Raw genomic sequence first — 58,935 nt, forward strand, 5'->3', positions numbered from 1 at the left:
AAAATTTCATGCCATTTTTACATGCCTCAAAAAACTCTATTTTATTTTGCCCACATATGAACAATTGAATTCCTGAAAATTAGTGGTGTGCTTAAAATCGCTGACATTTTGGAATACCCATTTCTGAATACCTAGATGGAAGGAATCTCTAGAAAACATGGAAACTCAGAGGCGATAATGTATAGAGGCAAGAGGACTCAATCTTGCTGATAACAGAGTTGGGAAAATGGGTACATGGGTAATTCATGGACGAGAGGCTAGGTTCTTGGGCTTAAACTGCTCACAGCTGCCAGTAACATGAGATTTGGCCAATGTAAGCTCATTAATTCTTAATGAAATATATATCACTTGAACATTTGAATTTTTCATGAGCTCATGCATGAGAAAAGAGTCAAAAATAAAGGGGTGAAAGGACACGTTTCCCAACAGGAGTCCAATATGGACGTAGGAATGGAAGACAGGGAGCAGACTTGGGATACCAGAAATGATGGAGGAGAGGGCTCAACTAACGAACATTTAATCACCTCTATCCATGATGACTGACTTTTCTGAAAACTAGGCTCTTAGTCTAGTTCAGATACATTTGTATCTGAAAAGATCATTGCTTTTAAAAAATCACATATCTTAAGTTAGAAAGCCTCAAGCTACATTAGAAAGTTTCTATTTGGTGAAAACAGGATTCAGTTGTTTCATTCTTTCCTAGTTGGTCCAACACTGTTGCTTTCTGTCAGCAAGCCCATGATCATTTAATCATATATTTATTGTCACTAAAAATGCCAGTAATGCAGGAAGGGCTGTGGTTTATGTGGCTAAACCTCAAGTGAAGGAACCCACTCAACAGGTCCATTCTAGAAGCAAGTCTGTATCAGCTGATGCATATTTAGAATAGACCAGTTAGTTAGTCAACTAAAACATGATTTCCAAAGCTTTGCTCCCCAATGCTTAATCCTAGAGATTCCTCGATCATGGATTCGTTTATTCACTTCTTCTTTCTAGAGTTAATCGGAATTAGAAGAGAAATCCTTCAGTACCATTTACATTGTCTGGCATAGTTAACAGTAAGGAGCTGATGTGGCAGCATTACCTGACAGGGACAGGTGGTGGGAAGGCAGGTGGGAGAGGACCTAAGTGAGTACAGGGCAGGGGGGATGGAGTGGTTATCACTGGAAAAGCTGGTAGTGAAACATTATTGGGTGAACATGAGGAAGGAGACTTCATGCTTTGTTATTGGGGGCCAGTTGTGTTTTTACAAGACAACTGAAAACCATGGTCCGTCTTCGTAACCCTATCACTCATCACTCATCACTCACCTGTCATTCACTCTTTTTCCCCCTGATACTCTCATCTCATTCACTTGTGCTTATGCTGGCAGCGTCTCTTTCTTCTCTCTGCACCCTCTAGAACAGCCCGCTGTAAATATAATGAACTCTTATCCATTTGCTGCTCGGCCATCTGCGAAACTGTGCACATCTCTGGAATAGACTTTCCTCTCTTCTTCTGTCCCTGCAAAACAGACTTGCACCCTCTTTTGTGAATGTCTCTGAACTCCTGTTGGTGGAATCACACTCCAACAAAACTCACAGGAAGGTCTATAATTTGCTAGACACAGCGTAACTTTATTAAGCTTGAATTGGCAAGTATAACGTTCCCCAGTGTACATGGAGAGGGAGGAGGTCTGAATATGAGATTTCCTAGCCACTAACCCAAGCCCCCAGGGACCCAACAGCTCATAATGAAGCCCTCTTTTGTCCATCCACATCTAATGTCTCTGAAGCCATTTCTGCAACTTGCAGAATCCCCTTGGTCTCTTCATTTCCTTTTCTCCACCGGGGAGATGTAGAGAAATTAATATATACAATCTGCATTTTTTGACATTCCTTAAAAAATAAAAAGATTTCTGTAAAAATTAAGTAATTATATTTACTTTTGTCAGTTTCTTTCTGCTGTCCTCATTTGGAAAAAGATCAAAAGGACACTTAAACTTAAATGTATGTTCCTGTGCCAATGAGTTACATATAAATAAGTATTCTGTGACCTTATTTCACTGAGACACTTCTGGAGACAAAATCTGTATCCACAATGGCTCTCTATCACACATTTAACACTCATTCTCTTGTAGTATCATTTTTTAGATGTTTATTTTATTGAAGCTTTGTAAATTGGGTAGTATTCTCACAATGACCAGTTATGATGGACATTTCCACATTCCGCTGATTAGTAGACTTTCATTACAGAAAACTACACATCTGATTGTCATTATTATTATTATCAATTGTAAATGATACATAATTATATATAATTATATCAAATTTTTTTTGGAATTATGCTTGTCACTTTTTATGTAAATACTTACAAAATGGTCTTTGTTTCCTTGCCCCCCGATAACCCAAACTATTTATTTGCATAAATGTTTGCTGAACTCTGACTAGAACATTAAAATTGCCTCCGATGTTTTTTTACTTTTATTTCAAAGAAATTGTTATTAAAGCACCACAACCCCTATTGGTAATCCAAGCAAATCCTATCTGGTAAATACTGACATTTATTTTTTTTCATATGAAATTTATTGTCAAATTGGTTTCCATACAACACCCAGTGCTCATCCCAACAGGTGCCCTCCTCAATGCCCATCACCCACCCTTCCCTCCTCCCCCCCATCAACCCTCAGTTTATTCTCAGTTTTTAAGAGTCTCTTATGGTTTGCCTCCCTCCCTCTCTAACTTTTTTTTTCCTTCCCCTCCCCCATGGCCTTCTGTTAACTTTCTCAGGATCCACATAAGACTGAAAACATATGGTATCTCTCTTTCTCTCTATGACTTATTTCGCTTAGCATAACACTCTCCAGTTCCATCCACGTTGCTACAAAAGGCCATATTTCATTCTTTCTCATTGCCAAGTGGTATTCCATTGTGTACATAAACCACAATTTCTTTATCCATTCATCAGTTGATGGACATTTAGGTTCTTTCCATAATAAACACTGACATTTAAAACAGCCTCCAAAGATGCCTCAGGATAGCCTCTGGATTTACAAAGTGATCAAATTCAGTATTCATTGATAAGGCCCAGTCCATAAAACAAGCCAGAGTATCTACATCCATGTGACGTGCAGTCTAATATTGCTTATGTATATAGTATTTTAAGTGTCCTAAATCAAAGTATGGACATCTGCACACATGTGAATATTTTCCATGCTCTTTTTAAAGTGATCCATGAGCTCAGGTTTTCAGGAACAGCCCACAAGCCTTAAGTTCTCAAGTCATTAATTTGGACAGAACCCTTCATGTGTTCATTAGTACAATAACCTTGAGTGATTTAAAAGCATGATGTTTTAAGCCCACTGAGAAGATACGCTGCCATGTGTCAAATAGATACACACATTCACACACATGCGCATTTTTGGAGTGAAAACTGGCCAGTGACATATGATAGCTTTCAGAATAAATTTCAAAAATTTTGCATAGTGTCCATAACCATTCTTGATATTTGTAGTTTTCTTGTCTCTACAAGTTGTGCATTACATTGAGAAAAACTGTGCCATTTCTTGATTCTCTATTTAAGCTCCACGACCATCTACCTGGCATGGTATGTCCTTACGTACCAGCCATTCATCTGTCATTCCTTAAGACTCCCTACAGGGAAAAACTAATACCACATGATTTCAAGCATATGTAGAATTTAAGAAACAAAACAAACAAGCAAAGGGAAATAAATAAGAGACAGAGAAAGAAAGGACTCTTAACTGTAGAGAACACATTGATGGTTACCAGCAGGGAGGTGTGTGGAGGGATGGGTTATATTGGTGATGGGGATTAAGAAGTCCACTTGTCATGATGAACACAAGGTGTTGTATGGAAGTGTGGAATCACTATATGGCACATCTGAAACTAATATAACACTGTGTGTTAACTAACTGGAATTAACAAAAAACTTAAAAGAGGAATCAGACTTTGTAATTAAAAACCAAAGAAAATAATAATAATTCTACAGATGCTGCTTTCCTTTGGATTTCAATGCTTCACTCTCGTGGCTAACCCCACATTCCAGAGGTACCTCTATTACTTCTTTCATTTTCGTTCCCTGGTCTCTCTCTTTCTCCCAGTAATATTAAGCTATAATGGCTATAAACCCAAAACACATAAACACTGTCAATTTGTCATTATGCTTCTATTCTTGAGTATAGCATTTATAATATTGTAGGGTTTTGATAACACTTGAGGAATTAATAAAGGCATAATTGGTGAGTGTGCATAAAAAGTCCTGAATTGTAAAATAGAATGCTGGATTGTTCATAATGTTTAAACCTTAATGCCCTGAATGACACCGGAAATGTTGAACTTTGAGGAATATGTGTCTTTAGATTGCATACAGTTTTTTGTTTCTTTGGGTTTTTTGTTTGAATAAGAACAAAATGCTTCCTCTCATTTATTTTATTTCTTAAGTTTATTTATTTATTTTAATAAATGGAAAGAAAGTGCACAAGTGAGGAGGGGCAGAGAGAGAGAAGGTGAGAGAGAATCTCAAGCTGGCTTTGTGCTCTCAGCAAAGAACCCAGTGCAGGGCTTGAACTCATGAACCAGGAGATCATGACCTGAGCCAAAGTTGGACACTTAATCAACTGAGCCATCCAGGAACCCCTCCTCTCATTTACTTTAAAGATGATGAGGATGATCCAGAAACAAATAGAATCAACAATGTGATTTCATCAAGTACCTGGACAATCCAAGACAATGATTCTTGGGTGTTTGGAAATTCACTGAGAAATAGATATTTATGGATCATTGTGGAGAAGAATACTTAAGGAGAAAATTCAATCAGGAACTGAAAAATAAGAAAAAAAACTGGAAATGATACATATTCACTATTGCTGTTTCTACCATTCCCAACTCATTACCTACTAGGATTTAAATGGCACTGACTGATAGGTGTCATGGGCTGTGATCTGAAAACTGCCTAAAATGCAGGCAACTTTCACAAAACAATTAAGGAGACAAGTCAAACATCATGAATAATATGCATATTTCTGTTTTATTCTGTTTTGAGAGATTGTTATTTTGCAGAAAGGAGAAGGTTGAAGGTGTTAATCACAGTGCATTTTATGAATACAACATCTTTACCAGGTGAATCCGGATCTGCTTGGTCTTGGCACCATAGACAAGTGGATTGAGAAACGGGGGGACCAGCAAGTAGAGGCTAGAAAAGAGGATGTGTATATAAGGGGGAACATGAGCACCAAACCTATGTGTGAAGAAGGAGAAAAAGGCAAGGATGTAGAGCTGGAGAAAGACACAGATGTGAGCAATGCATGTATTGAATGCTTTCAACCGAGCCTCCTTCTGGGGCAGACGAAAAACGGTGATAAATATCTGTATGTAGGACAAAGTGATGAATATGAGGTCAAACCCTGCAACGGTGAATGCCACAAACAAGCCATAGATTTTGTTGACTCGTACATTTTCTGCAGCTAGTTTCACAATGGCCATATGCTCACAGTAGCAGTGGGAGATGATGGTTGTATGGTAAAACTGAAACCGGAACTTTATCAGTATTAGGCACAGGGCTATTAGGAAAGCGGCCCTGAGTGTTACCACTGCCCCTATCTGGGTGATTAGGCGGTGCGTGACGATGGCAGCATGTCTTAGTGGATAACAGATGGCCACATAACGGTCCAGAGCCATGGCCAGGAGGATGCCTGACTCTATGCACTGAAATGTGTGGATGAGCCCCATTTGAAGCAAGCAAGAATCAAAATAAATCTCTGGCACATGAAACCAGAAGATTCCAAGCATCTTGGGCACAATGCTCGTGCCAAGTACAATATCTGTGACTCCCAGCATGCCTACGAAAATGTACATGGGCTCATGGAGGCTGCGCTCTGACTTGATGATGATCAGAAGCAAGGAGTTTCCAATCATAGCAATGAGATACATGACACAGAATGGAATCCCAATCCAGCACTGCACAGTCTCTAGGCCTGGGATCCCTATCAGCGTCAACACAGAAGGCCTGAAGACGGTGATGTTGGAAATGGACATAATGTCCTCTGGCCTCCAGATGAAAATGAAAGAAGGTTCTCAGTCAGGGGCACTCTTCTCTTCTACTCTTGTTTTAATTCAAAGTCATCATAGTGAGTCTCTGTGATTTTGGCAGAACACTAAGATCATCTCATTCATCTCATTTATATTATCAAAGGAAAAAGATCCATAGATACACATCACTGTTTTCAAGAAGGACATCCATAAGTAATGTACCACAATTAGAAGTTATGTACAAGGCAGGCCAACTGCATTAGAACCACCCAGATGACGTGGATAAAGGAATAAATTGCTGATCTTTCTGTTATGTTCTTCTGGACCTGCACATAAAATAATTATACTTGTTTATTTGCTTGGATATTGCACTTTAATCAGATTTTAATAAATCTCTCCCTTTCCCACATTTCAGCTGACCTTAGTGTTCTATTTTTTCCCCCAGACTCTCGGAGTCAGAAACTGTCAGTTTGGACAATCACATAATCAGACTCTAACCAGTATTTTGGTTTAAAAGGCTTCCTATGAAAGAGAAGTGAGATAGACATAGCTTCACCCAGGAACATAATATATTGAGATAACTGCATCTGTGTATTATGTATTTATGTAGGACTGGCTGTCCTTTTAAAAAAATGTGAAATAGAGCTTGAGAAAAGATGATCAAATCCGTGTAATTTTAATCTAAATCAAAGTTCCATGTTGATTTTTACATTATAAGTGAAACTTTATTTTATTTTCCAGTATAAGTAATAGCAGAATTCTTTGACATGAGTTGTACACATAAAATAATGCAAATTCTGAAATAAACACTACAGAATGAATAGAAGGGAGGAATCTCTAGAAGGCAAAGAAATCTAGAGAAACAAGGCATACACAAGAGGACTCATTCTTGCTGACTATGGGATATAGGTGAATGGGTAACTTAGCCAGAATAAAGGTTAGTTTCTGGGGTTGAAAGTGCTCAGGGTTACCATCACCAAAAGATCAGCAAGTTTAGGCTCATTGATTCTTAATAATATGCAGACCATTTGATTGCTTCACTCATATTGTGAGCTCAAGCCTAAAGAATGAATAAAAATAAAGAGGTGAAAAGACTGTCTCCTTAAGAGGAGTCCAAGATAGAAGTAGAAATGGAAGACAGAAGTCAGACCTTGGGGTTCCAGAAATGGTTCAGGAGAGAGGGCTGTAGAGCAACTAAGGAAACTTTAGTTGCTTCAATTCCCTGATGACTGAATTTCCTCAAAACTTGGGTTCTTAGTCCCTATATGAACGTTCTTTCCAGATAAAGATAATTGCTTTTAAGAATTACATATGTAAAATCATGAAATTCTCAAGTTATACAATAGAAAAATATCTGCTGGGTGCAAGGGTGGCTCAGTCAGTTAAGTATCCCATTCTGTGTTGTTGTTGTTATTGTTTTTAATGTTTATGTATTTGGAGAGAGAGAATGCAAGCAGGGGAGCGGGGATTGGGGGGTGGGTGCAGAAGATCCACTCACAGCAGAGAGCTCCATGCAGGGCTCCAGCTCCTGAGCTGTGAGGTCATGACCTTAGCTGAGGTCTGAGGCTTAAGGGACTGCAACTGCGCCACTCAGGTGCCCCACACTTCCAACTTTTCATCTTGGCTCAGGTCATGATCTCATGGTTAAGAGATTGAGCTCCATGTCAGGCTCTGCATTCTCTCTCCTCTCTCTGCTCCTTATCATGCTCCTCTGTAAACGAACAAACAACCATTTAAGAAAAAAAAATAGTTGCTATCCTGTATAAAACAACGTTTAGTTATTTCATTCATTCCTACTGTCTCCAACACTGTTGCATTATGTCATCAAGCTCATGACCATCTAAACATATACTGAATGTTAGGGCCACTGGGGTGGCTCAGCAGGTAAAGCAACTGACTTTGGGTTCAGGTCATGATCTTGTGGTTCATGAGTTCAAGCCCTGTGTCCGGCTCTGTTCTGACACCTTGGAGCTGGAGCCTGTTTCAGATTCTCTCTCTCTCTCTCACCCCCCACTGCTCATACGTGCTCTCTCTTTCTCTCTCTCTCTCTCTCTCTCTCTCTCTCTCTCTCTCTCTCACACACACACACACACACACATAAAGTAAACATTAAAAAAAATTTAGGGGTGCCTGGCTGGCTTAGTCGGTTGAGCATTCGACTTCAGCTCTGGTCATGATCTCACAGCTCGTGAGTTCAAACCCCGTTTTGGGCTCTGTGCTGACAGCTTGGAGCCTGGAGCCTGCTTCCGATTCTGTCTCCCCCTCTCTCTGCCCCCAACCCACTCGAATTCTGTCTCTGTGTCTCTCAAAACTAAATATTAAAAAAAATTATTTTTAAAAATTTAAACATATGCCATATGCCAAGAGCCACCAAATATACCAGTAATTCAGCAACAGCTGTGGTTTAAGCTGCCAAAACTCTAGTGAAGAATCATAGACAGAGGGACCATTTATGAAGACAGGCTGTATCACCTGACATGTATTTAGGATAGACTAGTCAGTCAGGTAAGTTCTTGATTTCCAAATCATAGAAATCCTTCAGAAATGATCACCTTGTCTGACTTATTCAAGAATTAGGAGCTGACATAGGAGCATTACCTGACAGGTGCAGATGGTGGGAAGGCAGGTGGGAGAGGATCTGCATGAGTACAGAGCAGGGGTGGGGTGGGGGTGGAGTGGTTATCCTTGGAAAGGCTGGAAATGAAACATTATGGGGTGAAATTGGGCGAGAGTGAGACTTCCTTGCCCTTTCTTGTTGGGAGCCAGTTCTGCTCTTACCAGACTCTTGAAGACCAAGGTCAGTCTTCATAATACTATCACTCAGCACTCACTTGTCATCCACTCTTTCTCCTCCTGAGATTCCCATCTCATTCACTTGCATCTCGTGCTGGCCATGCCTCTTCTTTCTATCTGCACCCTCTATAACAGCCGTCTTCAATGTCATGAACTCTGATCCATTTGCTGCTGGGCTATCTGCCAATACACCGGAAGTATCTCTGGGAGAGCCTTTCTTGCTTTTCTTCTGTTGCTGCAGGACATGCTCCCTGTTCTGTCAGTTTATCTGAGATCATGTTGGTGGGTTCATCTCCACCAAAACTCCCAGCAAGGTTTGTATCATGCTGAGGCAGCAGCATAAATTTATTGAACTCAAACTGTAGAGAACTCAAACAGTGAATGTGAGAAGGACCCGGTCTGAACACGGACTGAGAGACTTCCTAGCCAGTAGCCCAAGCCACAGGAGGCCCAGCAGCTCATAATTAAGCCCCCTTGGGTCCAATCACGTCTCATGTCTCTGAAATCATTTCTAACACTTGCAGAATCTCCTTGCTCTCCTCTTTTCGCTTTCCCACGGGGTAAATGCAGAGAAATTAAAGTACCCATGTTGTATTTTTTAAGAGTTCAGTTCCTTTCCTGCTGTCCTCCTTTGGAAAAAGATCTAAAGAACATTTAAATGTAGGCATGTTTCTATGCCATGAATTCTATAAGTATCCTTTTGACCCATGTTTCACTTAGGCACTTCTGGAAAGAAAAGTCTGTATCCACCAGGGCTTTCTATCACATATTTCACTCCAATTCTCTTGCAGTCTCCTTCCTCAGATTTTTATTTTATTGAAGCTATTTTTGTAATTCAGTGATTTTCTCAAATGACCAGTTATGATGGACATTTCTAAATCCTTCCATACTGAGCCGTGAATCAGTTGTTGCACATTGGACTGAACTTTTCTCCATCCCTCCTTTTCATACATTTCTTCCACTTTTCTTGCACTCTTCCTTCAGATTGCAGGTGTTTTATGCCTCATAGATGTGAGGGAATCATGCCATTCTGAACTTGATGCAAATAAAAAGAAGATATGATATATCTTTCAAATTTTTAGAAATGTGTGGAGAAGAATTAGCATATCTTTAATCATGAGAACAAATGATGACTTCTAAAAAAACCAAACAAACTTATATACATTGTACCTTTCTTCTTGATATGATTTACCTGGTTTCCATACCTTTCTTGTATGTTGCTCACCTTAAGAGGTACTTAAAGTAATGTTGAGATGCTGGCAAATTTAGGAAGAATACCTTCAGTATGATGGAGGAAGACATTCATAATGGATTGCAGGGAGAATAAGAGGTGGAGGTCAAAGGGCAAGGGGGCCTTGCATGCTCTTTCCACAATTCCCTCTGTAAAGGAGACTGATACCATGGTATTGAGTCATGTTGACTGCAATTGATTCAGAGGTCAAACTGTCACATGTTGCCTAACAATAGCTCATTGTTAAGTCATCAAGAAAATTAGACTATTATACTTTTGTTTCCTTTTTCTTCCTCTCTTCTACTGACTTTACTTCAATAGATATACTTTCCTTTTTACTACAGTTGTAAGGGTTGTGGGGGCTAGGCTAATGAATCATCTTTAAAGGATCATCATTTGAAAATGTTCTGGTTGGGGGTGCCTGGTTGGCTCAGTCTGTTAAGTGTCCGTCTTCAGTTCAGGTCATGATCCAGTTCCTGGGTTCGAGCCCGGAGTCAGGCTCTGTCTTGACAGCTCAGAGCCTGGAGCCTGCTTTAGAGTCTGTGTCTCCCTCTCCCTGCCCCTCCCCCACTCTTTCTCTCCCTCTAGCTCTTGCTCTCTTGCTCTCACTCTCACTGTCAAAAATAAATAAACATTAAATTTTTTTAAAAAGTTCCTGTTTCTTCTAGCAATTTTATCATTTTCGATATTTCATTAAATTTATAAACCATTTCAAGTTAACTGTTGTATAGTAAAAAGGTTGATTTTGTCTGGATATAGATATCAGCATTATTTGCAGAGAAGACTTCTTTCTCTGTTGAACAGCCATGATATTATTTATGATTTCAATTGACCCCATATGAAGACCTTAATTTCTTAGCTCTGTATTCCACATGATTTAGCAGTGATTTTGGCAATATGAGTCTCTTAATTACTGTAGCTTTCTTAAAGGATGGACAGGAAATTGATTTAATTGATTTTACTCTGCTAAAAACCTGGATTGCAAGATTGATGTATTATTCTTCATCATGAATACGAATCAGTATTTTGGGGAAAAACTTGAGTGATGTTTTTGAACTTAAAATCCGTATACAGAGCTACTAGCAGGCAGCATGAAATTAGTGGGGTGATTTCACACATTTCTATCAGATTTCATGGGAAAGGAATGATTAATAAAATCTAAGTAGTTATTGAGGAAATTCTACCAGGAACAGTGCAATTGCTTTATTTAGATCATTGCCTTTAATCTTCAAAGCATCAAAACTAAACTGTATTTTATCCCCCATTTATAAATGAGTAAATTGAATTCAAACAGGTCAGAACACAAACAATGTCCCATTTATATTAAGAGCAAAATAGCTAGAATATGGATATAAGTATACCTATTTAAAATTTTTTCAATGTTTATTTTTGAGAGAGAGACACAGACAGACAGACAAAGCATGAGCAGGGGAGAGGCAGAGAGAGGGAGAGACACAGAACTCAAAGAAGGCTCCAGGCTCCATGCTGTCAGCATAAAGGCCAGCAAAGGGTTAAACTCAGAGTGGGAGATCAGGACCTGAGCTGAAGTCAGAGGCTTAATGAAATGAGCCACCCAGGTGCCCTGGGGGACTTAAGTATATTTAATTCAATCATCCAACATCACATTGCAGACTTCCTTCTTGCAAGTACCACCTTTTCACTGTGTGACTTTAATAAATTTGCATAAATTCTTTGAGTTTCTTCAATTATGTAATGAGAATCATAATACTAACTAGTTAACAGGATTGTCATGGAGATTGCCACTAATTATTGCTGTGGGATGGCTTCTGAAACTATCTGGAAAAATTAAGAACTGGGTCCAAAAAATATCCTTGTCCATTTGGGTGATTGCTGTGCATTGAGCACTTTCAAAGACAGATATATACAAAATGGAAGAAAACTCAATAAATTGAATGAATTATATAAAAGCAGAAAAAATTATATACATAATGCCACCCATCAACTTATATACTTATCACTTGTTCTAAGACAAAGACCTTGATACTCAGTAATTCTTCAAGGCTCTAGTTTATAAGAATATTCATTCTAGTTTGTGGAAAGTCACAACCATGTAGGAAAAAAGGTGAGTCTGCAGACCTGTCTAGGAAGTTTATCTCAAATAGTTCCTTCCCTCCCTCCCTTCCTGTTGATCAAAAGCAGGTCTCCTAATGTCTACTACTGGAAGACTGGTGTCTACCAGAGCTATGAAAAAAGTAGAGGCTTACATATTTTAGTCATTTCCTGCTGAAACCACTGTTTTCAGGTCACTGTTTTTTCTACCCATTAGCTAATTAAAAACAAAATGGTTTCTTAAAGTCAAATAGTTTTGACTGCAAATATTTGTTCTGTGTATTAAATAATTTTCATCTCTGTAAATCATTTCATAAGGTACCAGTTGAAAGGTATCACTGCTTCAGGGCACACACTCAGTGAATATTTAGTATCAGCACAATTAGTGTGTTTTCAAGTTGTTTACTTACAAAAACTTTAAACAGGCACAAAACAAGCATTATAATGAGATTCCATCTACCCGTCACCAGGTTCAATAATTATCAACATTATACCATTCTTTTATCTTCCCTACTCGCACCATATCTATCCCAATAATTATTGTTAGTAATATTGTCGTCATCATTATTATTATTTAGAGAGTTAGAAGTAAAATTGACATTCATGGAAGTGTGCAAATCTTAGCTGTACCAATTTGACAAATGAATACAACCATGTAGCTTACAATCCTAACATACGTATGGCATTTCCATCTTCTGGCAAATGTTCTCATGTGGTTCCCCAGTCATTCGGTCACCTCTACATCCATCAGAAGTAATCACTGTCGCAATACACCCATTATAATAATAACACACACTCTTTTTTGTCCTGATTCTTTTCCACTCACAAATATGTATCCCTAAGTTGCATGTACTTGGAAACAAAAACATCCCCAGGACCCAATCTGCCTATCCCTCGGGGAATAAAAACAAAGGAATCAAGTATTTAATAGCAAACAAAGGAATCAAGTATTTAATAGTTAATATTCCTTAACAAAGGAATCAAGTATTTAATTAAGATTGAATAGTGAAATGATGTCCTCACCAGGAAAAATCTCATGGCCCATGCCTCCTTCTAAAAGCTTACATCAAAGTAATGACATTCTCTATTTTCAGGGAGAAAGGTGAGGCTACTTTACTTTCTCCATCTACTAAACCTTGTAGCTTATTCATAAGCAATAATAAACTATGGAATTTTTCCAATTGCAGAGCTCATATCCAGCCAATAAGACCTGATGTAAGTTCCTATGTTCTTAGCGTATTATCTGTCTTGATTAGACCTCATCCCAGTTTCTAGTCAGTGTACGGACAATGCTATTGCAAATTTCCTGAGTATAATACTATGGACGATCCGACTGACCACAGGTGGGAAGAACATGTAGGCATTGGCCATGACAGATTGGAGGAGTGGAGCTAATCGCCACCCAAAAGGATGCAGCAAGGAGAAGCTGATCATGGGCACATAGTACACAAGAACAGCACAGACGTGTGACACACGTGTTGAGTGCCCTCCACTTCCCAGCGCCAGAAGCTACTCCCAGTACCCTATGAAGAATCAACACCTAAGGAACAAGGAACAAGGAGTCCAGCCCAAATGTGGAGGTAATGACAAACAGACCCAGGACGCTATTGGGGCGGATGTCTCCTCAGGGCAATTTGATTAGATCTGAATGGAGACAGTAAGAGTGTGTGAGGGTGTTGTAGCCCCAGAAAAGCAGACCTTTCATGGGGAAGAGCAGTGGGAACATGAGTACCACACTTCATAGAGACACCAAGTTCAACAACGGCCAGCATGGCCAGAAAGAGGTACATGGGTTGGTGCAAAGCAGGGTCAATCCGGATGAAGGAAAGAATGATGCCATTTCCTAGGACAACGATGATGTACACCAGGCAGAAAGGGATAGATATCCAAACGTGTTCTGCCTCTTCCCTGGAGTGCCAACAAGGCTGAAGGTTGCAGGTGTGCACTCAGTGGAACCATCGAAATGTCATGGTGAGACTTCATTTGAAGATACAGGGAAACACGTGGGGACTGGAGAATATCAATCTCTGGTCAGTTATTGTATGTCAAATGTCAAGCTCTTGATATCATATATAAGATATTTCCTTACAAAAGAGATGGAAAACGTATTTCTGAAACAAGGACACATGTAAAGCACACTGTGTGGGAGAGAAATGTGTTTAGATGCTGGGCAGAGTGTTTCTACATGGGCCACATGCCAAAAAAAAAGGCATTGAGAGAAATCTCCACAGGGTCATTTATGGCAGTGAAGGTGGTGATAATAAGCATAGAAATGACAGCTTCCTGTGGAAATGGAAGACGGAAGGATCTGGTAACTTTCTGCAGTTTGTGCAAGAGTGATGGAAGTAGCAAAAGTAATGTAGCACAGTGATAAAGAGAGTTCATGGTTCTAACACTTAATGACTTGTGACCTTGGGAGAACCACTTAAGTTATCTGAGATCCAAGTATTTGACATAAACAAATAATACTTATATAAGATAATGTATGTAAATTGTTTACCATTATATTTGGAACAGTAAATACTCAACACAGGAAATAAAAGAAACAATTAAGTCTCTTAGAAAAGGAGGGTAGTTTCTCCCAGTTTTTAGAATTTTCTAATGCCCTTATTTAACTTACCAGTTCACTCTTTCTCCCCCTACTCTCCATGGATGATGGCCTTCTCTATATTTTGTAGGAGGGTAAGTGTCTCCTGCTGGAACCCGGGGCCAAAGCTGAGAGCAACACCAAAGCCATTAGGGTCTCACAGGCTGAATATGATGGCGAGGATGGAGTTTAAGGCGAGGGTTCTTTATCTGGGAACAAGTTCATGAACACTAAAATTCTACTCATCAGTAGCAGAGCCTTGGGTGTTAAGGTTAGGAGCCAGAGGTGGAATTCAAGATCAGGCTTGAGATAGAGTTGATGAGTGAAAATGGGACAGAGATTTTAATAGAGTTGACAGAAAGAACAAGGAGAAAGGAGAGAAGTTTAACTCCATCTGGAATTTGTTTTGGGGACTTGGGTGACTAAGGATTTCATTTAGTTATTCACAAATGTAGAAACCACGTTTAACACATGTGTTAATGGATAGCCTGGTGTTTCCTCAACTATTTTGAGCAACTATAGGTCTCATTTTAAATCTTTATGTAAATGTAGATCTATATCTTGATTCTGTATCCTGCTTTTGGATCCAATGCCTATTTTGTCAGAGTCACAGTGCTGCAAGTATCTGATTTTATAATACATAAGTTCGTATCTAATTGGTCAAGTAATTTTTTGTATTTTTCTGTCTAATTTTTATGTTTCTTCTTTTACATAAACACTACAACTCAGAATGCATAAAAATAGAGCAATGACACAAATATAAAAGTTACAATCATAAAATTCTTGGGAAAAAACATAGAGGTACATTTTCATGACCTTGGATTGAACAATAGATTCTCAAATGCCACACCCAAGCCTGAGGATAAAAATAAAAAACATAGATAAATGGACTTCATCAAAATTAAAATTTCAACATTATCAAATGACATTAACAAAAAGTGAAATGATAAGCTACAAAACGGGATTTGCAAATTATATATCTAATAAGGGATTAATACCCAGAATATACAGAGAACTCAAACAACTCAAAACCAAAAAGATAAACAACCGAATTTAAAAATAGGCAAAGGAATTAAATAATTAATCCTCTAAAGAAAATATGCAAATGCCAATAGCACATGAAATAAAAATCAAAACCACAATAAGACACCACTTCACATCTACTAAAATGTGTATAATTTTTTTAAAAATTTAAAAACTAGGGGTGCCTGGGTGGCTCGGTGGGTGGCTCGGTCGGTTGAGTGTCCGATTTCGGCTCAGATTATGATCTTGCGGTTTGTGAGTTCCAGCCCCAGGTCAGGCTCTGTGCTGTTGGCTTGGAGCCTGGAGCCTGCTTTGGATTCTGTGTCTCCTTCTCTCTCTGCCCATCCCCCGCTTGTGCTCTGTCTCTGTCTATCTCTCAAAAATAAATAAGGAAATGTAAAACACAGTTAAAAAATTAAAACACTAACAAGTTTTGACAAAATAGGGAACATTGGAACCATCATACATTGTGGAGGAAATGAAAAATGGTGCACATTCTGTGGAAAACAGTTTGCAGTTTCTTAAAAACTCAGGCAGAATTACATGTAATGCAGTAATTCCACTCCTGAGTATGTACCACCAAATTAAAAACAGGTATTCAAAGACATACTTGTACATGGATGTTCATTACAGCATTATTTACAGTAGGCAAATGGTGGAAGCAACCAAACTGCACATCCATAGATGAATGTACAAAACGATGTATACACACACACACACAAACACACACACAGATGTGTGTGTTTGTGTGTGTGTGTGTGTGTATATTTATATGTATATATATATATATATATATATATATATATATATATATATATATCGGGAACATTATGCATCAGTATAAAGGACCCAAGGATAAAAACATGCTACAAAATGCATGACCTTTGAAAAACTTACATTCAGCGAAATAAGCCAGACAAAAAACATAAATATTATATGATTCCACCTCTACAAGTAAACAAATTCATAGAAATATAAAGTAGGTTAGAGGTTAGCAAGGGAGTGGGGAATTATTACTCAGAGGCATAGGGTTTCTGTTTTGGGTGATGAAAGATTTTGCTGCTGGTGGCAATAGGAACACAACATTGCAAATATGATTAATTGCTCTGAATCGTACACTTAAAAATCATTATTATCACAAACTTTATGGTACAGATATTTTGCCATAATAAAAATTTGAAAAAAATATCAGCATGGAAATGATAAAATATATTAGCATTTATTGGGATTATGGGGAATTTGTAGATCATTGTGGATGCCATATTATCATTACAATGAATAATATGCAATAATTATTTCCTACATGTATTTCAGACACATGTACAGTTTTGTTTACCATTTTAAATGATGTCATTTTCCACTTCATTTTTCTAATCATTCTAGTCACAATAAGACACTAATGTCTTCTCCCCCACCCCTGCCCCAGGTTTACTGAAGTATAATTGACAATCAGAAATTGCTTATAACGGATGTGTGTAACTGATGACCCAATATATGTATACATTATGAAAAACTCACTAAAACGAAGCCAATCAACATATCCATCACTTCACACCTGTACCATTTTCCTATGTTTTTTCTCTTTTGTGATGAGACTACCCAAGGTCTACCCCTCAACACATTTCAAGCACACAATCCAGGATAAGTAAATATGGATTAGTATGCCATTCTTGTGGAACTCTGTTGGCTTTACAAAGACTAGGAAAATAATTAAATACAGAAATAAGGAAAAATAAATTAAGACACAAAACCTAGGATTTGTCTTCTTCTTTCCCCACTTCTAATTCTTCCTTAACTTATATTAGCTAAAACCCCAATTATAACACGATATTCTGCAACAGTTTTGACATGGCCAACTAGTGTCTTTAGCCTCTTCCCACTTTTGGATACATTTTCCTAATACCCTATGCTTCATGTCACAGCGTTTCACCATGTCTGAGACCACTTAGGGCAGAGCAGAAACCATCAGAGGAAGATTTGTTCTGAGTCCATAGTATCTCTATATCTGCTACTGCTCAGCTACCCAGGTAATGTATTCTTTGAATCTCTGGGTCTCAGAGTCTGATATTAAATGACCTGGTGTCTTCCTCTCATGAAACACTGTACTCACTTTAACAATCTCTCAGTGCTTTTTTTCTTCCACTTCTTCTTTTTCTTTTTTAATTGTACCTGGAAGAGTAGGTCAGTTTTCTCTAAGCCCCTCCAGGGCTCTCCGTTTCTATCGTGCATGGTATACCGTTTTTCTTACTCACTGTGACCCAGCGGGGGACTCTGTGGTCAAGAAGATGGTAGAATGGTAGGATACGGAGCATCCCCTTCAAAATTTCCAGGGCAACGACTCAGTGATTGTGCTTCTAGCAGCTCAGCACACACAGTGATATCCTGACTCCATCAGCATCTACCAATCCCTGAGCCCTCACCCTGAAAGCTTCTCTACAATTAAGGCTGACGACTCAATCATTGTTTATCCCTGTCATATTTCATACATTCTGGGTGGGAAATTGGTATTTTCTTAGTTCCTCACTGCCAAAACTCAAGCTTAAAAATCTCTTCTTGTTTTTATTATTTTTTAATGTTTATCTATTTTTGAGAGAGAGAGACAGAGAAAGAGAGAGAGAGAGAGAGAGAGAGAGAGCGCCTGAGTGGGGGAGGAGCAGTGAGAGAGGGAGACACAATCTGAAGCAGGCTCCAGCCTCCTAGCTGTCAGCACAGAGCCCGACACAGGGCTCAAACCTCAAACCATGAGATCATGACCTGAGCCGAAGTCAGATGCTTCACCACCTGAGCCACCCAGGCACCCCCTTAAAAAGTTTTCTCCTTGAAGGCTCACTTACACCACTCATTAAATATATTTTGTTATCATTCTGTACTCTATTTCCTCTCTGACTCCCCTTAAATCCTTGGAGAATTTACTTCTGAACCAGAATCCTATTTGCTACAACTTTTAGCAACATTTTATGTGACTTCCATATCTATGATGATGACCCATTCCAACCATTTTTCTATGAATTATTGTTAGCAGGGCTATGTTGAGTTTGGTGAGATCAGTTCTTTGATGTTTCTGTTCATAAAAGTTACCAACACCATCAAAATAAAATTTGCTTTTATTAAATTACAAATACATCATATGACATATTTCATTTAATTGTCAAGCCAATAAGGAAGGTACTAAAATAATTCCATTTTATTTGTCAAAAACCAATAGTTACATAACAGGACAATTTTATACAGTTAGTGTGGGACTGGGAAACCAGGATTTCTCATATCAAAGGGGTTTTTTTAACTCTTAAAATAGATTTCCTTGCTCAAATTCAAGTGAATATAACATATATTTCAAACCAAAGTAGTTGTCCAGGATTCCAAGGGTCAAGGCAACACACGTTCATTTCCCACATTAATTGTTTTATATATATATCTGATATTATATATATATATATGTATATATATATACATATATATAGATGTGTATATATATATATCATTTATATATCATGAACATGCATGTGTATATATGTGTGTTTTTATAATGTGTATACAACATTGTACATATATTAATGTGTGTAGTGTATACAAACACACATCATATATACATAATAGAAAAACAAAGAAAAGAGGCTAACACGGAAAAGGTTGGACGTGTTCAAGGTAATGCTTGAAAGTTCACTGTTTGTCTGTCTTCAAGGGTATATAAGGTCAGATTGCACATTCTCAGAGCATGTGCTAAGGCCTGCTGAAGGAGAGGTTGTAAAAATACTATCTTGAATGCGGAAATTACGGTACAATCTGGAGACAAGCTTCTATAAAATAATATTTGGTGTGAATAGAACCTTTTTAAATACAAATATGTGCAAACATTGTATTTAGTCTTCCACTGCCTTTTAATTTTGGACCTGGGTATGGTATTTTTCATCTGTTAGTCCCTCCCTTGGTGAAGTCTGTTGACACCAGGATGCTTCATTAATGATTTGGCCCCAAGGTCATCACTATGTAGGGAACAAAGTGTGGTCTGAGGTGGGTTGATTTCACTTATTACTTGTTTTCATTCAGTATTATCTGTTCATTCAATAAACCTATACGATGTGCCTTTTCTATACATAGACTTTGTATCAGAGATTCAGAAAATATCCCTTTAGAACTCACATTTTAATTGCCGTGAAAGGTACAGATAGAAATAATTACATAATTATCTTATGTATGCTTAAGAATAAGTTAAATTGCAAGATAATAGGATATCTAGGAGAATTGAGAATATCATTCATTTATTTTTCTCAAAAATTTTATGTGCTTTAGGAAAATACATTGGAAACTTTGGCATTTATTATCCTTCTGGTTTATTGAGAGTTACTTATGGATTCTCTTTATTCCCATTGCTCATTCAGTGTGTGTGTATGTGTGTGTGTGTGTGTGTGTGAGTGAGAGAGAAAGAGAGAGAAGAAAGAGAGAGAAGCGGGGCGGGGGGGGTTATTCAGAAATAGCCAGCATTACGCATTATTCTCCATTTTAACAATGCGTGCTGATGGGGGAGAAAAGCAAAATTACTCGGTCTTGAATCTGTTTGGTCTTCACCCCGTAAATGATGGGGTTTAGCATAGGGGGCACTACCACATAGAGGTTGGCTACCAGGATGTGGATGTGCTGAGGGACGGTTTTATCCCCAAAACGATGGGCAAAAAAGGAAAAGAATGCTGGGGCATAGAACATAAGTATGACACAGATGTGGGAACCACATGTGTTGAGGGCCTTGAATCTAGCAGACCAGGAAGGTATCTGAAACACTGTGCAAAGGATCATCGCATAGGACATAATGATGAACACAATGTCTAGTCCTGTAGACAGTAGGGCCACAGTCAGGCCATAAATGATGTTGACACTGATATTGTCACATGCCAATGTGGCAATGCCCATGTGCTCACAGTAGGAATGGGGAATGATGTTTCTCCCACAATACGTAAGTCGGTGTACCAGGAAGATGAATGGAAAGCAGATGATAAAGCTCCTGACAACAGCTGCGATGCCAATTTTCCCAGTGGCTGAGGAGGTTAAGATTGTGGTATATCTCAGTGGGTGACAGATGGCCACATAGCGGTCAAATGCCATGGCCAGGAGAATAGCAGATTCTACCGCAAAGAGGAAATGGATGAAGAACATCTGAGATACACAACTCCCAAAGGATATATCCGTGGAATGGAACCAGAAGATGGCCAGCATCTTGGGGGCTGTGGCTGTGGAGAGCAGGACATCTGATAAGGCCAGCATGGAAAGGAAGACATACATAGGCTCATGGAGACGGCGCTCACTTACAATCAGGAAGATCAAGAAGATGTTGCCTATGATAGCCAAAATGTGCATAGAACAGATAGGGATGGAGATCCAGGTATGAGAATCTTCCAGTCCTGGGATTCCAGTCAGGACATACCACATGTCCTGGGGATGGGTGTGATTGTAAGAGAAAGGGGCCATCTGGGGCAGTATATTCCAGATTTAGTATCTGGATTAAAGACCACAGGGCTGACTGAGGATTGAGAGGCAGCACCACTTTAGGTGAATGATGTCTCATTAGATTGTTTCGCAATATTTTCTTCTCTGTGAAAAGATAGTGAGATGTATTAATGCACCTAATATTGCACTCTGACTCCTTCCACGGAAGAATTAAGTCGTAACTTGGGAAAAAAAATGCTTCACATTAATAAGTGCTTAATATGTGCCATAGCACTTTATAAATATCATCTTATTAAATCTTCACAGTAGCCTGTTGAAAAGACCTTTACAATGATCCTCAACATGGATACTGTTGTTATTCCAACAGATGCAAAAATATCCTACAGACTTTCAGCTTCTGTGAGTGAAGTGCAGTTATGGGGAGGGGATGTTTAGTGAGTGGGGCTTCATTAGGATATCCGAGATGGGGGAGTAGAGAGTCTAAATGATGGAGGAAACAGAAACAGAGGTAGAAGGGACATAAGACAAATTTTACAGATTTTCTTCTAACTTTCCCAGTGATCTTTTGGGACACCAGTGAGTGATCTATTTTATTGTGTTCCTTTTTGTTGTGATATAGCATTATCACTGCAGCTCCCCAACTTATAACTCTGGACCTCCGGGAAGCATTTTTTATAATATTACTTATGGCAGATTCTGACTGAATCGTGAATATATGCATAGAGGCAGTGTGGTTAATAGGGATTGTGTACGTCTGGGGCACATAGAATTATATTTAAGTGATGCCAACATCCTATTCTGACTGTATTACCACTAAAAACTACTTCATGGGAAGCTTGGTTTCCAGTTGTAAAACACCTAAAAGTAAACATCAATTACAAATGTGGGTCAGTATGTTAGGGTGGTTGCCACATAAGTCAGATACATTTTTAGCTCAGCAACAGATGAGATTAGGGAATTTACAAAATTACCATCATTAAGATTAAAATAATTATTACACTGAACAAGTTCAAATTTTTGGACTTTAAGCTTCGGATCCGCTAGACAGAGATTGAGCTAATTTAGAGTATCCATAAAGGCCAAGACTTACTTTCGTATGCTAGACACAAATGTGAATTGGTAATTTTCACCCCCAATCTATCATTTCTGTCTTACAAGGTGCAGACAGTTCAGCATGGTGAACTTGGCTTAGAAATGGAGTTTTAGGAGCACTTGAGTGGCTCAGTTGGTTAAGCGTCCGACCTCAGCTCAAGTCATGATCTCATGGTCTGTAACTTGGAGCCCTTGGAACCCTGGGTCAGACTGTGTGCTGACAGCTCAGGCTCAGAGCCTGGAGCCTACTTTGGATTCTGTATCTCCCTCTCTCTCTGCCCCTCCCCTGCTTTCACTCTGTCTGTCTCTCAAATACAAACAAACATTAACAAAAAGAAATGGGGTTCTATTCTAGCCTCATGTTCAGTGTAACGTCTTTGTTATATAGGGAAGGGAGTTGAAATCTCTGAGGTTCAGTTTTTTAATCTGTGTTTAGCCCAGCACCTGATGTATAATGAATAGTCAGCAAATTTTAGGGAGAAATGCGTGCAGGTATTTACATACATACACATATATATGCATTGTCTTTAACTACTAGACTTGTTTAGTTACGAAGCCTTGCTTTTACTACTGGAACTTGACTCCAAATTCATTGCATCTATGCACAGCATTCAGGGCCACATTTCAAAGAAAAAGAACCATTGCGTAACATATTCTAAAAGGAAAAACGCCCATTTGTGCCCGTTGCAGATGGCCCATTTAGGAAAAGAGCACAAAGAGATACTACAATTGTCCAAGAGTCCCATTACAACCATATCCAATGCCTCATAGGGCAAGGCTGAGAGAAATACAAGATGATCAGGTGCTAGGAAGACGGAGCTGCCTCTGGAGTTCCCTAAGATTTCTTTCTTTCTTTCTTTTTCCTGTGTTTCCAGGTGCCTTTTTCTACATGTCTTTGCTGAGCAAAACTCAGCTTACTTACCTATACTTTCTTGGATCCTGAAGGTATTTAACTGGTTGAGAGGGAAAAATAAAAGCAAGATGATGTTCAGAAGACAAACAGCAAATGTGGAGCTATTTATCCTCCTCTAGGCATCTCTCAGGCCCTAGACCTTCAGTCCCCAGAGGACTGAACTTTACACACTGGGGGAAGGAGATGGCCCAGAGTTGGCTCCTGGGAGAAACACGCCCACTGTCTCTCCCTCTACAGCATGTGCAGGGTTTCCTTGGTCCAGCTCTCTGGGACATCCAAGTTAGCACACACTTGCATTGAGTACCCAGATCTCCTTTGCGTGGCAGAGATTCCTGCTAGTGCAATACTGTCTTGTTCCCATGGAGGCATCTGCAAATGTAGACTGTGAATGCCACATGTGGAAGGATTGTACGCTTTTTCAGGGCACCTAAGACTAGATTCTGTCACCTTACTTACCTTGAATTTTAAGGCTCTTTGGCTTTCTCTCTTTTCCATTGGTCACATGGTAGAATTGGTATCAGAAGGGTCCAGAAATGCCATTAGCTACCATAGAGAGTTTTATTTGGATTTTTATGTGGATTTTTATTTTCTCAGCCTGAGCTGCTCTTCTTCTTTTCTTTCTCCCTTTCCTCCTCCTCCTCCTCCTCCTCCGCCTCCTCCTCCTCCTCCCCTTCTTCCTCCTCTTCCTCCTCCTCCTTCTTCTTTCAGAGACAAAGAGAGTGGACGAGGGACATAGGAAGAGGGAAAGAATCCCTCTTCAGTGCTCAGTGCTCAGCGTGGAGCCTGACATGAGTCTTGGTCTTACAACCTGGGATCATGACCTAATCACGAGTCGAACGCTTAACTGACTGAACCACCCAGATGCCTCTCTTTTCCTTTTCCTCTTTCTTTTTAAACTTTCTCTATCCTGGTAACTTTTCTCTAAATGCATTGGGATTGTTGGGGGGTTGGGCTAAGGTTCTAATTATAATCATAATCTTAATTTCACATTTCTTTTATTGTTTGATTTTGCTTTTAAAAAAAATTTGGAGAATCCTTTCATATATGTAGTAAACCTTTTTTGTCTTTTCTGTATCTATCATGGACCCTCACATGAATTTTGTCTCTCTTGGTTATTATTCTTTCTCCATTCCTATTACAATAGGTTCGCTTTTCCCTTCTGCACACTGTGGAAGGTAATCTGAGAAGCTGACTACAATCATGCCCTTCTCTATCTCTCTGTGTGTGCTGCTGCTATCTTCTGTGGTGGAGCCCAATCCTCCTCCCCTTGAACCTGGGATGACAGTTCTTGTGACCACATAATGTAGCAGGAATGATGGTGATGTTCTTGGGTGACTGAGCCAATGTAATACGAAGTCTGGCAACTTCTACCTTGTTTTTTTATTCAAAGCCAGGCACCCATATTGGGAATAGAACTCCGCTGAAATCATACCAATAGTATGAAGAAGCTATCCCCATGGAGAGAGGGTGACTATGGAGATGAGCCCAAAAGCACCAGGCATGGGACTGAAGTCCGTGGACTTTTCAACTCAGCTGAAGCTGAATTCTTAGTTGAATGCTGCCTATTGAGGTACCACAGCCCACTCCTTATGGAAACAGAACCATACGGTCAAGCCTTACGTGGATTGTTGACCCACAGAATTGTGAGAAACAATAAGTCATTGTTGTTTGGAGACACTAAGTTTGGGGATGGTTTGTCACAGAAGAGATAACAATTATAACATAGCAAACATTTTGAAATGATTTCATAATTTTCTTTTGGTCCTGACTGCAAACAATTTGTTAAATTTAATTTTTTTTAAGTTTATTTATTTTTGAGAGAGAGCAAGCATGAACGGGGGAGGGCCAGAGAAAGAGGGAGAGAGGGAGAGAATCCTAAGCAGACTCTGTGCTATCAGCATGGAACCTGATGTGGGGCTTGAACCCACGAATCGCAAGATCGTGACCTGAGATGAAATCAAGAGTCGGCAGCTTAACCAACTGAGCCACCCAGGCACCCCAACTTTAAACGATTCTTATATCATATGATCTATTTCTTGTCTATTTCTCTACTGTCTTTATTTTCTTATTTTATTCCCATATCTACCAATTATTCATAGAATGACTTCAGATCGAAGCAATATAATGTAGTTTCTCTAGGACACACCGGTGTGAGTGTGTCTGTGTGTGTTGTGTGGGTGTTCATGCAGGCGAGACAGAGCATTTATCACCAGAAACATTTTTATTTTTATTTTTGTTTTCTATTTTCGACAGAAGCTCTTCACTGGAAATGCTTCCTGTTTTCCAGGAATATTGATAACAGTTGTATACAGGAGAGTGAGGGGGTTCTTTCAGAGTAAGGTGGTTACTAGTTTTTTGTCAGTTTTAACTGACAACCATTTCTGTCATGGTTTTTCCTCCCACAAAATCAACAAGCCTATTTCCGTGCACTTTCAACTACTCCTATTAATTCCCCATTTGAGGAATGTCTGACTCAAAAGGCCTCACCCTGTTCTCACTACTTTCCATGACAGGGTGGACTCTCTTTTTTGATATTTGTGTCGGGGTTTGTGGTATTTTCAGTGTTTTCGCTAACAGTAGGCTACTGTCCCCCAGAAAGTGGGGGATACCTGTACATCATGTCATATACCCTCCATCACAGTATCATACAGATCACTTTCACTACTCTACAATTCCCTGTGCTCCACCCATTCAACTCTCCCTCTCTCTTCCTACACTCCTGGCTACACTAATCTTTATGCTATTTCTAATTTGTATAGTTTTGCCTTTTCCAGAAAGTCATATAGTTGGAATCATATACAGATGTAACCTTCTCTGGATGGCTTCTATCACTCAAAACTGTGCATTAAAGGCTCTTCCATGTCTTTTCATAGCTTGATAGCTCTTTTCTTTTTAAATTTTTTTAAATGTTTAATTGCTTTAGAGACAGAGAGAGACAGATGTGAGCAGGGGCGGGGCAGAGAGAGGGAGACATGGAATTCGAAGCAGGCTCCAGGCTCCAAGCTGTAGCGCTGAGCCCGGCGTGGGGCTCGAACCCACAAATGGCAAGATCATGACCTAGGCCGAAGTCAGATGCTCAGCCCACTGAGCCTCTCAGGCACCCCTAGCTCTCTCTCTTTTTTAATCAAATACTCACATTACATTTTAAAGAGGTGCCACAGTCTGTTTTTCCCTTCATCTTAGTTGCCTCCAATTTTTGGCAATTAAAAAGAAACCTGCTCTAAACATTTATGTGCGTGTCTCTGTGTAGACATAAGTTTTTAACCCATTTGGTACCATATCTAGGAGTGCAAGGCCAACCACATGGTAAGACTATGTTTTGTTCGGTGAGAAATGCAAAATTCTCTTCCAAAGTGGCTGTACTATTTTGTATTTTCACCAGCAATGAACGAGAGTCCCTATTATTCTATATCCTCACCAGCATTTGGTTTTGTCAGTATTTCAGGTTTTACCCATTCTAATAGGTGTGTATGGTATCCCATTGTTTTACTTTGCAATTCCTTAATGACAAATGATATTGAGCATCTTAAAACATGCTTAATGCTATTTGTTATGTCTTTTTGGGGTGAAATATGTTTTCAGATTTTTGCCTACTTTTTAAGCGACTTGTTTATTTCCTTATTGTTGAGATTTAAAAGTTCTTTGTATATTTTGGATATATGTCCTTTGTTAAACATGTATTTTGCAAATACTTTCTGCCAGTCTGTAGCCATAGGCTTTTCATTTTCTTAACTTACTATGAAATTGTATTCTTTTTTCCCAGGGTACACGGGGGATATTCCCAATTTGGATTTGTGTCCTTTGGTTTTTGGAATAGTTTTGTATAATTTTCTAATATGTTCCTGGTCTACTACAGTCCACCTATAGTTTTATCTTCCTTGACTTTCTAGAACTCCTGTTTAGTGATATGTTGGTGTTCTTGGATTGACCCTGTATAGTTTTTAATCACAGCCCCCAGAGTTAACATGTGTCCTTTTGTTCTGGTTTCTTATATCTATCTTCTGGGAGTTTCATTGTTTTTTTTCTTTTATTTCTCATATTGTTGTTTAATTTACAAATTACCTTTTTGTAAACATGTTTGTTTTTTGTTTGTTTTAGTACAATATGCTTAAAATACACCTCCTCAAAAAAAAACCTTTTGGTGACTAAAAAGCCACATGAACACCTTGTTTTCTTTGAGTACCTGCACATTCTAAAACAAAGAGTTTGGCTGCATTTAATTTCAGTGATAGATGCATATTTATGAATTCTTCTGGAGAAAAATCCATAGAGAAGAAATTCAACCAGGAAATAAAAAATAAAAGAGGAAAGGTAACAATATATTTTCACTATTTTGATCTTTATGTTTATTCCTCTTATTAGGCGGTAGCATCCCAAAACCGACCGAATAATAGTTGTCATGGGGTATAATGATATGAAAACCATAAAATGCAGACAAATTAAACAAAACAAATATACAAAACTGAAGAATTGCAGACAGTGTGGATTTTTAAATGTTATATTTAATTTTGAGAGATTGCTACTAAGGCAGAAGGTTGAAGGAGTTAGAGTGAATTTTATGAAGAGAACAACTTTGCCACATGAATGCGGATCTGCTTGGTCTTGGCACCGTAGACAAGTGGATTGAAAAATGGGGGGACAAGCAAGTAGAGGCTAGAAAAGAGGATGTGGATATAAGGGGGAACATGAGCACCAAACCTATGTGTGAAGAAGGAGAAGAAGGCAAGGAGGTAAAACTGGAGGAAGACACAGATGTGAGCGATGCACGTATTGAATGCTTTCAACCGAGCCTCCTTCTGGGGCAAACGAAAAACGGTGATAAAGATCTGTGCATAAGACAAAGTGATGAATGTGAGGTCGAACCCTGCAACTGTAAATGCCACAAACAAGCCATAGATTTTGTTGACCCGTATATTTTCTGCAGCCATTTTCACAATGGCCATATGCTCACAGTAGCAGTGGGAGATGATGGTTGTATGGTAAAACTGAAACCGGAACTTTATCAGTATTAGGCACGGGGCTACTAGGAAAGCGGCCCTGAGTGTTATCACTGCCCCTATCTGGGTGACTAGGCGGTGCGTGACAATGGCAGCATGTCTTAGTGGATAACAGATGGCCACATAACGGTCCAGAGCCATGGCCAGGAGGATGCCTGACTCTATGCCCTGAAATGTGTGGATGAGCCACATTTGAAGCAAACAGGAATCAAAATAAATGTCTGGCACACGAAACCAGAAAATTCCGAGCATCTTGGGCATAATGGTGGTAGCAAGCGCAATATCTGTGACTCCCAGCATGCCTACGAAAATGTACATGGGCTCATGGAGGCTGCACTCTGACCTGATGATGATCAGAAGCAAGGAATTTCCAATCATAGCAATGAGATACATGACACAGAATGGAATCCCAATCCAGCACTGCACAGTCTCTAGGCCTGGGATCCCTATCAGCGTCAACACAGAAGGCCTGAAGACGGTGATGTTGGAAATTGACATAATGTCTTTGGGCTTCCAGAAGCAAATGAAAGAAGCTTCTCAGTCAGTGGCACTCTTCTCTTCTACTCCTGTTTGTATAAAGTCATCATAGTGGGTCTCTGATTTTGTCAGAACTCTAAGATCATATCATCCTTCTTATTTATATTATGGAAGGAAAAACATCCGCAGATACACATTATTCTTTTCAGAAAGACATCCACTAGTAGTGTAGCACAATAAGAAGTTATGTAGAAGGCAAGTTAATTGCATTACAACCAGCCAGATCACGTGGGTAACAGAGTAACTGCTGATCTCTCTGTTATGTCCCTCTGTACCTGGGGTTACAATAATTATACCTGTTAAACTTGCTTGGAAATGTCATTTCAAGCAGAGTTTGATGAATGTCCGTACTCCACATTCTAACAACCTGATAATATTCTGTTATTCCCATTGTGTCTAGGTCTGGAACTGACACTTTGGATCAACAAATCTGACTCTGACCAGTACATTAGTAGATAAATCTCCATAAGTTTTATATTTAAGGTGTTTTTTTTAATAGAGAGAGACAGAGATCACAGGAGGGGCAAAGAGAAGGGAAAGAGTGAGTAACCCAAACAGACTCCATACCATCAGCACACAGCCTGACATGAGGTTTGAGCTCACCAACCCCAAGATCTTGACCTGACCTGAAATCAAGAATGGCATGCTCAACTGAGACACCCAGGAGCCTCTTTTTCTGTTTACTTCTTGATGTTTTTTAAGTGAAAAAACTCCCTATGAAAGAGAACACAGAAACTGGTGACACCCATGAGCACAATATATTCATCTATCTATATCATTGTATCTACGTAAGACTGGATGTCTCTCTTTTCTTTGTTTTTTTTCTTTTCCAATAACAATTTCACTTTTTAAATTTAAATCCACATTAGTTAACATATAGTGTAGGAAGGGTTTCTGGCGTAGAATTTAGTGATTCGTCGCTTAAATATAATACCCAGAACTCATCCCAACAAGGGGACTCCTTAATGTCCATCACCCATCTAAACCATCCCCCCCCCCACCCTTCCAGTAACCCTCAGAGTGTTCTTTATTCCCAGGAATCTCTCATGATTTGTCCCCCTCTGTTTTTATCTTATATTTCCCTCCCTTCCCCAGAAGTCCGTTCAAAAGAAAGTAAAGGAACCACTTTGAAAAGATCATCTAACCCCATGCACTTTTGGTGAGTGTGGGTGAAAATTTCATGCCATTTTTACATGTAGTTAAACTCTATTTTATTTTGCCCACATACTAACAATTGAATTCCTGAAAATTAGTGGTGTGCTTAAAATCGCTGACATTTTGGAATACCCATTTCTGAATACCTAGATGGGAGGAATCTCTAGAAAACATGGAAACTCAGAGGCGACAATGTATAGAGGCAAGGGGACTCAATCTTCCTGACAACAGCACGTGGGAAAATGGGTACATGGGTAATTCATGGACTAGAGACTAGGTTCTTGGGCTTAAACTACTCACAAATACCAGTAACGTGAGATTTGGCCAATGTAAGCTCATTAATTCTTAGTGAAATATATATCACTTGAACATTTGAATTTCATGAGCACAGGCATGAGAAATGAGTCGAAAATAAAGGGGTGAAGGACATGTTTCCCAACAAGAGTCTAATATGGAAGTAGGAATGGAAGATAGGGAGCAGACTTGGGATATCAGAAATGATGGAGGAGATGGCTCAACTAACGAACATTTAATCACCTCAATTCATGATGACTGACTTTTCTGAAAACTAGGCTCTTAGTCTATTTCGGATACATTTGTATCTGAAAAGATCATTGCTTTTTAAAAATCACATATCTTAAATTAGAAAGGCTCAAGCTACATTAGAAAGTTTCTATTTGGTGAAAACAGGATTCAGTTGTTTCATTCTTTCCTAGTTGGTCCAACACTGTTGCTCTCTGTCAGCAAGCCCATTATCATTTAATCATATATTTATCGTCACTAAAAATGCCAGTAATGCAGGAAGAGCTGTGGTTTATGTGGCTAAACCTCAAGTGAAGGAACCCACTCAACAGGTCCATTCTAGAAGCAAGTCTGTATCAGCTGATGCATATTTAGAATAGACCAGTTAGTTAGTCAACTAAAACATGATTTCCAAAGCTTTGCTCCCCAATGCTTAATCCTAGAGATTCCTCGATCATGGATTCTTTCATTCACTTCTTCTTTCTAGAGTTAATCAGAATTAGAAGAGAAATCCTTTAGTAGAATTCACATTGTCTGGCATATTTAAGAGAAAGAAGCTGATGTAGGAGCATTTCCTGACAGGTACAGGTGGTGGGAAGGCAGGTGGGAGAGGACCTAAGTGAGTACAGAGCAGGGGGGATGGAGTGGTTATCACTGGAAAAGCTGGTAGTGAAACATTATTGGGTGAAATTGAGGAAAGGGACTTCATGCTTTGTTGTTGGGGGCCAGTTGTGTTTTTACAAGACAACTGAAAACCATGGTCTGTCCTCGTAACACCATCACTCATCACTCATCACTCACCTGTCATTCACTCTTTTTCCTCCTGAGACTCTCATCTCATTCACTTGTGCTTATGCTGGCAGCATCTCTTTCTTCTCTCTGCACCCTCTAGAACAGCCTGCTGTAAATATCATGAACTCTTATCCATTTGCTGCTCAGCCATCTGACAAACCGTGGACATCTCTGGAATAGACTTTCCTCTCTTCTTCTGTCCCTGAAAAACAGACTTGCACCCTCTTTTGTAAATTGTGTCTGAGCTCCTGTTGGTGGGATCACACTCCAACAAAACTCACAGGAAGGTCTATATTTGCTAGACACAGCATCACTTTATTAAGCTTGAATTGGCAAGTATAACGTTCCCCAGTGTACATGGAGAGGGAGGAGGTCTGAATATGAGATTTCCTAGCCACTAACCCAAGCCTCCAGGGACCCAGCAGCTCATAATGAAGCCCTCTTTTGTCCATCCACATCTAATGTCCCTGAAGCCATTTCTGCAACTTGCAAAATCCCCTTGGTCTCTTCATTTCTTTTTCCCCACAGTGGAGATGTAGAGAAATTAATATATGCAATCTTTTTTTTTTTTTGACATTCCTTACAAAATAAAAAGATTTTTGTAAAAATTAAGTAATTACATTTACTTTTGTCAGTTTCTTTCTGCTGTCCTCATTTGGAAAAAGATCGAAAGGACACTTAAATGTACTTAAATGTATGTTCCTGTGCCAATGAGTTACATATAAATAAGTATTCTGTGACCCTTCTTTCACTGAGACACTTCTGGAGACAAAATCTGTATCCACAATGGATCTCTCTCACACATTTGACACTCATTCTCTAGTAGTATCATTCTTTGGATCTTTATTTATTGAAGCTTTGTAAATTCAGTAGTATTCTCACAATGACCACTTATGACAGACATTTCCACCTTCCCCTGATTAGTAGACTTTCTTTACAGAAAACTACACACCTAATTGTTATTAGTGTCAATTATAAATGATTCATAATTATATATAATTTCATCGAAATCTTTGTGGAAATATGCTTTGTCGTTTTTTATATAAATACTTACAAAATAGTCTTTAAATGTTTCTTTGCCCACGATAACCCAAACTTTATTTGCATAAATGTTTGCCGAACTCTGATTAGAATATTAAAATCACTTCCGATGTTTTTTTTTACTTTTATTTCAAAGAAATTGTTATTAAAGAACCACAACGCCTATTGGTTATCCAAGCAAATCCTATCTGATAAATACTGACATTTCTTTCTTTTTTCATATGAAATTTATTGTCAAATTGGTTTCCATGCAACACCCAATTCATCCCAACAGGTGCCCTCCTCAATGCCCATCACCCACCCTCCCCTCCCTCCTACCTCCCATCACCCTCAGTTTATTCTCAGTTTTTAAGAGTCTCTTATGGTTTGTCTCCCTCCCTCTCTAACTTGTTTTTTTCCTTCCCTGCCCCCGTGGTCTTCTGTTAAGTTTCTCAGGATCCACATAAGAGTGAATACATATGGTATCTGTCTTTCTCTGTATGACTTTTTTCACTTAGCATAACACTCTCCAGTTCTATCCACGTTGCTACAAAAGGCCACATTCCATTCTTTCTCATTGCCAAGTAGTATTCCATTGTGTATATAAACCACAATTTCTTTATCCATTCATCAGTTGATGGATATTTAGGCTCAATCCATAATACATACTGACATTTAAAACAGCCTCCAAAGATGCTTCAAGGTAGCCTCTAGATTTACAAAGTGATCAAATTCAGTATTCATTGATAAGGCCCAGTCCATAAAACAAGCCAGAGTATCTACATCCATGTGACGTGCAGTCTAATAAATTCTTATGTACACATTGATTTAAGTGTCATAAATAAAAGTATGGACACCTGCACACATGGGAATATTTTCCATGCTCTTTTTAAAAATGATCCATGAGATCAGGTTTTTGGAACAGCCCACAAGCCTTAAGTTCTCAAGTCATTAATTTGGACAGAACACTTTATGTGTTCATTAACGCAATAACCTTGAGTGATTTAAAAGCATAATGTTTTAAGTCCACTGAGAACATACGCTGCTGTATGTCAAATAGATACACACATTCACACACTTGTGCATTTGGAGTGAAAACTGGCCAGTGACAATATGATAGCTTTCAGAATAAAGTTCACCCATTTTGCATAGTATCCATAGCCATTCTTGACATTTGTAGTTTTCTTGTCTCTACAAGATGTGCATTACATTGAGAAAAACTGTGCCAATTCTTGATTCTCTTTTTAAGCTCCAAGATCATCTACCTGGCAAGGTATGTCCTTACCTACCAGCAATTCATCTGTCATTCCTTAAGAATCAGCCCCCCTATAGGGGAAAACAAATACCACATGATTGCAAGCATATGTGTAATTTAAGAAACAAAACAAACAAGCAAAGGGAAAAAAAAATAAGAGACAGATAGAAATCAAGAAAGGACTCTTAACTGTAGAGAACACATTGAAGGTTACCAGCATGAAGGTGGGTGGAGGGATGGGTTATATTGGTGGCAGGGATTAAGAAGTCCACTTGTCATGATGAGCACAGGTGTTGTATGGAAGTGTGGAATCACTATATTGCACATCTGAAACTAATATAACACAATATAATATGCTTCTATTCTTGAGTATACATTTATAATGTTGTAGGGTTTTGATAACACTTTAGGAATTAATAAAGACATGAATGGTGACTGGGCATAAAAAGTACTGAATTGTGAATTAGAATACTGCATTGGTCATACCGTTTAAACCTTAATGCCCTGAATGACACCAGAAATGTTGAAATTTGATGACTATGTGTCATTAGATTGCATACAGTTTTTTGTTTCTTTAGGTTTTTTGTTTGAATAAGAACAAAATGCTTCCTCTCATTAATTGTACGTTTTAAGTTTATTTATTTATTTTAAAAGAGGGAAAGGAAGTGAACAAGTGGGGAGGGGCAGAGAGAGAGAAGGTGAGAGAGAATCTCAAGCTGGCTTCGTGCTCTCAGCAAAGAACCCAGTGCAGGGCTTGAACTCATGAACCAGGAGATCATGACCTGAGCCAAAGTTGGACACTTAATCAACTGAGCCATCCAGGAACCCCTCCTCACATTTACTTTAAAGATGATGAAGATGATCCAGAAACGAATAGAATCAATAACGTGATTTCATAAAGTATCTGGACAATCCAAGACAATGAGTCTTGGGTGCTTGGAAATTCACTGAGAAATAGATATTGTGGTACCTTGTGGAGAAGAATATTTAAATGAGAGAATTCAATCAGGAATTGCAAAATAAGAAAAAAAAGGGAAATGATACATATTCACTATTGCTGTTTCTACCACTCCCATTCTCATTACCTAGTAGGATCTAAATTGCACTGACTGATAGGTGTCATGGGCTGTGATGTGAAAACTGCCTAAAATGCAGGCAACTTTCACAAAACAATTAAGGAGACAAGTCAAGCATCATGAATAATATGCATTTTTCTGTTTTATTCTGTTTTGAGAGATTCTTATTTTGCATAAAGGAGAAGGTTGAAGATGTTAATCACAGTGCATTTTATGAATACAACATCTTTATCAGGTGAATCCGGATCTGCTTGGTCTTGGCACCGTAGACAAGTGGATTGAGAAATGGGGGGACAAGCAAGTAGAGGCTAGAAAAGAGGATGTGGATATAAGGGGGAACATGAGCACCAAACCTATGTGTGAAGAAGGAGAAGAAGGCAAGGAGGTAGAACTGCAGAAAGACACAGATGTGAGCGATGCACGTATTGAATGCTTTCAATCGAGCCTCCTTCTGGGGCAGACGAAAAACGGTGATAAATATCTGTACGTAGGACAAAGTGATGAATGTGAGGTCAAACCCTGCAACAGTGAATGCCACAAACAAACCATAGATTTTGTTGACCCGTACATTTTCTGCAGCCATTTTCACAATGGCCATATGCTCACAGTAGCAGTGGGAGATGATGGTTGTATGGTAAAAATGAAACCGGAACTTTATCAGTATCAGGCACGGGGCTCCTAGGACAGCGGCCCTGAGTGTTACCACAGCTGCTATTTGGGAGACTAGGTGGTGGGTGAAGATGGCAGCATGTCTTAGTGGATAACAGATGGCCACATAACGGTCCAGAGCCATGGCCAACAGGATGCCTGACTCTATGCACTGAAATATGTGGATGAGCCCCATTTGAAGCAAGCAAGAATCAAAATAAATCTCTGCAACATGAAACCAGAAGATTCCAAGCATCTTGGGCACAATGCTCGTGCCAAGTACAATATCTGTGACTCCCAGCATACCTACGAAAATATACATGGGCTCATGGAGGCTGTGCTCTGACCTGATGATGATCAGAAGCAAGGAGTTTCCAATCATAGCAATGAGATACATGACACAGAATGGAATCCCAATCCAGCACTGCACAGTCTCTAGGCCTGGGATCCCTATCAGCGTCAACACAGAAGGCCTGAAGACGGTGATGTTGGAAACGGACATAATGTCCTCCGGCCTCCAGATGAAAATGAAAGAAGGTTCTCAGTCAGTGGCACTCTTCTCTTCTACTCCTGTTTTAATTCAAAGTCATCATAGTGAGTCTCTGTGATTTTGTCAGAATTCAAAGACCATCTCATCCATCTCGTTTATATTATCAAAGGAAAAAAATCCATACTTACACATCACTGTTTTCAAGAAGGACATCCATAAGTAGTGTACCACAATTAGAAGTTATGTACAAGGCAGGCCAACTGCATTAGAACCACCCAGATGACGTAGATAAAGGAGTAAATTGCTGATCTTTCGGTTATGTCCTTCTGGACCTGCGGATAAAATAATTATACTTGCTATTAATTTAAATTTATATAAATTTATAAATGTTATAAATTTAAATTAAAATTAATTTGCTTGGATACTGCACTTTAATTAGATTTTAATAAATCTCTCCCTATCCCACATTTCAGCTGACCTTAGTGTTCTATTTTTCCCCCCAAACTCTCGGACTCAGAAACCATCAGTTTGGACAATCACATAATCAGACTCTAACCAGTATTTTGGTTTAAAAGGCTTCCTATGAAAGAGAAGTGAGACAGACATAGCTTCACCCAGGAACATAATATATGGAGATAGCTGTATCTGTGTATTATGTATTTATGTAGGACTGGCTGTCCTTTTAAAAAAATGTGAAATAGAGCTTGAGAAAAGATGATCAAATCCATGTAACCTTAATCTAAATCAAAGTTCCATGTTGATTTTTACATTATAAGTAATATTTTATTTTATTTTGCCTATGTAAGTAATGGCAGAATTCTTTGACATGAATTGTACACTTCAAATAATGGAAATTCTGAAATACATGCTTCAGAATGACTAGAAGGGAGGAATCTCTAGAAGGCAAAAAAATCTAGAGAAACAGTGCATAGGCAAGAGGACTCATTCTTGCTGACTAGGGGATATAGGTGAACAGGTAACTTAGCAAGAATAAAGGTTAGTTTCTGGGGTTGAAAGTGCTCAGGGTTACTATCACCAAAAGATTTGCAAGTTTAGGCTCATTGATTCTTAATAATATGCAGACCATTTGATTGCTTCACTCATATTGTGAGCTCAAGCCTAAAGAATGAATAAAAATAAAGGGGTGAAAAGACAGTCTCCTTAAGAGGAGTCCAAGATAGAAGTAGAAATGGAAGACAGAAGGCAGACCTTGGGGTTCCAGAAATGATGCAGGAGAGAGGGCTGTAGAGCAACTAAGGAAACTTTAGTTGCTTCAATTCCCTGATGACTGAATTTCCTCAAAACTTGGGTTCTTAGTGCCTGTATGAAAGTTCTTTTCTGATAAAGATCATTGCTTCTAAGAATTGCATATCTAAAATCATGAAATTCTCAAGTTGTACAATAGAAAAATATCTGCTGGGTGCAAGGGTGGCTCAGTCAGTTAAGTATCCCATTCTGTGTTGTAGTTGTTATTGTTTTTAATGTTTATTTATTTGGAGAGAGAGAATGCAAGTAGGGGAGCAGGGATGGGGGGTGGGGAAGATCCACTCACAGCAGAGAGCTCCATGCAGGGCTCCAATTCATGAGCTGTGAGGTCATGACCTTGGCCACGGTCTGAGGCTTAAGGGACTGCAACTGCGCCACTCAGGTGCCCCACACTTCCAACTTTTCATCTTGGCTCAGGTCATGATCTCATGGTTAATGAGATTGAGCTCCATGTCAGGCTCTGCATTCTCTCTCCTTCTCTCTCTGCTCCTTCCCATGCTCTTCTCTAAACAAACAAACAACCATTTATGAAAAAAAAATAGTTGCTATCCTGTATAAAACAGCTTTTAGTTATTTCATTCATTCCTAGTCTCTCCAACAGTGTTACATTATGTCAGCAAGCTCATGATCATCTAAACATATACTGAATGTTAGCGCCCCTGGGAGGCTCAGTAGGTAAAGCAACTGACTTTGGCTCAGGTCATGATTTTGTGGTTCATGAGTTCAAGCCCTGTGTTGGGATCTGTGCTGACACCAGGGAACCTGGAGCCTGTTTCGAACTCTCTCTTTGTTTCTCTCTCACTCTCTCTCTCTCTCTCTCTCTCTCTCTGCCCCTCATCTGCTCATTATATATATATATATATATCTCATACATAAAATGAACATTAAAAAAATTTAGGGGTGCCTGGGTGGCTCAGTCAGTTGAGCGTCTGACTTCAGCTCAGTTCATGATCTCACAGCTCATGATTTCAAACCCGTGTCGGGCTCTGGGCTGACAGCTTGGAGCCTGGAGCCTGCTTCCGATTCTGTCTCCATCTCTCTCTGCCCCTAACCCACTCGCATTCTACCTCTGTCTCTCTCAAAACTAAACATTAAAAACATTATTTTTAAAAATTTAAACATACACTGAAAGTCACCAAATATACCAGTACTTCAGCAATAGCTGTGGTTTATGCTGCTAAAACTCTAGTGAGGAATCATAGTCAGAAGGACCATTTATGAAGACAAGCTGTATCACCTGACATGTATTTAGGATAGACTAGTCAGTCAGCAAAGTCCTTGACTTCCAAAGCATAGAAATCCTTTAGAAATGATCACCTTGTCTGACCTATTCAAGAGTTAGGAGCTGACATAGGAGCATTACCTGACAGGTGCAGACGGTGGGAAGGCAGGTGGGAGAGGATCTGCATGATTACAGAGACGGGGGGGGGGGGGTTGGAGTGGTTATCATTGGAAAAGCTGGAAATGAAACATTATGGGGTGAATTTGGCCAGAGTGAGACTTCCTTGCCCTTTCCTGTTGGGAGCCAGTTCTGCTCTTACCAGACACTTGAAGACCAAGGTCAGTCTTCATAATACAATCACTCAGCACTCACTTGTCATCCACTCTTTGTCCTCCTGAGATTCCCATCTCATTCACTTGCATCTCGTGCTGGCCATGCCTCTTCTTTCTATCTGCACCCTCTATAACAGCCCTCTTCAATGTCATGAACTCTGAGCCATTTGCTGCTGGGCTATCTGCCAATGTGCGGGAGGTATCTCTGGGAGAGTCTTTCTTGCTTTTCTTCTGTTGCTGCAGAACAGACATGCTCCCTGTTCTGTCAATTTATCTGAGATCATGTTGGTGGGTTCATCTCCATGAAAACTCCCAGCAAGGTTTGTATCATGCTGAGGCAGCAGCATAAATTTATTGAACTCAAACTGTAGAGGAAAGCCCCTGACCACCACTTGTAATGTTCCCCAGTGAATGTGAGAAGGACCCGGTCTGAACACGGACTGAGAGACTTCCTAGCCAGTCGCCCAAGCCACAGGAGGCCCAGTAGCTCATAATTAAGCCCCCTTGGGTCCAATCACGTCTCATGTCTCTGAAATCATTTCTAACACTTGCAGAATCTCCTTGCTCTCCTCTTTTCGCTTTCCCACGGGGTAAATGCAGAGAAATTAAAGTACCCATGTTGTATTTTTTAAGAGTTCAGTTCCTTTCCTGCTGTCCTCCTTTGGAAAAAGATCTAAAGAACCTTTAAATGTAGGCATGTTTCTATGCCATGAATTCTATAAGTATCCTTTTGACCCATCTTTCACTTAGGCACTCCTGGAAAGAAAAATCTGTATCCACCAGGGCTTTCTATCACATATTTCACTCTAATTCTCTTGCAGTCTCCTTCCTCAGATTTTTATTTTATTGAAGCTATTTTTGTAAATTCAGTGATTTTCTCAGAATGACCAGTTATGATGGACATTTCTAAATCCTTCCATACTGAGCCTTGAATCAGTTGTAGCACATTGGACTGAAGTTTTCTCCATCCCTCCTTTTCATAGATTTATCCCGCTTTTCTTGTACTCTTCCTTCGGATTGCAGGTGTTTTATGCCTCATAGATGTGAGGGAATCATGCTATTCTCAACTTGATGCAAATAGAAGATATGATATATGCTTTCAAATTTTTAGAAATGTGGGGAGAAGAATTAGCATATCTTTAATCATGAGAACAAATGATGAGTTCTAAAAAAAAACAAACTTATATACATTGTACCTTTCTCCTTGACATGATTAACCTGATTTCCAGACCTTTCTTGTATGTTGCTAAAGAGGTACTTGAATTAATGTTGAGATGCTGGCAAATTTAGGAAAAATGCCTTCAGTATGATGTAGGAAGGCATTCATAATTGATTGCAGGGAGAATAAGAGGTAGAGGTCAAAGGGCAAGGGGGCCTTGCATGCTCTTTCCACAATTCCATCTGTAAAGGAGACTGATACCATGGCATTGAGTCATGTTGAATGCAATTGATTCAGAGGTCAGACTGTCACATGTTGCCTAACAATAGCTCATTGTTAAGTCACCAAAAAACTTAGACTATTTTATACTTTTGTTTCCTTTTTCTTCCTCTCTTCTACTGACTTTACTTCGATAGATTTACTTTCCTTTTTCCTAAAATTGTGAGGGTTGTGGGTGGTAGGCTAATGGATCATTTTAAAGGTTCATCATTTGCAAACGGAATTTGCAAATTATATATCTAATATGGGATTAATGCCCAGAATATACAAAGAACTCAAGCAACTCAAAACCAAAAAGATAAACAACCGAATTTAATTTTTTTACTGTATTTTATTTTATTTTTTTTTAATATATGAAATTTATTGTCAAATTGGTTTCCATACAACACCCAGTGCTCATCCCAAAAGGTGCCCTCCTCAATACCCATCACCCACCTTACCCTCCCTCCCACCCCCCATTAACCCTCAGTTTGTTCTCAGTTTTTAACAGTCTCTTATGCTTTGGCTCTCTCCCACTCTAACCTCTTTTTCTTTTTTTCCTTCCCCTCCCCCATGGGTTTCTGTTATATTTCTCAGGATCCACATAAGAGTGAAACCATATGGTATCTGTCTTTCTCTGTATGGCTTATTTCACTTAGCATCACACTCTCCAGTTCCATCCACGTTGCTACAAAAGGCCATATTTCATTTTTTCTCATTGCCACGTAGTATTCCATTGTGTATATAAACCACAATTTCTTTATCCATTCATCAGCTGATGGACATTTAGGCTCTTTCCATAATTTGGCTATTGTTGAGAGTGCTGCTATAAACACTGGGGTACAAGTGCCCCTATGCATCAGTACTCCTGTATCCTTTGGATAAATTCCTAGCAGTGCTATTGCTGGGTCATAGGGTAGGTCTATTTTTAATTTTCTGAGGAACCTCCACACTGCTTTCCAGAGCGGCTGCACCATTTTAAATTCCCACCAACAGTGCAAGAGGGTTCCCGTTTCTCCACATCCTCTCCAGCATCTATAGTCTCCTGATTTGTTCATTTTGGCCACTCTGACTGGCGTGAGGTGATATCTGAGTGTGGTTTTGATTTGTATTTCCCTGATAAGGAGCGACGTTGAACATCTTTTCATGTGCCTGTTGGCCATCCAGATGTCTTCTTTAGAGAAGTGTCTATTCATGTTTTCTGCCCATTTCTTCACTGGGTTATTTGTTTTTCGGGTGTGGAGTTTGGTGAGCTCTTTATAGATTTTGGATACTAGCCCTTTGTCCGATATGTCATTTGCAAATATCTTTTCCCATTCTGTTGGTTGCCTTTTCGTTTTGTTGGTTGTTTCCTTTGCTGTGCAGAAGCTTTTTATCTTCATAAGGTCCCAGTAATTCACTTTTGCTTTTAATTCCCTTGCCTTTGGGGATGTGTCGAGTAAGAGATTGCTACGGCTGAGGTCAGAGAGGTCTTTTCCTGCTTTCTCCTCTAGGGTTTTGATATTGTTTCCTGTCTCACGTTCAGGTCCTTTATCCATTTTGAGTTTATTTTTGTGAATGGTGTGAGAAAGTGGTCTAGTTTCAACCTTCTGCATGTTGCTGTCCAGTTCTCCCAGCACCATTTGTGAAAGAGACTGTCTTTTTTCCATTGGATGTTCTTTCCTGCTTTGTCAAAGATGAGTTGGCCATACGTTTGTGGGTCTAGTTCTGGGGTTTCTATTCTATTCCATTGGTCTATGTGTCTGTTTTTGTGCCAATACCATGCTGTCTTGATGAGTACAGCTTTGTAGTAGAGGCTAAAGTCTGGGATTGTGATGCCTCCTGCTTTGGTCTTCTTCTTCAAAATTACTTTGGCTATTCGGGGCCTTTTGTGGTTCCATATGAATTTTAGGATTGCTTGTTCTAGTTTCGAGAAGAATGCTGGTGCAATTTTGATTGGGATTGCATTGAATGTGTAGATAGCTTTGGGTAGTATTGACATTTTGACAATATTTATTCTTCCAATCCATGAGCAGGGAATGTCTTTCCATTTCTTTATATCTTCTTCAATTACCTTCATAAGCTTTCTATAGTTTTCAGCATACAGATCTTTTACATCTTTGGTTAGATTTATTCCTAGGTATTTTATGCTTCTTGGTGCAATTGAGAATGGGATCAGTTTCTTTATTTGTCTTTCTGTTGCTTCATTGTAGTGTATAAGAATGCAACTGATTTCTGTACATTGATTTTGTATCCTGCAACTTTGCTGAATTCATGTATCAGTTCTAGCAGACTTTTGGTGGAGTCTATCGGATTTTCCATGTATAATATCATGTCATCTGCAAAAAGCGAAAGCTTGACTTCATCTTTGCCAATTTTGATGCCTTTGATTTCCTTTTGTTGTCTGATTGCTGATGCTAGAACTTCCAGCGCTATATTAAACAACAGCGGTGAGAGTGGGCATCCCTGTCGTGTTCCTGATCTCAGGGAAAAAGCTCTCAGTTTTTCCCCATTGAGGATGATGTTAGCTGTGGGCTTTTCATAAATGGCTTTTATGATCTTTAAGTATGTTCCTCCTATCCCGACTTTCTCAAGGGTTTTTATTAAGAAAGGGTGCTGGATTTTGTCAAAGGCCTTTTCTGCATCGATTGACAGGATCATATGGTTCTTCTCTTTTTTTTTTTGTTAATGTGATGTATCACGTTGATTGATTTGCGAATGTTGAACCAGCCCTGCATCCCAGGAATGAATCCCACTTGATCATGGTGAATAATTCTTTTTATATGCCGTTGAATTCGATTTGCTAGTATCTTATTGAGAATTTTTGCATCCATATTCATCAGGGATATTGGCCTGTAGTTCTCTTTTTTTACTGGGTCTCTGTCTGGTTTAGGAATCAAAGTAATACTGGCTTCATAGAATGAGTCTGGAAGTTTTCCTTCCCTTTCTATTTCTTGGAATAGCTTGAGAAGGATAGGTATTATCTCTGCTTTAAACGTCTGGTAGACCTCCCCTGGGAAGCCATCTGGTCCTGGACTCTTATTTGTTGGGAGATTTTTGATAACCGATTCAATTTCTTCACTGGTTATGGGTCTGTTCAAGCTTTCTATTTCCTCTTGATTGAGTTTTGGAAGAGTGTGGGTGTTTAGGAATTTGTCCATTTCTTCCAGGTTGTCCAATTTGTTGGCATATAATTTTTCATAGTATTCCCTGATAATTGTTTGTATCTCTGAGGGATTGGTTGTAATAATTCCATTTTCATTCATGATTTTATCTATTTGGGTCATCTCCCTTTTCTTTTTGAGAAGCCTGGCTAGAGGTTTGTCAATTTTGTTTATTTTTTCAAAAAACCAACTCTTGGTTTCGTTGATCTGCTCTACCGTTTTTTTAGATTCTATATTGTTTATTTCTGCTCTGATCTTTATTATTTCTCTTCTTCTGCTGGGTTTAGGCTGCCTTTGCTGTTCTGCTTCTATTTCCTTTAGGTGTGCTGTTAGATTTTCTATTTGGGATTTTTCTTGTTTCTTGAGATAGGCCTGGATTGCGATGTATTTTCCTCTCAGGACTGCCTTCGCTGCGTCCCAAAGCATTTGGATTGTTGTATTTTCATTTTCGTTTGTTTCCATATATGTTTTAATTTCTTCTCTAATTGCCTGGTTGACCCACTCACTCGTTAGTAGGGTGTTCTTTAACCTCCATGATTTTGAAGGTTTTCCAGACTTTTTCCTGTGGTTGATTTCAAGCTTCATAGCATTGTGGTCTGAAAGTATGCATGGTATAATTTCAATTCTTGTAAACTTATGAAGGGCTGTTTTGTGACCCAGTATATGATCTATCTTGGAGAATGTTGCATGTGCACTCGAGAAGAAAGTATATTCTGTTGCTTTGGGATGCAGAGTTCTAAATATATCTGTCAAGTCCATCTGATCCAATGTATCATTCAGGGCCCTTGTTTCTTTATTGACTGTGTGTCTAGATGATCTATCCATTTCTGTAAGTGGGGTGTTAAAGTCCCCTGCAATGACCACATTCTTATCACTAAGGTTGCTTATGTTTGTGAGTAATTGTTTTATATATATTTGGGGGCTCCGGTATTCGGTGCATAGACATTTATAATTGTTAGCTCTTCCTGATGGATAGACCCTGTAATTATTACATAATGCCCTTCTTCATCTCTTGTTACAGCCTTTAATTTAAAGTCTAGTTTGTCTGATATAAGTATGGCTACTCCAGCTTTCTTTTGGCTTCCATTAGCATGATAAATAGTTCTCCATCCCCTCACTCTCAATCTAAAGGTGTCCTCAGATCTAAAATGAGTCTCTTGTAGACAGCAAATAGATGGGTCTTGTTTTTTTTATCCATTCTGGTACCCTATGACTTTTGGTTGACGCATTTAATCCATTTACATTCAGTGTTATTATAGAAAGATACGGGTTTAGAGTCATTGTGATGTCTGTATGTTTTACGCTTGTAGTGATGTCTCTGGTACTTTGTCTCACAGGATCCCCCTTAGGATCTCTTGTAGGGCTGGTTTAGTGGTGACAAATTCCTTCAGTTTTTGTTTGTTTGGGAAGACCTTTATCTCTCCTTCTATTCTAAATGACAGACTTGCTGGATAAAGGATTCTCGGCTGCATATTTTTTCTGTTTAGCACACTGAAGATATCGTGCCAAGCCTTTCTGGCCTGCCAAGTTTCAAAAGAGAGATCAGTCACGAGTCTTATAGGTCTCCCTTTATATGTGAGGGCACGTTTATCCCTTGCTGCTTTCAGAATTTTCTCTTTATCCTTGTATTTTGCCAGTTTCACTATGATATGTTGTGCAGAAGATCGATTCAAGTTACGTCTGAAGGGAGTTCTCTGTGCCTCTTGGATTTCAATGCCTTTTTCCTTCCCCAGTTCAGGGAAGTTCTCACCTATAATTTCTTCAAGTACCCCTTCAGCACCTTTCCCTCTCTCTTCCTCCTCTGGGATACCAATTATGCGTATATTATTTCTTTTTAGTGTATCACTTGGTTCTCTAATTTTCCCCTCATACTCCTGGATTTTTTTATCTCTCTTTCTCTCAGCTTCCTCTTTTTCCATAACTTTATCTTCTAGTTCACCTATTCTCTCCTCTGCCTCTTCAATCCGAGCCGTCGTCGTTTCCATTTTGTTTTGCATTTCGTTTAAAGCGCTTTTCAGCTCCTCGTGACTGTTCCTTAGTCCCTTGATCTCTGTAGCAAGAGATTGTCTGCTGTCCTGTATACTGTTTTCAAGCCCAGCGATTAATTTTATGACTATTATTCTAAATTCACTTTCTGTTATATTATTTAAATCCTTTTTGATCAGTTCATTAGCTGTTGTTATTTCCTGGAGATTCTTCTGAGGGGAATTCTTCCGTTTGGTCATATTGGATAGTCCCTGGAGTGGTGAGGACCTGCTGGGCACTTCCCCCGTGCTGTGGTGTATAAGTGGAGTTGGTGGGTGGGGCCGCAGTCCGACCCGATGTCTGCCCCCAGCCCACCGCTGGGGCCACAGTCAGACTGGTGTGTGCCTTCTCTTCCCCTCTCCTAGGGGCAGGATTCCCTGTGGGTTGGTGTGTCCCGTCTGGGCTACTTGCACACTGCCAGGCTTGTGGTGCTGGGGATCTGGCGTATTAACTGGGGTTGGTAGGCAAGGTGCACGGGGGCAGGAGGGGCAGGCTTATCTCGCTTCTCCTTAGGTGATCCACTTCAGGAGGGGCCCTGTGGCAGCGAGGGAGTCAGATCCGCTGCCGGAGGTTTGGCTCCGCAGGAGCACAGAGTTGGGTGTTTGTGCGGAGCAAGCAAGTTCCCTGGCGGGAACCGGTTCCCTTTGGGATTTTGGCTGGGGGATGGGCGAGGGAGATGGCGCTGGCGAACGCCTTTGTTCCCCACCAAACTGAGCTCTGCCGTCCGGGGGCTCAGCAGCTCTCCCTCCCTTTGTCCTCCAGCCTTCCCGCTTTCTGAGCAGAGCTGTTAACTTATGACCTCCCAGAAGCTAAGTCACACTTGCTGTCAGAACACAGTCCATCCGGCCCCTCCGCTTTTGCCAGCCAGACTCGGGGCCTCTGCTTAGCCGGGGAGCCGCCCCTTCGCCCCGGCTCCCTCCCGCCAGTCCGTGGAGCGCGCACCGCCTCGCCGCCCTTCCTACCCTCTTCTGTGGGCCTCTCGTCTGCGCTTGGCTCCGGAGACTCTGTTCTGCTAATCCTCTGGTGGTTTTCTGGGTTATTTAGGCAGTTATAGGTGGAATCTAAGTGATCAGCAGGACGCGCGGTGAGCCCAGCGTCCTCCTGCGCCGCCATCTTCCCCTTACTCGATAAACAACCGAATTTAAAAATAGGCAAAGCAATTAAATAAGTAATCCTCTAAAGAAAATATGAAAATAAAATAAATAAATAAACGCTATGGAGCTTGCTTTGGAATCTGTGTCTCCTTCTCTCTCTGCCTATCCCCCGCTTGTGCTCTGTCTCTCAAAAATAAATAAGGAAATGTAAAACACAGTTAAAAAATTGAAACACTAACAAGTTTTGACAAAATAGTGAAAAATTGGAACCATCATACATTGCCAGAGGAAATGAAGAATGGTGCACATTCTGTGGAAAACAGTTTGGCAGTTTCTTAAAAACTCAGGCACAGAATTACATGTAATGCAGTAATTCCACTCCTGAGTATGTACCCCCCAAATAAAAACAGGTATTCAAAGATATACTTGTACATGGATGTTCATTGCAGCATTATTTACAGTAGAGAAATGGTGGAAGCAACCTAACTGCACATCCATAGATGAATGTACAAAACGATGTATACACACACACACATATACATATACATATATATATAAAGGAAACATTATGCATCAGTATAAAGGAATGAAGGATAAAAACATGCTACAACATGGATGACCTTTGCAAATCTTATGTTCAGTGAAATAAGCCAGACACAAAACATAAATATTATATGATTCCACCTCTACAAGAAAACAAATTCATAGAAATATAAACTAGGTTAGAGGTTAGCAGGGGAGTGGGGAATTATTGCTTCAGAGACATAGGGTTTCTGTTTTGGGTGATGAAAGCTTTTGCAACTGGTGGCAATAGGAACACAACATTGCAAATATGATTAATTGCTCTGAATCTTACACTTAAAAATCATTATTATCACAAACTTTATGGAACAGATATTTTGCCACACAAAAAATTGAAAAATTATCAGCATGCAAAAGATAAAATATATTAGCATTTATTGGGATTATGGGCAATTTGTAGATCATTGTGGATGCCATATTATCATTGCAATGAATAATATACAATAAACATTTCCTACATGTATTTCAGACACATGTACATTTTTGTTTATCATTTTAAATGATGTCATTTTCCACTTCATTTTTCTAATCATTCTAGCTACAATAAAACACTAATGTCTTCTCCTTGACCCCTGCCCCAGGTTTACTGAAGTATAGTTGACAATCAGAAATTGCTTATAACAGATGTGTGTAACTGATGACCCAATATATGTATACATTATGAAATACTCACTAAAACGAAGCCAATCAACATATTCATCACTTCACACCTGTAGCATTTTCCTATTTTTTTTTCTCTTTTGTGATGAGACTACCCAAGGTCCACCCCTCAACAAATTTCAAGCACACAATCCAGGATAAGTAAATATGGATTAGTATGCCATTCTTGTGGAACTCTGTTGGCTTTACAAAGTATAGGAAAATAAATACAGAAATAAAGAAAAATAAATTAAGACACAAAACCTAGGATTTGTCTTCTTCTTTCTCCACTTTTTATACTTCTTTAATTATATTAGCTAAAACCCCTATTATAACACGATATTCTGCAACAGTTTTGACATGGCAAACTAGTATCTTTAGCTTCTTCCCACTTTTGGATACATTTTCCTAATACCTATGCTTCATGTCACAGCGTTTCACCATGTCTGAGACCACTTAGGGCAGAGCAGAAACCATCAGAGGAAGATTTGTTCTGACTCCGTAGTATCTCTATATCTGCTACTGCTCAGCTACCCAGATAATGTATTCTTTAACTCGCTGGGTCTCAGAGTCTGATATTAAATGATCCGGCGTCTTCCTCTCATGAAACACGGTTCTCACTTTAGCAATCTCTTAGTGCTTTTTTTCTTCCACTTCTTTTTCTTTTTTAATTGTATCTGGAAGAGTAGGTCAGTTTTCTCTAAGCCCCTCCAGGGCTCTCCGTTTCTATCTTGCATGATATACCGTTTTTCTTACTCACTGTGACCCAGCGGGGGACTCTGTGGTCAAGAAGATGGTAGAATGGTAGGATACGGAGCATCCCCTTCAAAATTTCCAGGGCAACGACTCAGTGATTGTGCTTCTAGCAGCTCAGCACACACAGTGATATCCTGACTCCATCAGCATCTACCAATCCCTGAGCCCTCACCCTGAAAGCTTCTCTACAATTAAGGCTGATGACTCAGTCATTGTTTATTCCTGTCATATTTCATACATTCTGGGTGGGAAATTGGTATTTTCTTAGTTCCTCATTGTCAAAAATCAAGCCTTAAAAAGTCTCCTTTTTTTATAATTTTTTAATGTTTATCTATTTTTGAGAGACAGAGACACAGAGAAAGAAAGAGAGAGTGACAGAGAGCCTGAGTGGGGGAGGAGCAGTGAGAGAGAGACACATTCTGAAGCAGGCTCCAGGCTCCTAGCTGTCAGCACAGAGCCCGACACAGGGCTCAAACCTCAAACTATGAGATCATGACCTGAGCCAAAGTCAGATGCTTCATCACCTGAGCCACCCAGGCACCCCCTCAAAAAGATTTCTCTTTGAAGTCTCACTTACACCACTCATTTAATCAAATATTTTGTTATCATTCTGTACTCTATTTCCTCTCTGACACCCCTTCAATCCTTGGAGAATCTAATTCTGAACCAGAATCCTATTTGCTACAACTTTTAGCAACATTTTATGTGACTTCCATATCTATGATGATGACCCATTCCAACCATTTTTCTATGAATTATTGTTAGCAGGGCTATGTTGGGTTTGGTGAGAACAGTTCTTTAATGTTTCTGTTCATAAAAGTTACCAACACAATCAAAATAAAATTTGCTTTTATTAAATTCCAAATACATCATATGACGTATTTCATTTAATTGTCAACCAATAAAGAAGGTACTAAAATAATTCCTTTTTAAGGGCAAGAACCAATAGTTACATAACAGGACGATTTTATTTATTTTTTTTTAATTAAAAAAAATTTTTTAACGTTTATTTATTTTTGAGACAGAGAGAGACAGAGCATGAAAAGGGGAGGGGCAGAGAGAGAGGGAGACACAGAATCTGAAACAGGCTCCAGGCTCTGAGCTGTCAACACAGAGCCCCACGCGGGCTCGAACTCACGAACCGTGAGATCATGACCTGAGCCGAAGTCGGTCACTTAACCGACCGAGCCACCCAGGCGCCCAAAGGACAATTTTATGCAGTTAGTGTGGGACTGGCAAACCAGGATTTCTCATATCAAAGGGTTTTTTTTTAACTCTTAAAATAGATTTCCTTGCTCAAATTCAAGTGAATATAACATATATTTCAAACTAAAGAAGTTATCCAGGATTCCAAGGGTCAAGACAACACGCTTTCATTTCCCACATTGATTGTTTTATATATATATATGTGATATATATATATATGTATATATGTGATATATATATGTGATATATATATGATGTATATTACATCATGTGTATATATACATCCTATATCATATATATATCATATATATATATATATCATTAACATGCATGCGTATATATGTGTGTTTTTATAATGTGTATATATATTACATTGTACATATATTAATGTGTCTAGTGTATACAAATACACATCACATATACATAATAGAAAAACAAAGAAAAAAGGCTAACCCAGAAAAGGTTGCACGTGTTCAAGGTAATGCTTGAAAGTTCATTGTTTGTCTATCTTCAAGGGTATATAAGGTCAGATTGCACATTCTCAGAGCATGTGCTAAGGCCTGCTGAAGGAGAGATTGTAAGAATACTATCTTGAATGAAGAAATTACGGTACAATCTGGAGACAAGCTTCTATAAAATAATATTTGGTGTGAATAGAGCCTCTTCAAATACAACTATGTGTAAACATCCTATTTAGTCTTTCACTGCCTTTTTTTTGGACCTGGGTATGGTATTTTTCATCTGTTAGTCCCTCCCTTGGTGAAGACTCTGTTGATACCAGGATGCTTCATTAATGATCTGGGCCCAAAGTCTTCACTATGTAGGGAACAAAGTGTTAACTTTTAAGTTGTCTATGTGGTCTCAGGTGGGTTGATTTCACTTATTATTTGTTTTCATTCAGTATTATCTGTTCATTCAATAAACCTATACGATGTGCCTCTTCTATACAGTAGACTTTCTATCAGTGATTCAGAAAATATCTCATTTTAGAACTCGCATTTTAATTGCTGTAAAAGGTACAGATAGAAATAATTATTGTTTATTGTTTATTGTTTGTTGTGGCTTCAAGCTCCTGGCCCAAGTATTTACTGACTGTGGTGGGAGTGTTTTATATTTCAGCAGAATTTCAACTGTCTCTACAAACACTCAATGACTCACTATTTTCGCTTCCCAATCTACCCAACACAATTCCATCTGGGTTTAACCCTAAAATATGTTTTTCTTAGTGTTATCTTGTGTATGCTTAAGAATAAGTTAAAATGCAAGATAATAGGATATCTAGGAGAATTGAGAATATCATTCATTTATTTTTCTCAACAATTTTAAGTGCTTTAGGAAAATACATTGGAAACTTTGGCATTTATTATCCTTCTAAGTTTATTGAGAGTTACTTATGGATTCTCTTTATTCCCATTGCTCATTCAGTGTGTGTGTGTGTGTGTGTGTGTGTGTGTGTGTGTGTGTGTGTATGTGAGTGAGAAAGAGAGAGAGAAAAGTTGGGGGTGGTTATTCAGAAATAGCCAGCATTTCGCATTATTCTCCATTTTAATAGTGCGTGGTGATGGGGGAGAAAAGCAAAATTACTCGGTCTTGAATCTGTTTGGTCTTCACCCTGTAAATGATGGGGTTTAGCATAGGGGGCACTACCACATAGAGGTTGGCTTCCAGGAGGTGGATGTGGTGAGAGACTGTTTTACCCCCAAAGCGATGGGCAAAAAAAGGAAAAGAATGCTGGGGCATAGAACATAAGTATGACACAGATGTGGGAACCACATGAGTTGAGGGCCTTGAATCGGGCAGAATGGGAAGGTAACTGAAACACTGCAAAGGATCATTGCGTAGGACATAATGATGAACACAATGTCTAGTCCTGTAGACAGTAGGGCCACAGTCAGGCCATAAATGATGTTGACACTGATATTGTCACATGACAATCTGGCAATGCCCATGTGCTCACAGTAGGAATGGGGAATGATGTTTCCCCCACAATACGTAAGTCGGTGTACCGGGAAGATGAATGGAAAACAGATGATAAAGCTCCTGACCACAGCTGTGATGTCAATTTTCCCAGTGGCTGAGGAGGTTAAGATTGTGGTATATCTCAGTGGGTGATAGATGGTCACATAGCGGTCAAATATCATGGCCAGGAGAATAGCAGATTCTGCCACAAAGAGGAAATGGATGAAGAACATCTGAGATACACAACTCCCAAAGGATATATCCATGGAATGGAACCAGAAGATGGCCAGCATCTTGGGGGCTGTGGCTGTGGAGAGCAGGACATCTGATAAGGCCAGCATGGGAAGGAAGACATACATAGGCTCATGGAGATGGCGCTCAGTTACATTCAGTAAGAACAAGAATATGTTGCCTATGACAGCTAAAATGTACATAGAACAGATAGGGATGGAGATCCAGGTATGAGAATCTTCCAGTCCTGGGATTCCAGTCAGGACATACCACATATCCTGGGGATGGGTGTGATTGTAAGAGAAAGGGGCCATCTGGGGCAGTATATTCCAGACCTAGTATCTGGATTAAAGACCACAGGGCTGACTGAAGATTGAGGAGCAGCACCACTTTAGGTTGAATGACATCTGATTAGATTGTTTTGCAGTATTTTCTTCTCTGTGAAAAGATAGTGAGATGTATTAATGCGCCTAAAATTGCACTCTTACTCCTTCCATGGAAGAATTAAGTCATATCTTGGGGAAAAAATGCTTCACATTAATAAGTGCTTAATATGTGCCATAGCACTTTATAGACATCACCTTATTAAATCTTCACAATAGCCTGTTGAAAAGACCTTTACAATGATCCTCAACATGGATACTGTTGTTATTCCAACAGATGCAAATATATTCCACAGACTTTCAGCTTCTTGTCCCAGGTCCCATTGGATTCAGGGTCAGACAGCGTAGATTTGAAAGCTCTGAGATCAGCCACCACCCGCTACTCCCTATAAAAATAAAACTAGACACAAAAACATGTCATCAAAATGTTCACTCTCATATCCCTGAAGTATTATACTTTTAAGGAAGAGGGAGGGAATTCGTTTTTAACTAAATACGTTTTGGGCAATACAGTACATATGCTCTTCTCAACCTTGATGGGCCGCTGGAATGATGCTAAGGGCCATGATAGGCACTAAACATCCACAGGTGACTTCATTGATTCTTGTCAGCTTATCAACATATTTCTTAAAATTATACGATGAATATTAAAAATCTAAAGAATATGCAGTCTCAAACTGAGTTGGACTCTTAAATGGATGGATATGCCTGACAAGTTGTGAAGGAAAAATACACTGTCCCATTTGGGTCCCTGCTTGAAAATTAGACAATATATTACTTTAAAATACCCCCAAGCAGAAAGTAACAGGGTTTCACATAAGGAAGTGGGGTCCCCAGGCCTTCAATAAAAGGGAGGGAGGGTAATCTACAGTTACTACTTTTCTGTAGTTGCAACAGAATGGATAAAAGCAAGGGATGTGTTGGGTGAAATGCCAGCAAGGAGATAGCCCATTTGAGTGGGATGTGTGTGTGAAGGGGCGTGTTCCTATAAACACATAGCTATGAGGGAGGGTATAGATATGGATACAAAGCAGGTGGATGACAAGTGGCTTCCATCCTCCCCCAGTCCCCATTCTCAAATCAAAGGGGGCTGAATATATTTGCTTAAGAGGAACATGGGCTTAAGAGATGCCTGCCTTTTTACCTCTTGATTGCATTGGAGTCAGTATCATTGTGCAGCACAGTTTTACCACCTTTACTTTCAGTTTTTATTAGGTGTTCAATATTCCAGTACTTCATATCATATGATTGAAATATTTGGAATCCATTTCTCCCTTTTTCTTTTTTTTAACTGAAGTATAGTTGATACACAATGTAGCATTAGTTTCAAGTGTACCACACTGTGATTCCACAAGTCTATACGTTATAGTATGTTATATACTTGCCATGAGTGTCCCGTATGTCACCATGCAATCCTATTACAATCCCACTGACTAGATTCCCCATGCTTGGCATTTATTCCTGTGACTGCAAGCTTCTATCCCTCTCTCCCTTCCTCATGTTGCCCGTCGTCCGACCTGCAGCCTGTTTGGCAAGCATTAGTTTGTTTTCTATATTCATTTGGATACCATTTTTTGAGTTAAAGTTTAGTGGACATAATACTCAAAGGGTCACCCCATTAGGACTTTCCTTAAGTTGGTATATGATTCTTTCAAAATAATGTAATAAAATGTTGAGATGCTTAAGTCTATCGATCTACTTTAGTTACATAAACCAACTGTGTAGCCATTTAACATAGAGCTAAAATTAATTGCTGGAAATTTATTTCCAATTGGATTACAGTGTTTTGGGGACAGAAAGAAAAGATTAATCTGTGTGTGAAGTGCAGTTATGGGGAGGGGATGTTTAGTGAGTGGGGCTTCATCAGGACATCCGAGATGGGGAAGAGGAGAGTCTAAAAATGGAAGAAAAAGAAACAGAGATAGAAGAGACATAAGACAAATTTTACAGATTTTCTTCTAACTTTCCCGGTGATCTTTTGGGGCACCAGTGAGTGATCTGTTTCATTGTATTCCTTTTTGTTTTGATATAGCATTATCACCTGCAGCTCCCCAACTTATAACTCTGGGGCTCTAGGAAGCATATTTTATAATATTACTAATGGCAGATTCTGACTGAATCATGAATATATGCATAGAGGCATTATGTGGTTAATAGGGATTGCATACATCTGGGACCCATAGAATTATATTTAAGTGATAGCTACATCCTATTCTGACTGTATTACCACTAAAAACTACTTAATGGGAGGCTTAGTTTCCAGTTGTAAAACACCTAAAAGTAAACATCAATTACAAATGTGGGTCAGTATGTTAGGGTGGTTGCCAGGTAAGTCAGATACATTTTTAGCTCAACATCAGATGAGATTAAGGCACTTGCAAAATTACCTTCATTAAGATCAAAATAATTATTACATTGAACAAGTTCAAATTTTTGGACTTCAAGTTTCGGCTCCTCTAGACAGAGATTGAGCTAATATACAGTATCCATAAAGGCCTAGACTTACTTTCGTATGCTAGACACAAATGTGAATTGGTAATTTTCACCCCCAATCTGTCATTTCAGTCTTATAAAGTACAGGCGATTCAGCATGGTGAACTTGGCTTAGAAATGGAGTTTTAGGAGCACTTGGGTGGCTCAGTCAGTTACGCATCCAACTTCAGCTCATGTCATGATCTCATGGTTTGTGGGCTGGAGCCCTACGCCAGACTCTGTGCTGACAGCTCAGGCTCAGAGCCTGGAGCCTACTTTGGATTCTGTATCTCCCTCTCTCTCTGCCCCTCCACTGCTTTCACTCTGTCAGTCTCTCATATATAAATAAACATTAAAAAAAAGAAATGAGGCTCTATTCTATCCTCACGTTCAGTGTATCATCTTTGTTATATAGGGAAGGGAGTTGAAATCTCTGAGTTTAGGTTTTTTTAATCTGTGTTTAGCCCAGCACCTGATGTATAGTGAATAGTCTGTAAATTTTAGGGGGAAATGCATGCATGTATTTACATACATACACATATATGCATTTTCTTTAACTACTAGACTTGTTTAGCTACAAAACCTTGCTTTTACTACTGGAACTGGAATCCAAATTCATTGCATCTATGCACAGCATTCAGGCCCACATTTCAAAGAAAAACAACCATTGCGTAACATATTCTAAAAGGAAAAATGCCCATTTGTGCCCGTTGCAGATGGCCCATTTAGTAAAAGAGCACAAAGAGATACTACAATTGTCCACGAGTCCCATTACAGCCATATCCAATGCCTCATAGGGCAAGGCTGAGAGAAATACAAGATGATCAGGTGCTAGGAAGACGGAGCTGCCTCTGAAGTTCCCTAAGATTTTCTTTCTTTCTTTCTTTTTCCTGTGTTTCCAGGTGCCTTTTTCTACATGTCTTTGCTGAGCAAAACTCACCTTACTTACCTATACTTTTTTGGATCCTGAAGGTATTTAACTGGTTGAGAGGGAAAAATAAAAGCAAGATGATGTTCAGAAGACAAACAGCAAATGTGGAGCTATTTATACCTCCTCTAGGCATCTCTCAGGCCCTAGACCTTCAGTCCCCAGAGGACTGAACTTTACACACTGGTGGAAGGAGATGGCCCAGAGTTGGCTCCTGGGAGAAACACGCCCACTTTCTCTCCCTCTACAGCATGTGCAGGGTTTCCTTGGTCCAGCACTCTGGGACATCCAAGTTAGCACACACTTGCATTGAGTACCCAGATCTCCTTTGCGTGGCAGAGATTCTTGCTAGTGCAATACTGTCTTGTTCCCATGGAGGCATCTGCAAATGTAGACTGTGAATGCCACATGTGGAAGGATTGTATGCTTTTGAGAGGGTACCTAAGACTGGATTCTGTCACCTTACTTACCTTGAAATTTTAAGGCTCCTTGGCTTTCTCTCTCTTCCATTGGCCACGTGGTAGAATTCGCATCAGAAGGGTCCAGAAATGTCATTAGCTACCATAGAGAGTTTTATTTGGATTTTTATGTGGATTTTTATTTTCTCAGCCTGAGCTGCTCTTCTTCAATTCTTTCTCCCTTTCCTCCTCCTTGTCCTCCTCCTCCTCCTCCTCCTTCTTCTTTCAGAGACAAAGAGAGTGGACGAGGGACATAGGAAGAGGGAGAGAAAGAATCCCTATTCAGTGCTCAGTGCTCAGCGTGGAGCCTGACATGAGTCTTGATCTTACAACCTGGGATCATGACCTGATCTCGAGTCGAAGGCTTAACTGACTGAGCCACCCAGGTGCCTCTCTTTTCCTTTCCCTTTTTCTTTTTAAACTTTCTCTATCCTGGTAACTTTTCTCTAAATGCATTGGGATTGTCTGGGGGGTTGGGCTAAGGTTCTAATTATAATCATAATCTTAATTTCACATTTCTTTTATTGTTTGATTTTGCTTTTAAAAACAATTTGGAGAATCCTTTCATATATGTAGTAAACCTTTTTTGTCTTTTCTATATCTATCACGGACCCTCACATGAGTTTTGTCTCTCTTGGTTATTATTCTTTCTCAATTCCTATTACGATATGTTTGCTGTTCCCTTCTGCACACTGTGGAAGGTAATCTGAGAAGCTGACTGCAATCATGCCCTTCTCTATCTCTCTGTGTGTGCTGCTGCTGTCATCTGTGGTGGAGCCCATTTCTCCTCCCCTTGAACCTGGGATGATAGTTCTTGTGACCACATAATGTAGCAGGAATGATGGTGATGTTCTCGGCTGTCTGAGCCAATGTAATATGAAGTCTGGCAACTTCTACCTTGTTTTTTATTCAAAGCCAGGCACCCATATTAGGAATAGAACTCCACTGAAATCATACCAATAGTATGAAGAAGCTATCCCCATGGAGAGAGGGTGACTATGGAGATGAGCCCAAAGGCACCAGGCATGGGACTGAAGTCCGTGGACTTTTCAACTCAGCTGAAGCTGAATTCTTAGTTGAATGCTGCCTATTGAGGTATCACAGCCCACTCCTTATGGAAACAGAACCATACGGTCAAGCCTTACCTGGATTGTTGACCCACAGAATTGTGAGAAACAATAAGTCATTGTTGTTTGGAGACACTAAGTTTGGGGATGGTTTGTTACACAGGAGATAACAATTGTAACATAGCAAACATTTTGAAATGATTTCATAATTTTCTTTGGTCCTGACTTCAATTTGTTAAATTTAATTTTTTTTTAAGTTTATTTGTTTTTGAGAGAGAGCAAGCATGAATGGGGGAGGGCCAGAGAAAGAAAGAGGGAGAGAGGGAGAGAATCCCAAGCAGACTCTGTGCTATCAGCACGGAACCTGATGTGGGGCTTGAACCCACTAATCGCAAGATCATGACCTGAGATGAAATCAAGAGTCGGCAGCTTAACCAACTGAGCCACCCAGGCACCCCAACTTTAAACGATTCTTATATCATATGATCTATTTCTTGCCTATTTCTCTACTGTCTTTATTTTCTTATTTCATTCCCATATCTACCAATTATTCATAGAGAGAATGACTTCAGATCGAAGCAATATAATGTAGTTTCTCTAGGACACACCAGTGTGTGAGTGTGTCTGTGTGTGTTGTGTGGGTGTTCTTGCAGGGGAGACAGAGCATTTATCACCAGAAACATTTTTATTTTTATTTTTATTTTCTATTTTCGATAGAAGCTCTTCACTGGAAATGCTTCCTGTTTTCCAGGAATATTGATAACAGTTGTATAAGGAAGAGTGAGGGGGTTCTTTCAGAGTAAGGTGGTTACTAGTTTTTCGTCAGTTTTAACTGACAACCATTTCTGTCATGGTTTTTCCTCCCACAAAATTAACACTTGCTCAAGAGTACTTTCAAGCCTATGTCCATGCACTTTCAACTACTCCTATTAATTCCCCATTTGAGGAATGTCTGACTCAAAACGCCTCAGATCTGTTCTCACTACTTTCCATTACAGGGTGGACTCTCTTTTTTGGCATTTGTGTCAGGGTTTGTGGTATTTCCAGTGTTTTCGCTAACAGTAGGCTACTGTCCCCCAACCCTCTCTCCCTAGACAGTCTTTTGGGTGTGGCTTGGGGGCTGGCTCAGAAAGTAGGAGTTTGTTTTTCTCCCTATACATGAAAATATGGGTTGGCTCTTCTGCTCTTTATCGATTGAGGGAGGGCAAGGAACGTGTAAACATACTGAGATACAAGTGTCTACTGTTATCGTCTGGATCCCAGTAGCTTTCCTCAACATTTCACAGGGATTTTATGCTATCTTCTAGATCCTGTGTTACTGTGGAAATCAGCAAGGCCATTCTGTTTTCCAATCCTACAGGTATCAGCTGTTTGTTTACTAACTTATTCGTTTCCCTTTTGAAGCTACTAGTGTGTCCTTTTTACTACTCCCATTTTATATAAAAACTTAATGATTGCATGTCTGATTTTTAAACAATTGAGCCAATATTGATGCATTACTATTAACCAAAGCCCACAGTTTACATCAAGATTCACTTTCTCTGTTGCAGTTCTATGGTTCTGATAAGTACAGATCTATCCAAGAGTATAACTTTCCTATGGAACGATTCCTGAGGTGAAATGGCATAAAACAAAGAAGCAATTACCATTAATTCATTTGAAAAATTGTTTTAGCATTTCCAGTCCCCCAAAATAACCTCTGTTAAGGTTTTCTGGCGCCTTTAGATATGTCTTGCTAACAGATGCACAAAATTAATCCGGATAAAGCACAGATGCTCAGAGACACGTTTCAAAACTCTGGGGGGTTGATGCTGTGATGTTGAGTGTGGGTCCCCAGGAAGGCTGGCCTCCTCTCGCTCCCTCTGTTATGGCTCAATGCAAAACACACACTGAATGCTTGTTTTGCTTTTCGCTTATTTTGTAAAAGTGAAAATACTCTTCAGAGTTCTTTCAAGTAGTGACAACAGGTACTGATGTAGGTCTTTCCGAAGAGCTAAGGAGCATAACGTGAACTTTCAAAAAGTGGGGGATACCTGTACACAATGTCATGTACCCACCATCACAGTATCATACAGATCACTTTCAC

The 58,935-nt window shown here is 39.4% G+C and overlaps 4 protein-coding genes and 1 pseudogene across 4 annotated transcripts; all 5 read right to left on the reverse strand.

Annotated features, from left to right (window-relative positions):
* Positions 1-5,096: 5,096 nt before the first annotated feature.
* On the reverse strand, positions 5,097-6,035 carry LOC122200618 (olfactory receptor 52A1-like). The gene has a single exon (XM_042906327.1). It carries the CDS (start codon positions 6,033-6,035, stop codon positions 5,097-5,099), a length of 939 nt encoding a protein of 312 aa, XP_042762261.1.
* Positions 6,036-20,233: 14,198 nt separating this feature from the next.
* LOC122200277 (olfactory receptor 52Z1-like) lies at positions 20,234-21,199 on the reverse strand. The gene has a single exon (XM_042905792.1). The coding sequence runs from the start codon at positions 21,191-21,193 to the stop codon at positions 20,234-20,236; it is 960 nt and encodes a 319-aa protein (XP_042761726.1). The 5' UTR covers positions 21,194-21,199.
* A 6,534-nt stretch (positions 21,200-27,733) lies between these two features.
* On the reverse strand, positions 27,734-28,672 carry LOC122200661 (olfactory receptor 52A1-like). Its single transcript, XM_042906379.1, has one exon. The coding sequence runs from the start codon at positions 28,670-28,672 to the stop codon at positions 27,734-27,736; it is 939 nt and encodes a 312-aa protein (XP_042762313.1).
* A 6,070-nt stretch (positions 28,673-34,742) lies between these two features.
* Positions 34,743-35,681, reverse strand: LOC122200687 (olfactory receptor 52A1-like). The gene has a single exon (XM_042906409.1). It carries the CDS (start codon positions 35,679-35,681, stop codon positions 34,743-34,745), a length of 939 nt encoding a protein of 312 aa, XP_042762343.1.
* Positions 35,682-50,896: 15,215 nt separating this feature from the next.
* Positions 50,897-51,861, reverse strand: LOC122201227 (annotated as a pseudogene).
* Positions 51,862-58,935: the final 7,074 nt, after the last annotated feature.

The sequence above is a fragment of the Panthera leo genome, chromosome D1, assembly GCF_018350215.1.
Source record: "Panthera leo isolate Ple1 chromosome D1, P.leo_Ple1_pat1.1, whole genome shotgun sequence".
NCBI lineage: Eukaryota > Metazoa > Chordata > Mammalia > Carnivora > Felidae > Panthera > Panthera leo.

Excerpts from the sequence above, each read along its gene's own strand:
- LOC122200618 (XM_042906327.1), bottom strand. The coding sequence starts at position 6,035 with ATGTCCATTTCCAACATCACCGTCTTCAGGCCTTCTGTGTTGACGCTG.
- LOC122200661 (XM_042906379.1), bottom strand. The coding sequence starts at position 28,672 with ATGTCAATTTCCAACATCACCGTCTTCAGGCCTTCTGTGTTGACGCTG.
- LOC122200277 (XM_042905792.1), bottom strand. The coding sequence starts at position 21,193 with ATGGCCCCTTTCTCTTACAATCACACCCATCCCCAGGACATGTGGTAT.
- LOC122200687 (XM_042906409.1), bottom strand. The coding sequence starts at position 35,681 with ATGTCCGTTTCCAACATCACCGTCTTCAGGCCTTCTGTGTTGACGCTG.